This window comes from Miscanthus floridulus, chromosome 1 (assembly GCF_019320115.1).
Source record: "Miscanthus floridulus cultivar M001 chromosome 1, ASM1932011v1, whole genome shotgun sequence".
NCBI lineage: Eukaryota > Viridiplantae > Streptophyta > Magnoliopsida > Poales > Poaceae > Miscanthus > Miscanthus floridulus.
Window position 1 is genome coordinate 120,014,487 of NC_089580.1, and position 72,089 is coordinate 120,086,575.

Below are 72,089 nucleotides of genomic sequence, written 5' to 3' on the forward strand. Positions count from 1 at the left end.
CAAGAAGGGGAGGACGATGATGACATGACACCCATGCATATGACCATGTTTGGTGCATGGTATGGAGGGGTAGGAGGCCAGCAAGGATGTCTAAGTCAAGAAGGAGGTCCGAGGCTAATTCAGTTCGAGTCCCCGAGGTGGAGGCCCAAAGCAACTCAAGTTCGAGTCTACATCGGCCTTCAGGACCAGTCTGTCTTAATCTGGTCACCTAGGACGCATCTGGACTCTATTTTTGACGATCCATATATGGTTGGAAAGCTAATTTGATAAGGAAGCCAATCCAAGTGGTCTCGCATTAAAAGACCTTTAGAATCAATAGTAATCATCAAAACAAATCAGCATCCAGAATCTACCAGGGTGCTATGACACCGTCTTTTGGTCCGTTGGACCGTGTATCGTGTTTGGGCCCATTAGGGGGAGTGTCCAGGGGGGTAACGCCCAAGACTCTATAATTAGCAACCATCGCTCTCCTTAGGGTTTGGGTTTTGTTTAGTTCTTGGTTTTCTCGTGAAACAGACATTGTTTTGCTGCAACTGTGCCGCCAAGGCTGCTTGCTGTGAACTAGGGCCCCAGTTTTTGATCTTGTTCGCCTGTGGCGATTAGTCCTTTTGAATAAAGACTTGAACTCCTTCTCATTATCATAAGCCTCATATTTATTTGTAATTTTGGATTGCGTTTATCTCATTCTTGCTTGTGTTCTCGATTCGCTTGTAGGAAAGCCTTCTCGGTGAGGTCAATCGCGTTCGCGTGGTTGATAACTAACGGAGCAGTGGTGTAATGGTTGCGGGGGTCTGAATCAATCTTGGTTCGAAGCCTAGATAGTGAATGTCGAGTCTCTACCAATCGACGCTATCATACCTTTCGGAAGATCGGGCCTAGTCTGCATCAGTTGTAGTGTTTCTAGACCTATTTAGGATAACTTTTTGTCTAGATTCTAGTGGGAAAATCCATCCTACCTCTCCAAATGTGATGATTCTAACGTAACTTCTTCTCCTTGCGACTTCCCTCATCGCGTCATTTTAACGTGAAAGCCAAATTGATTCTGAGGGAGCTGTGGGATAAATCTCCCTCGAATCTCTTCAGCCTCTCTCTACCCTAACCTTCACCTTGCCATCGTTGTTGCCATCCTCCGCCCTTGCCCCTCACCCCCTCCTTGGCCTTGTCATTGCTGTCCTCCACGTTGACACTAGCTCCCCCTCATTCTAGCAGCAGTCTTCCTCCTCATGCCGCCATGGAGCTCCCCTTCCTTGTGCCACTGCTGAGCTCCCTTTTCCCGCGCCGCTAGTTGTCTTTCCTCCCTACGCTGGTGGTAGACTGGTAGTCTCCAACTGGGATTCAAAACAGGGTTGAAAGCTATCCCAAACAAGGCCTCTATTTGACTAAAAGTAATTTAGTTGTCACGTGACCAAAGTTTGTCAGTGTTGACATGTTTACTTGTTCTCAGAAGGAGTTATAGGTAATCGAATTAGAAGGCCTCTTTCCCTGATGACTTCTCCAGTAGTTTTCTAACGAGACCCAGACACAAATGCTCACATACACGAGTGCACACTCATCTCTATGAACACACATACGCACACCCTACCCCTATGGACACATTCGAAGAACTGAGTTTTGGACCGGCAAATCTCGAGATTGATAAAGTCACCACATGCGCCTCTAGTAGCTAGGGTTGCTAGCATTGAGCATAAGTAAGATATTACCTCTTCAACGTCAACGCGGGATAAATCACCCCTTGATTAGCTATGCCACCTAAGCCTTTTTCTTCTGTTACCGTGCATCCCCTCTGAGGCCATTAGGCTATCTCCAACAGGAGATGCATTGCGAGACCCAAACTCAAAATGGGTCTTCAATCGAATATCTATAACATGTAACAGAGTACCTATATGAAAGACCTATTTTAGGTGTAAGGAGAGACATAACCTAAATCTAAGTATCCTCTCAGCTAGAGACCTATTTTTAGAAAGAGTTCTCTTTTAGGGCTTATTGTTGAAGAAGACATTTTATGGATATTGAACTATTTACCTGTAGCGCTACAAAAACATGAAATATGTGTTGTATTTTGGACGGTGGTTGTCGGAGACGATCTTCAGCCTGTTCAGTTGGCTGGCTCGTATCGTTGCTGGTTTGTGAAGAAGTACTGCTGGTTAGTTTATGTAAGAAAAAAAATATTGTTCCAGCTAAAAATTTACGATAGTTTACGACGAGCCACAGCCAAACCAACAGGCTGCATAAGCCTGCTTATGCACCGTTCGGTGCTACTGTTTTCCCTAAAAAACACAAGAAAATTGGAAGTCGGAGGTAGCCTCTTATACTGCTCATGTGGGCCCTCCCTGCTCTATGTGTTGCCCTGGATTCCATCGCCCCTGCCTATGGATGAAAATGGTATGGATATTTATTTGACCGTCCGTTCGACCGAACAAATATGAACACTTATCTGGATAGTTACTCAGATATCTGTAATTTTTTTTGGATATAGATAATAAAACATATATCTTAGGCGGATATCAATTACGAATGTAACATCATCGATATCCAGCGGATATCGGATAATCCGGTTAAGTATCGGATATATCCGACCTGCATGTAACGGATATTATCCGAATATAGCCGGCCAACAAAGCAATGCAACACCTGGTGCCATGCCCCTCATTTTATAGCTCCCTCTCTCCATGCTCTGCTCTTTGTAGCTGATGTGGGACTAAAGCTTTGCCTCACATAGTGAAGCGGTGAAGCATAGGCCCAAACGCCACAGCCCTCAGGCCACGTCCACTAGACAACCCAATAACCTTCTTGTGAAACCCTTGGCACTTTGGCAACACAAACACGACGTCCGCACTCTGCACTTCGCACTCGCGCCGCCGGCCTGCTCCATCTCTACTGCTCTACCGGTTGCCACCTTCGACCCTTCGGCCTCCACTAATCGGCTGGCACCTGGTGCCCTGCTCCACCTCTGCCCCTCGCATTCGCAACTCACAACTTGTACGCCCTCTCCGCTGCTCTCATCTCAGGTTAATCGGATCCACGCCGGCAACTTGTGGTGTGTTGGTCGGCATCTGAAGCAGTGGACGCAAGAGCAAGAGGAGGAGGAATGAAGCTACCGTGAAGTACTCTTGTGCGTCGTGCCGTCGTCATCCATTGTCTTCGGCTAGCCACTGCCACAGACCCACAGTCCACAGATCAGGTAATGCCTCTCTTCTCCTCTGCTCCAAGCCTCCAACCCATCCTAGGGTAGTTAGTTAGTTACCCAGTAGGGTTTCAATTTCATAAGCTTCTATGTCTGGCTCACGATTGTTGGTTTTTTTCTTTGAATATGTTGGATTTAGGATGGCTGCTGCTAGTGCATATGAGAGTGTATGTGCAAGCACGGGAGCATCCCCTGCTACTGCTCCGGTTGGCACAGGTGAATCAGCACCTAACCCCCAACCTCCTGCTACTCTAGCATTGAAGGAAACAACCATGGTTGCTGGAGGTGGAGGTGCTGCAAATGTTGTCATTACCGAGGAAGAGACTGGAGTAGATGGAACTTGCAGTGCGGGAGTTGAGCCTTCTACAAAGAGACAAAAGAAGACTACCTCAAAGGTTTGGGATTTTTACACCAAGCTCACAGTGACACACAAGAGAGATGATGGAACGATAGAGGTACAAGTTTGGGCGAAATGCAAGAAGTGCAGTTACAAAACTCGTGGTGAGTCCAATAAGGGAACAACAGTCCTTTGGAATCATGTGAATGCAAAGCACGATGTAAAGAAAGGGCAGCATCAACTTAAAGTTGAAAAGAGTGAAGGTAAAGATATCATTGAAACTTATAAATATGATCCTGAAGTTAGCCTAAAAAAGTTCTATCAAGCAATTGTCATGCATGAATATCCCTTTGTGATGGCTGAGCATGAGTTCTTTGTTGATTTCATCAAGTCTTTGCACCCTAACTTTTCATTCAAGAGTCGTATAACCACTAGGAAAGAGATATTGGACATGCATTTAGCTCAAAAGAAGAAGTTATTTGACCAACTTAAAACTATATCTTGTCGGTTTTCTACAACTATGGATATGTGGACTTCTAATCAAAACAAAGGCTATATGTGCATCACAATTCATTGGATTGATGATAACTGGCAAATGCAAAAACGGATAATTTGCCTTCCTTTTGTTAAAGGACAACATAAAGGGACTGTACTGGCAAGTGAATTTATCAAGGGAATCATGTCTTGGAACCTAGAAAAGAGGTTATTTGCACTCACCCTAGACAATGCTTCAAACAATAATAAATGTGTGATATCGGTTGTGAAGGAGCTTAATAAACTTGCTAAGCTGCAGAAGTATCCTCCTTTGATATGTGGTGGTATTTTCTTCTATGTAAGGTGTTTATGTCACATATTAAATTTGGTTGCTCAAAATGGATTGACAATGATTGGATCTGCAGTTAAAAATATTAGAGCTATCATTGTTATTCTGAAGAACTCTCCATTGCAGTGGGAGGAATTTGAAAAGTGTGCTGATTTTTTAATTTGAATAATAAATCTGGTCTTCCATTGGATGTTCCTACAAGATGGAATTCAACATATGAGATGTTGAGTCATGCTATTTATTATAGGAATGCTTTTGACAGGCTAGTGTATTTACATAAGGATAAATATAAGCATTGTGCTCCTTCAGATGATGAATGGGAGATGGCTGCATCTTTTTGCAAGTGTTTGAAGTTATTTAATGATGCTACGGTGTTGTTTTCTGGAACTCAATATCCAACAGCAAACATGTTTTGGTGGAAATTCTGTGACATAAAGTTAGCAATTACAGAGTAGTGTGCAAGTGCTGATATACTTATTGCTTCTATGGCTCAGGCCATGCAAGAGAAATATGACAAGTATTGGAAAAAGTCCAACATTGCCCTTGCTGTGGCATGTTTCCTCGATCCTAGGTACAAGAAAAGGCTGATAGAATATTTCTTACAAAGGATTTACAAAGACAGGGCTCCTGTTGAACTTAGTCTGATCATGGATGTTGTGAAACGATTGTTCGAAGCCTACTTGTCTAGTATATCGAGTCAAACATTGAAGGCTAGTGCACAATCTGAACCTATTGTAGCTCCAGCTCACACATCTGAGGAAAATGCTGATATTGAAGAATTTTTGTATGAGGACGAAGTGAATCGTAGTGAGGTAAGTGAGTTGGATGTATGCATGGCAGAGAAACCATTTCGGTGGGTTGATCCTAGTGGTAGTGGTGCTACATTTGACATACTGTCATGGTGGAAAACTAACCAAGCGAAATATCCTATTCTCTCACGACTTGCTCGTGATGTGTTGGCTGTCCAAGTGTCTACTGTTGCTTCAGAATCAGCTTTCAGTTGTAGTGGGCGTATTGCTAATAAATTCCGCACTCGCCTTGATCCTGAGATGGTCGAGGCACTAGTTTGTTCAAAAGATTGGGGCCTTGCATCTAAGATAGCATCAATTCTCGAAGACTTTTGTGATACTGTCAGCACTCTAGCAGATGAGGTTTGTAATTATTATTTTCAGTAAAGTATTGTTAGTACGTGATCTGCACATATTGTTTTACCTCTAGGCCCCAGGTGTTGATTTGCACTACATTTTGTAGGTTGAGACTGAGAACTAGGCTACTGAAGAAGGCAGTGGCGACGCCGAGGACCATGAGGACAGCGACTTGGATGACATGGACGGTTGAATTTGGACTACTAAAGATCGAAGATGGACGGCTGGTTGCTGCCTTTATGGCTGATGCACTCTTTTGTCTTTTGATGTGATCTCTGGATGTATATCAGTATGACACTATAGCCTTGTTTAGTTGGGTGAAGTTTGAGATTTTGGCTACTGTAGCATTTTCGTTTTTATTTAGCAATTAGTATTTAATCATGGACTAATTAGGCTCAAAACGTTCGTCTCGCGATTTTCAACCAAACTGTGCAATTAATTTTTTTCGTCTACATTTAATACTCCATACATATATCGCAAGATTCGATGTGATGGCTACTGTAGCTTTTTTTGAGAAAACTTTTTGGAACTAAGGGCTTGTTTAGGGCGCGTTTAGATGCAAATTTTTTTAGGTTTTGGCTACTGTAGCACTTTCGTTTGTATTTGGCAATTAGTGTCTAATTATGGACTAATTATGTTCGAAAGTTTCGTCTCGCGATTTCTCACCCAACTGTGCAATTAGTTTTTTTCATCTATATTTAGTACTCCATGCATGTGCCACAAGATTCGATATGATGGATACTGCGCAAAAAATTTTGGGAACTAAACAGGCCCTAAACAAGACCTATATGTAGTTGCACCGTGAAAAGTTATGTGGCTCTGAGAGCTTGTGACTGACTCGAGCATGTGACTAATGAACCTGTCGGGTGATGCTTGTGCTAAGTCCAATGAATTGTGTGATGTGATATGAATATGTGATATATAAAATGCCCAGTGATGCTTGCTGTCTTTTTTAATGTAAGCTGTGATTTTTTTTAAAATAATCCAAGTTGTTGCTTATATAAAATATCCGGTGATGCCTGCCATCTTTTTTAATCTAAGCTGTGATTATTTTAAATAATTCAAGTAGTGCTTACGCTGTGTGCCTGTGTTGTTTACTGCTACAAAAAGGAAAGACCAAAATAGATGCCAAATAATAAAAAATTAGCACTAAAATTTGTTTTTTTTTCAAACGACCTTGGATGGAGAAATGATCAAAATAAAAATTGTAGATCTCGAAAAGTTATGAAACTTTGTTGTTTACAACTTTTTCATTTGAAATCATTTAGTGCTTCAAAATGCTATTTGAATTTCAATTTCGAAATGGTTAAAGAACGTCTATTTCTCTTTTTAATCTTTGTTAAAACTTGTAACTAATTTTTCTCCCTCGTACTAACTTCAAATTTGATAATTTTTTTTTCTAAAATTTTCTAAAACCATGTTCTATCAATTTATTGTGTTCTTATAGCTATTATTGTGTTCATCTTTTCATGTGACTGTATTCTATCTATTTGAATTTTGAATTTCAAAAAATAGCAACTTCAAACGTGATTTTCAAACATTAAATGACTTCAGCTGAAAAAGTCATGAACATAAAAGTTGTAAAACTCATCAAGATATACAACTTTTATTTTGGTCATTTGTTCATCCAAGATTGTGGTAGTAACATTGTTCATAAAATTTACATCTCTCTCTTGTAATTTCATAAACTATAAGAGAGATGTGTGAGATTCGTGAATAATGTTACTACCACTATATTGGATGAACAAATGACTAAAATAAAAGTTGTAGATCTCAGAAATTTATGAAACTTTGTAGTTGAAAACTTTTTTATTTGAAATCATCTTGTCAAGGAAAACTGTGTTTGAATTTCTCAAATTTAAAATTTAGATTTTTCAAGCGACCTCAGAATCTCAGATGGAGAAACAACCAAAATGAAAGTTTTAGATCCCAAAAAGTTATTAAACTTTGTTGATTACAACATTTTCATTTGAATTTGTTTAGGGCTCAAACAATAATTTTTTACTTTTTTGTTTTTTTTATCTCGAATTGTGATTTTTGAAATTGGGCCAAAATATTACTTCATGCCCAAACGGCACAATCCTCTATAACCCTAGCTAAGTTCCCACTCGGCCACTTCCCAGCCACTAGCCGCTCAGTCCTCTCCCCAGTCCCCACCCCAGCCGTCACTCCCATTTGCTTGCTTCCTCGCCGGCTGCTTGCTTCCTGTTCCTGGCCGCCGGCCACTGGTCGCCACTCCCATTTGCTTGGGACGGCTGCTTGCTTCCTGGTCACTGCCCGCTGGTTGAAGGGCCGAAGCCTGAAGGCACTTGCTAGCTTGCTTCCTGGCCGTCGGCCGCTGGTTGAAGGGCTGAAGGCGCTTGCTAGCTTGCAGGTTGCAACCACCCTCAATCACTAAGTCTGTGATTAGTTCGCGAATTTTAGAAATTTGGCTATTGTAGCATTTTTATTTTTATTTGATAATTAGTGTTCAATCATGAACTAATTAGGCTCAAAATGTTCGTTTCGTAATTTCCAACCAAACTGTGCAATTAGTTTTTTTCGTCTACATTTAATGCTCCATGTACGTATTGCAAGATTCGATGTAACGACTACTGTAGCACTTTTTGAGAATTTGGTTGGGAAGTAAACAAACAATAAGGTTGAAGCCTTTGAAGGTATACTGGTCCACCCATGACCCACCAGCCACCACCCTTAATCCATTTATGTTTTGCATCTACGGATATGACCTTTACTCATTTGTTTTTTCACCTCTGTGGATTTTGAATAGCTTTTCAAATGTCAAGGCTTTGGGAACACTATACTATGTACATGAAGAGACACGAAAAAGACGGTGTCACAGAGGAACATCGTTGGGTGAAATGCAATAGGTGCAATTACAATTACAAGGCTCGTGCTAAACCTTGGCGTGGAACTATGCATTTTTGGCACCACTTGAGAAGAAGGCACCGCTACAACCATGAGCTAGGCCAATTTCAGGATCCTCAGATCGGCGAAGGTGCCGCCAATGCAAATGCTGATATGGGTGAAGTTCTCAATGCAAATGATCCATGAGCCATGACTATGTCCATACCCATGACCATGAGACCCATGAAGCCATGAGCTTGGCTATTTCTACTCATGCCGCGAAGATTGGTGCTTGTATGATATTTGATGTATGATGTATTTTTATCTTATTTGTTGCTTTACTCTTTAGTCTTTCGACTTAATCTAGATGTATTATGGATTCATAGAGTGGTGTAATGGTTTGCGCACCTATGTTATATATATATATATATATATATATATATATATATATATATATATATATATATATATATATATATATATATATATATATATATATATAACCGGCTACAAAATAGTTTATTCTGTAGCTACTTTGAGTTACGATAATTACTATGTTAATTTACGAGATTATAATAACTCCTTACTAAGTGATTTACTATAACGTTATGGTAAATATCTTTATATGTTATAGTAACCCAACTATCGTAAATATATATTGACGTTATCGTAAATTAGTATATAAAATTATCGTAAATAGAGGTGGCTACAGAATAACTTCTTTTGTAGCTGACTACTGAATATACTCTCCATATATATATATATATATATATGCTGCTTTTACTTAATATCCAAATAGATATTTATATCCGACCTTCTCCGAAACCGATTTATACCGTATTTAATACTCATTATTTATATCCATAACTAAGTCAATCCGTATTCGTATATATATCCAAACGCTATCCGTGTCCGAATCACAACAAAAATATGAAAACAGATATAATAACCGTTCGAATGCGATCCGTTTTCATCCATACCCCTGCCTCTTGCCTCCGTCCGCATCGCACCGATGTCGCACCTCGCCGCCTCCGCCCCTACTCCGTCGCCTCTTTTCCTCTCCCACGTCTGATCCGGCGGCGTCAGCGGCGCCCGGCCCATCCTGCAGAGGCGCGCGGATGCGGCGGCCGGTCCTTCCGGCGGCGGCGGCGGCACACTGACGCGGCAGCCAGTCCTGCCGGGAGCTGCGCTCGCGACCCTCATCTTCATCTTTGCCTCCAAGCCTGGCGCTTCCCCAGGTCTACCTCGCCGCCGTCCTGATGTATCGAGGTTTGCGTCCTCCTCTTCTCAGTCTCAACCTGGGATGCGATCTGGATGGGGTTGTTGCGGCCCTCTCGATCTAGAGGTCAGTTTGGTTACATCTTGCCTAAAGTTTCTATTCGTTTTTTTTTTCCTGAGGTCCTACACCTACCGCTGGACAGCAGTGGAGATGAGGATGCACCACCCCTCCCCCTCCGCTCTAGAGATGCAAAGAGGGCATGACGGTACAGCTGAAACATTTTGAGGTGTCATTTGGGACAGACCGGCTTCAGTGGTCGCCACCCCATGCATGTCAACAAGCATGGTACCAGCCAGGTGCCCAGCCTCACTCCTCCCTTTTAATCTCTCAATCTCTGTGCTGTCTAGGAAACACTGTTTATGGTTTCTTCTTTTCTTAATTTTTTTAACAAATGTTTTGTTCAATTTTCACCTGCGTAGGATCTGTATACCTGTTTCTAACCTAAAAGCGATTTTCCCTGCTTTAGTATCTACATAATCTATTCTGATTGGTTAGGGACTATGATTCATGCTGCATTGCTGCAATAATTCAGAAGCTACGTGCTGATCAATTTGTGTGCTTGCTACTATTGCCTCCATGATTCTTATGAAATGCATCTGCGGTCATGAACAAGATGAGAGTGGTAAATATATTTCTGCAATCAGCTCGCTCTTATGAGTATAATAACTTAGCAAATGGATGAGTCTATGTTGATAGATGTTTCTCTGCAGATTTATGATGACCTCATGTACATGTCTCAGGTATGATTCATGTACCTTTGTATTTAATGTCATAGACTGGCTGCATACATGTATACTTCTTATTGCCGTTGTTGGTTAATTCCCTATGTTATCCAAAGCATTTGTAGTTGATTTGTAGAAGACAATAAGAGACAAAACTTTCATCCATTCTATAACACTGTCTTTGGTTAATTCCTCTTCGTATGCATCTATGTTTCTCAAAATGCTTCCTCCATGTGCTCTTAGATACATATGCATATATACAGTGTCCACACTTATCTTCCTCAAAACAACTTTTGGTTCTTGGTTCAAAGAGGTTATTTGTGGCATGGCATACACCTTACATATGACAGTAAATATTTATTTTTACCATGTTATTTAGTTTTGAAAACTAAAAATGCAGTTTTTTTACCTGCATATCTTTGTGCCCACATATGGTCATTTCTTTACTATTTTTGGTCTTATACATTTACCACTTTCTTTGTCTACATGTTTCCTCTTTTGTAGCTTATCATCTCTATGCAAAACGAGACCGTTCCTATTTCCTAACAGTACACTAATTCTGCCTTTTGACCGGAAGAGTCTTACCGCCTGTGACCGGAAGGTCCCGGGTTCGAGTCGTGGTCTCCTCGCATTGCACAGGCGAGGGTAAGGCTTGCCACTAACACCCTTGCCCAGACCCCGCGTAGAGCGGGAGCTCTGTGCACTGGGTACGCCCTTTTTTTTACACTACTTCTGCCTTTTGCATTGTACCTGCCTCTTTGAGGCTCCAGACAGACCAATTTTGTGCTCCATAAACTTACTGTATGAGTTTTATCCTTATAGTCAACTGGACTCCCTTACGCTATGCAATCCATGTATGCATGTCTTCTTATTAGCATTACTTATAGTCAACTGGACTCCCTTCCGCAATGCAAACCTAATGATCTGCTCATTGTTTGTTAATCCATGCATTGATCTTCATGCCCACGACAAATCTCGCATTAAGAGGCAGCTCACATGTAACACTTATCCTAAACATTACTAAGTACATGGAACTACATTCAGGTTGTACCTTACATACTGCTGTTTGTTTGCCACCAAACAAATTAGGCTTGCTTAGCCTATCCATGCAGGTATAAGATGTGCACAACGCCTGCTGACGCTGACCAGGTCAGCCTAACCTACCTGCTTTGCATTTTATTTGCCTTCAGGGATCCTATGATGGCCAACAATAGTACTGCCCCCTCTTACAGCGTTGCTACCAACCTACAGCATCTGCTTCTTTCGTGCAACAGATCACTTTTTTAATGTAAAATAATCGACCATTTTGTTCCTATCTAAAAGCTATTTGAGTCATTTGTTCATTTCTTTTCATAGAATATCAGACATCATGTTCTCCAATTTCTGTAAAGAAACAGTTATGGAATAAAAAGTTTTCATATTACCATAGATAAAGCTACGATCCACAGGTCCCAAATTTGCTACTCAGAACAATGTATGCAATTAAATAAGGATGCAATGGTACAAACAGAACTACAGAAGTGGTGATCCAGTGTCTTTTCAGGTGTTCAAAACAATGACATGGCCCCGTTCGCTGGTCTGAAACTTGGCTGAAACTGGCTGAAAACACTGTTCCGACTAAATTATTGTGAGAGAAAAACACTGTTTCGGCTGAAAAAAGAAGCCGAACAAGCCATTTTTAAGAGAAGCGAACTACGCAGCACTCCGAATTGTCCCTCTCATATATTTTCAGGTGTTCCAAACAAGGACAGATGTGAGCTTTGCCGAGACAAGACTCGTCTAACCATAGAGCTTGTGTGATGTTTCCTACTAGCTCACGAAAGGGAACTCTCATATTCCTTGCAAATTTGGTCTGTTGTTCGTTATCAGCAGTTCAAGAGTCAGACAAAAGACATGTACCTCAGTTATTTCTTCTTTCCACTCAAATTATACATTTACCTAAACAAGCCCGCGGTGGTTTCCCGAAGGAAACACCGTCCACGTCGCCGACATTTCTCCCGTCCGTGCGATTGCGGCCTCAACGGTCATGATGCCGTTAGTCAGCTCTGTTTTTTTAGTTTACCTCTTCGCTTCCAGCTTCTGACCACGGTTTTGGTAAGAATCCGTTAGCTTCTGCTGTCCTCGGTCTCCATTGTGAAGCGCATCGGTTTCTCCCCGATCGGCTTTCTTCGCCTCGCATTTGGGCTGCCTTCGAGCTGCAGGTCAGTCCTCGTCCTACTCGCCCCGACCGCTTTCCTCGCTCTTTTCCTCCTGCTTCGTCCTCCACGCCGCGCTCCTCTGTTGCCGGCGTTCTCGTCGGACCTCTTCGTCTTCCTCTTTGTTCTTCCCGTCGCGTCTCCTGTCTGCGCCGCCGGAGGTCTTTGGCTTCGGTTTGCTTCTTTCCAAGAGTTCGCTTCGCAGCTCCTGTCTGCGTCGGCCTTCCTGCTCGCGTTCTTCCTCCGGTTGCGCCGCGGCTGGCGGATTCGGGGGGGGGGGGGGGGGGGGGGGGGGGAGAGGGGGTTTTGGACGTGAGAGGGAAGCAGGCGGTAAGAGGGGTTCGAAAGGGGGGAAAGGTTCCTGTCTGAGCCGCCGGAGCGCTTCTTCTTCGCCTTCTTCTTCGTCTTCGTTCTTTCCAAGATTTCGCTTCGCACCTCCTGTCTGCGCCGCCATTCCTGCTCGCGTTCTTCCTGCGGCTGCGCCGTGTCTGGCGGATTCAGGGGGGTGGGGGGGCGAGCGAGGTTTTCGATCGGAGGGGGAGGTAGAGGGGAAGAGGGGTTGGAAAGGGGGGAAAGATGGACGCACTCAGGGACAACGCCGCTGTTTGATCCTACCTCGCCTGCTTCGCTGAACTTCACCAATTTCGTGCGTACGTTTTCGCCTCTGTCGCACTCGATGCATTCTGCCCTAATGCGGCTTGTGTATATCTGTTCGGCTAGGTTTGCTTAGACATAGATCGGGTGATTTGGCTGGTTCTGATGCCTTCTTCTCAAAACTCTTTGACGCAGGTTCGCATCGGTGTTGTTCAGAGGTGTCGTTGGCCGAACATTGCTGCCATTGTTGTTCCTGGTGATCAATTGGATAGCGGCCTAACTGAGAATCGATCGTATTCGACTGTCTTCGCGTCCAGGTATTACATGCTTTGTTCAGTATATATGTTTCGTTGTTTTCTCATTGTTTGTGCTAGGTTATTAAACTTAAATTCGAAAAAAAGATTAAAGTATAGAGTAGGTGGTTCCTTTGAAACAAAAATAGAAGAAAAAGTTTTTGATGGTTATGAGTGTTTCGTTGTTTTCTCATTGTTTGTGCTAGGTTATTAAACTGAAATTCGAAAAAAAGATTAGAGTATAGAGTAGGTGGTTCCTTTGAAACAAAAAATTAAGAAAAAGTCTTTTATGGTTATGAGAAAAATAGAGGAAACAAGTTTCAGCTATAATTGTTTGAGACAAAAGAACAGAAGAAAAAAAAGGGAGTGCAAAAAAAAGGAACTACAAAGAATAAAGAAAAGAAGACTAAGATGGTATGAAATCGGAATATAGGAGCAGACGGAAATAAACAGATCTGGAGAGATAGCAGAGAGAAGAATCTGAACAAAGAGAGAGGGAGAGGAGGTGTGGTCTTGAACCAGAAGAGTCCAATAGGTGTTACGCTTCGAAAGAGTCTGAAAAGTAGTATAGGCGGAAGAATACATGGACAACAATTGTAGCAGCGATACATATCAGACTTTATTTGTTCATAAATAGCTAGGGGGATCTAAGCCACAGCTAGCTAAAAAAAAATGAGTCTTAAAAAAGAAGCAGTACGATAGTAATGATATCATTAAGCGTAGTAGTTAGAAATAGGAAAAACACTAGAAAACGAAGCGTGCTTTGATGCGTCCTCCTTTTAGTGTCGTTCCAGTATAACCCGCAGTTGTTGCCAATGTGGTTAGAAAAAGGGAACATCTCGTATATGCATTCAAATTGTTTAGACAATTCACAGTATAAGAAGGTAAGAGATAAGTAGGAATTGGTTAAACCATCCTTCAATTTATGTATAGCTAGATTGTGTACAGGCTTGTGTACACTGTCAGCTATCAAGCTTGTGTACAAGCTTGGGTACGCTGTCAGGTATCACATGTGAGCGCTCCACGTAAACTTTCTTTCAAGAAATATAGTGACCTCATTTTTCACTTCTCAAAAAATGCTTTCTAGAGCATACAGTTTAGTGTCGTTCGAGATGTAACAGAGCCAATGTACAGGCTATGAAACTGAAATAGAAAAAAAAGATAGAAGTATAGATTAGGTAGTTCCTTTGAGACAGAAAAAGAAGAACATGTTTTTTATGGTTATGAGAGAAATAGAAGAAACAAGTTACAACTATAGTTGTCTCAGACCAAAAAAAACCAAAAAAAGGGAGTTCAAAACAAAAAGAGCTAAAAAAAAAGAAAAGAAAAGAGAACTAAGATGGTATGAAATCGGAATATAGGAGCAGACTGAAATAAACAGATTCGGAGAGAAAACAGAGAGAAGAATCTGAAAAATGAGAGAGGGAGAGGAGGTGACGTCTTGAACCAGGAGACTCCAATAGGTATTACGCTTAGAGAGAGTCTGAAAAGTAGTATAGGCGGGAGAATACATGGACAAGAATTATAGCAGCGATACATATCATAGTCTATTTGTTGATAAATAGCTAGGGGACTCTAATCCACAGCTACCTACAAAAAGAGACATAAGCGAGTCTTACAAAAGAAGCAATAGGATAGTAATGCTATCATTAGGCGTGGTAGTTAGAAATAGGAAAAAGACTAGAAAACGAGGCGTGCTTTGATGCCTCGTCCTTTTAGTGTCGTTCCAGTATAACCCGCGGTTATTGCCAATGTGGTTAGAAAACGGGAATATCTCGCAGATGCATTCAGATTGTTTAGACAATTGACATTACAAGAAGGTAATAAATAAATAGGGATTGGTGAAACCATGCTTGAATTTATCTATAGCTACATTGTGTGCAAGCTTGTGTACACTGTCAACTATCAAGCTTGTGTACAAGCTTGGGTATGCTGTCAGCTATCACATGTGAGCGCTCCACGTAGGCTTTCGTTCAAAAAATATAGTGAGCTCATTTTTCACTTCTCAAAAACTGGTTTCTAGACCATACAATTTGATGTCATTCAAGATGTAATAGACCCAATGTACATTTACCACGTCATACAAATCAAGCCTTAATTGATATTAATTTGTCAAGAAACAGCCACCTGCAAGGCCTCCAAATTCTAAGTGACAGCTTTAATCTAAAACAGCAGGATGTTCTACCAGTTACACTCGATGCCATCTACCCTAATGCGGCTTGTGTATATCTATTCTGCTAGATTTGCTTATAGATAGATCGGTTGATTTGCCTGATTCTGATGCCTTCGGCTCTAAACTTTTTGACGCAGGTTCGCATCATTGTTCGCTCAGGGACAACGCCGCTGTTTGCTCCTACCTCGCCTGCTTCGCTGAACTCGACTGATTGCGTGCGTACGTTCTCGACTCCGTGCCACTTTATGCCTTCTACCCTAATGCGGCTTCTGTATATCTGTTCTGCTAGGTTTGCTTATAGATAGATCGGTTTATTTACGTGGTTCTCATGCCTTCGTCGCAAAACTCTTTGACGCAGGTTTGCATCATTGTTGTTCAGAGCTGTCATTGGTCGAACATTGCTGCCATTGTTGTTCCTGGTGCTCAATTGGATATCGACCTACCTGAGATACTCTGTGCTTGGACTATCTTCGCGTCCAGGTATTATATGCGTTGTTCAGTATATATGTTTCTTTATTTTCTCATTGTTTGTGCTATGTTATGAAACTGATATTCCCTTGCTCTTCTGGCCCCTTTGCAAAATCGTTCAAAGGACGCGTACGGTTGTTGGAACAGTCCGAAGATCCATTGTTGTTTTTAGTTTGCACAAAAAAAATTGCAAAGTGATTTTTAAATTAACTTCTGTTTTTAAAAGGCCCTACATATTTGTACCTGGCAGACAGAGGCGGCAACCCAAAAAGTGTGCTCACATTTGGAGTGCTACTTTCGCTCCGTGTGTTAGATATGTTTTTTATCAAATTGTCCTACGTAGCTATGTTGCAAGAGGTTGCTCACCGGTGCTGCCTACCTTATGTATCCTATATACATGAAATGGTACAGGTGGGAAAGATATGTACGGTATAGAGGTTGATTTGGCCCCCAGTATGGTCCAGGGACCCTCAACAACACTCTTTTTCTGGGCTGAGCCTGCTGTGGATCCTGCCGTGGCCTACGAAGTTGCGGCATTGCAGGCTCTTATAGTTCTACAGGGGATTTATGGATTTGTTCTTCTTGATTATAGTGTCCATGCCCTTCAATTATATAGGGATCTAGCTCGCCATCTATTCTGCATTGCAAATAGAGGAGCTCAGCTTGCTAGATTGATCGTGGCAGCGCCCAGTCACGATGTTAGACCATTGTCGACTGTTGCGGCGTTCGCGCAGCAGTTGTTAGATGAACTCAGCGTGCTGTCGCCAGATTGAATGTCAGCATGTTTGTAGACTTTCAATTTCTTCTCAGCCTTGATGTATTCTTTCCTGCTTTCATTGTACGCATCGCACCATTAAGTATAAGAAGTCTAAATAAAGTCACTTCAGTTACACCTCATTCAGCGTCGATCTGTTTATACATCCATACTGTACCTCTCATCTCCATGTAATTAGTTTGGTTTCATTCCGCACTGTATGCTCCGCTCCCAGTTTGACTCTTTATAAACTCGTTTGGAATCTTATCGTTCTTTTACCACTCTGACTGTGTCAACAAAAACTTACTATACATCTGTATTTGTGCCTATACCTGAACTTGCCTGTTTTATATACTAATGTTTTGCCTTCTCCATTACTCATGTCAAACATATTCGCTACATTACGCTCTTATAAAACCATGAATAGCAGCAACAAAATGCACGTAAATGAATGGCCTGTTTGTGTACTCTTTCCCTGGATTCTCCAGTTCATGTTAACAAAATCATGCGTATCATACTGGGTATATTAGACTGTTATAGAATCAAGTACAGCGCACACAAAAGCTGCATCAAGTCATGAATTATACCAATTCCCTGGTACTATCAGATTGTTTGTGCGCTGTTATTCTAGGTTAACCAATGTATGCTACAGCCCCATAATCACCGCATACTCTTTTTTCCAAATGCTTCTTCCAAAAAAAAAGGGTTCATTGTTTTAGATTCATGGTAAGACGCACAGCCTTCATCGTCTATGGAATATCAAACTGGTATGCCTGCTCAGCAAACACGTATGTAGACTGTGCTCTATTTTTATTACATATCTACGATTTTAGTGACCGCTGCTATATTCAGTGGGCTCACTATTTCCCTGTACTATGCTAGCTAACAGTGGCTACCTATATTACTCAGTGGATGCTTCGGTGGATATACGCGCCTCTGCTGCTGCCACAGCGAGGTTCCGCCGATCAACACCACGTATGTACCCTACTGTGTATAACCTCATGTGAGGCAAGAATGTTGTATAAAGCTTCATCTTACCTCCACCAACCCTTAATCCATTTATGTTTGCATCTACGGATATGACCTTTACTCATTTGTTTTTTCACCTCTGTGGATTTTGAATAGCTTTTCAAATGTCAAGGCTTTGGGAACACTATACTATGTACATGAAGAGACACGAAAAAGACGGTGTCACAGAGGAACATCGTTGGGTGAAATGCAATAGGTGCAATTACAATTACAAGGCTCGTGCTAAACCTTGGCGTGGAACTATGCATTTTTGGCACCACTTGAGAAGAAGGCACCGCTACAACCATGAGCTAGGCCAATTTCAGGATCCTCAGATCGGCGAAGGTGCCGCCAATGCAAATGCTGATATGGGTGAAGTTCTCAATGCAAATGATCCATGAGCCATGACTATGTCCATACCCATGACCATGAGACCCATGAAGCCATGAGCTTGGCTATTTCTACTCATGCCGCGAAGATTGGTGCTTGTATGATATTTGATGTATGATGTATTTTTATCTTATTTGTTGCTTTACTCTTTAGTCTTTCGACTTAATCTAGATGTATTATGGATTCATAGAGTGGTGTAATGGTTTGCGCACCTATGTTATATATATATATATATATATATATATATATATATATATATATATATATATATATATATATATATATATATATATATATATATATATAACCGGCTACAAAATAGTTTATTCTGTAGCTACTTTGAGTTACGATAATTACTATGTTAATTTACGAGATTATAATAACTCCTTACTAAGTGATTTACTATAACGTTATGGTAAATATCTTTATATGTTATAGTAACCCAACTATCGTAAATATATATTGACGTTATCGTAAATTAGTATATAAAATTATCGTAAATAGAGGTGGCTACAGAATAACTTCTTTTGTAGCTGACTACTGAATATACTCTCCATATATATATATATATATATATGCTGCTTTTACTTAATATCCAAATAGATATTTATATCCGACCTTCTCCGAAACCGATTTATACCGTATTTAATACTCATTATTTATATCCATAACTAAGTCAATCCGTATTCGTATATATATCCAAACGCTATCCGTGTCCGAATCACAACAAAAATATGAAAACAGATATAATAACCGTTCGAATGCGATCCGTTTTCATCCATACCCCTGCCTCTTGCCTCCGTCCGCATCGCACCGATGTCGCACCTCGCCGCCTCCGCCCCTACTCCGTCGCCTCTTTTCCTCTCCCACGTCTGATCCGGCGGCGTCAGCGGCGCCCGGCCCATCCTGCAGAGGCGCGCGGATGCGGCGGCCGGTCCTTCCGGCGGCGGCGGCGGCACACTGACGCGGCAGCCAGTCCTGCCGGGAGCTGCGCTCGCGACCCTCATCTTCATCTTTGCCTCCAAGCCTGGCGCTTCCCCAGGTCTACCTCGCCGCCGTCCTGATGTATCGAGGTTTGCGTCCTCCTCTTCTCAGTCTCAACCTGGGATGCGATCTGGATGGGGTTGTTGCGGCCCTCTCGATCTAGAGGTCAGTTTGGTTACATCTTGCCTAAAGTTTCTATTCGTTTTTTTTTTCCTGAGGTCCTACACCTACCGCTGGACAGCAGTGGAGATGAGGATGCACCACCCCTCCCCCTCCGCTCTAGAGATGCAAAGAGGGCATGACGGTACAGCTGAAACATTTTGAGGTGTCATTTGGGACAGACCGGCTTCAGTGGTCGCCACCCCATGCATGTCAACAAGCATGGTACCAGCCAGGTGCCCAGCCTCACTCCTCCCTTTTAATCTCTCAATCTCTGTGCTGTCTAGGAAACACTGTTTATGGTTTCTTCTTTTCTTAATTTTTTTAACAAATGTTTTGTTCAATTTTCACCTGCGTAGGATCTGTATACCTGTTTCTAACCTAAAAGCGATTTTCCCTGCTTTAGTATCTACATAATCTATTCTGATTGGTTAGGGACTATGATTCATGCTGCATTGCTGCAATAATTCAGAAGCTACGTGCTGATCAATTTGTGTGCTTGCTACTATTGCCTCCATGATTCTTATGAAATGCATCTGCGGTCATGAACAAGATGAGAGTGGTAAATATATTTCTGCAATCAGCTCGCTCTTATGAGTATAATAACTTAGCAAATGGATGAGTCTATGTTGATAGATGTTTCTCTGCAGATTTATGATGACCTCATGTACATGTCTCAGGTATGATTCATGTACCTTTGTATTTAATGTCATAGACTGGCTGCATACATGTATACTTCTTATTGCCGTTGTTGGTTAATTCCCTATGTTATCCAAAGCATTTGTAGTTGATTTGTAGAAGACAATAAGAGACAAAACTTTCATCCATTCTATAACACTGTCTTTGGTTAATTCCTCTTCGTATGCATCTATGTTTCTCAAAATGCTTCCTCCATGTGCTCTTAGATACATATGCATATATACAGTGTCCACACTTATCTTCCTCAAAACAACTTTTGGTTCTTGGTTCAAAGAGGTTATTTGTGGCATGGCATACACCTTACATATGACAGTAAATATTTATTTTTACCATGTTATTTAGTTTTGAAAACTAAAAATGCAGTTTTTTACCTGCATATCTTTGTGCCCACATATGGTCATTTCTTTACTATTTTTGGTCTTATACATTTACCACTTTCTTTGTCTACATGTTTCCTCTTTTGTAGCTTATCATCTCTATGCAAAACGAGACCGTTCCTATTTCCTAACAGTACACTAATTCTGCCTTTTGACCGGAAGAGTCTTACCGCCTGTGACCGGAAGGTCCCGGGTTCGAGTCGTGGTCTCCTCGCATTGCACAGGCGAGGGTAAGGCTTGCCACTAACACCCTTGCCCAGACCCCGCGTAGAGCGGGAGCTCTGTGCACTGGGTACGCCCTTTTTTTTACACTACTTCTGCCTTTTGCATTGTACCTGCCTCTTTGAGGCTCCAGACAGACCAATTTTGTGCTCCATAAACTTACTGTATGAGTTTTATCCTTATAGTCAACTGGACTCCCTTACGCTATGCAATCCATGTATGCATGTCTTCTTATTAGCATTACTTATAGTCAACTGGACTCCCTTCCGCAATGCAAACCTAATGATCTGCTCATTGTTTGTTAATCCATGCATTGATCTTCATGCCCACGACAAATCTCGCATTAAGAGGCAGCTCACATGTAACACTTATCCTAAACATTACTAAGTACATGGAACTACATTCAGGTTGTACCTTACATACTGCTGTTTGTTTGCCACCAAACAAATTAGGCTTGCTTAGCCTATCCATGCAGGTATAAGATGTGCACAACGCCTGCTGACGCTGACCAGGTCAGCCTAACCTACCTGCTTTGCATTTTATTTGCCTTCAGGGATCCTATGATGGCCAACAATAGTACTGCCCCCTCTTACAGCGTTGCTACCAACCTACAGCATCTGCTTCTTTCGTGCAACAGATCACTTTTTTAATGTAAAATAATCGACCATTTTGTTCCTATCTAAAAGCTATTTGAGTCATTTGTTCATTTCTTTTCATAGAATATCAGACATCATGTTCTCCAATTTCTGTAAAGAAACAGTTATGGAATAAAAAGTTTTCATATTACCATAGATAAAGCTACGATCCACAGGTCCCAAATTTGCTACTCAGAACAATGTATGCAATTAAATAAGGATGCAATGGTACAAACAGAACTACAGAAGTGGTGATCCAGTGTCTTTTCAGGTGTTCAAAACAATGACATGGCCCCGTTCGCTGGTCTGAAACTTGGCTGAAACTGGCTGAAAACACTGTTCCGACTAAATTATTGTGAGAGAAAAACACTGTTTCGGCTGAAAAAAGAAGCCGAACAAGCCATTTTTAAGAGAAGCGAACTACGCAGCACTCCGAATTGTCCCTCTCATATATTTTCAGGTGTTCCAAACAAGGACAGATGTGAGCTTTGCCGAGACAAGACTCGTCTAACCATAGAGCTTGTGTGATGTTTCCTACTAGCTCACGAAAGGGAACTCTCATATTCCTTGCAAATTTGGTCTGTTGTTCGTTATCAGCAGTTCAAGAGTCAGACAAAAGACATGTACCTCAGTTATTTCTTCTTTCCACTCAAATTATACATTTACCTAAACAAGCCCGCGGTGGTTTCCCGAAGGAAACACCGTCCACGTCGCCGACATTTCTCCCGTCCGTGCGATTGCGGCCTCAACGGTCATGATGCCGTTAGTCAGCTCTGTTTTTTAGTTTACCTCTTCGCTTCCAGCTTCTGACCACGGTTTTGGTAAGAATCCGTTAGCTTCTGCTGTCCTCGGTCTCCATTGTGAAGCGCATCGGTTTCTCCCCGATCGGCTTTCTTCGCCTCGCATTTGGGCTGCCTTCGAGCTGCAGGTCAGTCCTCGTCCTACTCGCCCCGACCGCTTTCCTCGCTCTTTTCCTCCTGCTTCGTCCTCCACGCCGCGCTCCTCTGTTGCCGGCGTTCTCGTCGGACCTCTTCGTCTTCCTCTTTGTTCTTCCCGTCGCGTCTCCTGTCTGCGCCGCCGGAGGTCTTTGGCTTCGGTTTGCTTCTTTCCAAGAGTTCGCTTCGCAGCTCCTGTCTGCGTCGGCCTTCCTGCTCGCGTTCTTCCTCCGGTTGCGCCGCGGCTGGCGGATTCGGGGGGGGGGGGAGGGGGGGGGGGGGAGAGGGGGTTTTGGACGTGAGAGGGAAGCAGGCGGTAAGAGGGGTTCGAAAGGGGGGAAAGGTTCCTGTCTGAGCCGCCGGAGCGCTTCTTCTTCGCCTTCTTCTTCGTCTTCGTTCTTTCCAAGATTTCGCTTCGCACCTCCTGTCTGCGCCGCCATTCCTGCTCGCGTTCTTCCTGCGGCTGCGCCGTGTCTGGCGGATTCAGGGGGGTGGGGGGGCGAGCGAGGTTTTCGATCGGAGGGGGAGGTAGAGGGGAAGAGGGGTTGGAAAGGGGGGAAAGATGGACGCACTCAGGGACAACGCCGCTGTTTGATCCTACCTCGCCTGCTTCGCTGAACTTCACCAATTTCGTGCGTACGTTTTCGCCTCTGTCGCACTCGATGCATTCTGCCCTAATGCGGCTTGTGTATATCTGTTCGGCTAGGTTTGCTTAGACATAGATCGGGTGATTTGGCTGGTTCTGATGCCTTCTTCTCAAAACTCTTTGACGCAGGTTCGCATCGGTGTTGTTCAGAGGTGTCGTTGGCCGAACATTGCTGCCATTGTTGTTCCTGGTGATCAATTGGATAGCGGCCTAACTGAGAATCGATCGTATTCGACTGTCTTCGCGTCCAGGTATTACATGCTTTGTTCAGTATATATGTTTCGTTGTTTTCTCATTGTTTGTGCTAGGTTATTAAACTTAAATTCGAAAAAAAGATTAAAGTATAGAGTAGGTGGTTCCTTTGAAACAAAAATAGAAGAAAAAGTTTTTGATGGTTATGAGTGTTTCGTTGTTTTCTCATTGTTTGTGCTAGGTTATTAAACTGAAATTCGAAAAAAAGATTAGAGTATAGAGTAGGTGGTTCCTTTGAAACAAAAAATTAAGAAAAAGTCTTTTATGGTTATGAGAAAAATAGAGGAAACAAGTTTCAGCTATAATTGTTTGAGACAAAAGAACAGAAGAAAAAAAAGGGAGTGCAAAAAAAAGGAACTACAAAGAATAAAGAAAAGAAGACTAAGATGGTATGAAATCGGAATATAGGAGCAGACGGAAATAAACAGATCTGGAGAGATAGCAGAGAGAAGAATCTGAACAAAGAGAGAGGGAGAGGAGGTGTGGTCTTGAACCAGGAAGAGTCCAATAGGTGTTACGCTTCGAAAGAGTCTGAAAAGTAGTATAGGCGGAAGAATACATGGACAACAATTGTAGCAGCGATACATATCAGACTTTATTTGTTCATAAATAGCTAGGGGGATCTAAGCCACAGCTAGCTAAAAAAAAATGAGTCTTAAAAAAGAAGCAGTACGATAGTAATGATATCATTAAGCGTAGTAGTTAGAAATAGGAAAAACACTAGAAAACGAAGCGTGCTTTGATGCGTCCTCCTTTTAGTGTCGTTCCAGTATAACCCGCAGTTGTTGCCAATGTGGTTAGAAAAAGGGAACATCTCGTATATGCATTCAAATTGTTTAGACAATTCACAGTATAAGAAGGTAAGAGATAAGTAGGAATTGGTTAAACCATCCTTCAATTTATGTATAGCTAGATTGTGTACAGGCTTGTGTACACTGTCAGCTATCAAGCTTGTGTACAAGCTTGGGTACGCTGTCAGGTATCACATGTGAGCGCTCCACGTAAACTTTCTTTCAAGAAATATAGTGACCTCATTTTTCACTTCTCAAAAAATGCTTTCTAGAGCATACAGTTTAGTGTCGTTCGAGATGTAACAGAGCCAATGTACAGGCTATGAAACTGAAATAGAAAAAAAAGATAGAAGTATAGATTAGGTAGTTCCTTTGAGACAGAAAAAGAAGAACATGTTTTTTATGGTTATGAGAGAAATAGAAGAAACAAGTTACAACTATAGTTGTCTCAGACCAAAAAAAACCAAAAAAAGGGAGTTCAAAACAAAAAGAGCTAAAAAAAAGAAAAGAAAAGAGAACTAAGATGGTATGAAATCGGAATATAGGAGCAGACTGAAATAAACAGATTCGGAGAGAAAACAGAGAGAAGAATCTGAAAAATGAGAGAGGGAGAGGAGGTGACGTCTTGAACCAGGAGACTCCAATAGGTATTACGCTTAGAGAGAGTCTGAAAAGTAGTATAGGCGGGAGAATACATGGACAAGAATTATAGCAGCGATACATATCATAGTCTATTTGTTGATAAATAGCTAGGGGACTCTAATCCACAGCTACCTACAAAAAGAGACATAAGCGAGTCTTACAAAAGAAGCAATAGGATAGTAATGCTATCATTAGGCGTGGTAGTTAGAAATAGGAAAAAGACTAGAAAACGAGGCGTGCTTTGATGCCTCGTCCTTTTAGTGTCGTTCCAGTATAACCCGCGGTTATTGCCAATGTGGTTAGAAAACGGGAATATCTCGCAGATGCATTCAGATTGTTTAGACAATTGACATTACAAGAAGGTAATAAATAAATAGGGATTGGTGAAACCATGCTTGAATTTATCTATAGCTACATTGTGTGCAAGCTTGTGTACACTGTCAACTATCAAGCTTGTGTACAAGCTTGGGTATGCTGTCAGCTATCACATGTGAGCGCTCCACGTAGGCTTTCGTTCAAAAAATATAGTGAGCTCATTTTTCACTTCTCAAAAACTGGTTTCTAGACCATACAATTTGATGTCATTCAAGATGTAATAGACCCAATGTACATTTACCACGTCATACAAATCAAGCCTTAATTGATATTAATTTGTCAAGAAACAGCCACCTGCAAGGCCTCCAAATTCTAAGTGACAGCTTTAATCTAAAACAGCAGGATGTTCTACCAGTTACACTCGATGCCATCTACCCTAATGCGGCTTGTGTATATCTATTCTGCTAGATTTGCTTATAGATAGATCGGTTGATTTGCCTGATTCTGATGCCTTCGGCTCTAAACTTTTTGACGCAGGTTCGCATCATTGTTCGCTCAGGGACAACGCCGCTGTTTGCTCCTACCTCGCCTGCTTCGCTGAACTCGACTGATTGCGTGCGTACGTTCTCGACTCCGTGCCACTTTATGCCTTCTACCCTAATGCGGCTTCTGTATATCTGTTCTGCTAGGTTTGCTTATAGATAGATCGGTTTATTTACGTGGTTCTCATGCCTTCGTCGCAAAACTCTTTGACGCAGGTTTGCATCATTGTTGTTCAGAGCTGTCATTGGTCGAACATTGCTGCCATTGTTGTTCCTGGTGCTCAATTGGATATCGACCTACCTGAGATACTCTGTGCTTGGACTATCTTCGCGTCCAGGTATTATATGCGTTGTTCAGTATATATGTTTCTTTATTTTCTCATTGTTTGTGCTATGTTATGAAACTGATATTCCCTTGCTCTTCTGGCCCCTTTGCAAAATCGTTCAAAGGACGCGTACGGTTGTTGGAACAGTCCGAAGATCCATTGTTGTTTTTAGTTTGCACAAAAAAAATTGCAAAGTGATTTTTAAATTAACTTCTGTTTTTAAAAGGCCCTACATATTTGTACCTGGCAGACAGAGGCGGCAACCCAAAAAGTGTGCTCACATTTGGAGTGCTACTTTCGCTCCGTGTGTTAGATATGTTTTTTATCAAATTGTCCTACGTAGCTATGTTGCAAGAGGTTGCTCACCGGTGCTGCCTACCTTATGTATCCTATATACATGAAATGGTACAGGTGGGAAAGATATGTACGGTATAGAGGTTGATTTGGCCCCCAGTATGGTCCAGGGACCCTCAACAACACTCTTTTTCTGGGCTGAGCCTGCTGTGGATCCTGCCGTGGCCTACGAAGTTGCGGCATTGCAGGCTCTTATAGTTCTACAGGGGATTTATGGATTTGTTCTTCTTGATTATAGTGTCCATGCCCTTCAATTATATAGGGATCTAGCTCGCCATCTATTCTGCATTGCAAATAGAGGAGCTCAGCTTGCTAGATTGATCGTGGCAGCGCCCAGTCACGATGTTAGACCATTGTCGACTGTTGCGGCGTTCGCGCAGCAGTTGTTAGATGAACTCAGCGTGCTGTCGCCAGATTGAATGTCAGCATGTTTGTAGACTTTCAATTTCTTCTCAGCCTTGATGTATTCTTTCCTGCTTTCATTGTACGCATCGCACCATTAAGTATAAGAAGTCTAAATAAAGTCACTTCAGTTACACCTCATTCAGCGTCGATCTGTTTATACATCCATACTGTACCTCTCATCTCCATGTAATTAGTTTGGTTTCATTCCGCACTGTATGCTCCGCTCCCAGTTTGACTCTTTATAAACTCGTTTGGAATCTTATCGTTCTTTTACCACTCTGACTGTGTCAACAAAAACTTACTATACATCTGTATTTGTGCCTATACCTGAACTTGCCTGTTTTATATACTAATGTTTTGCCTTCTCCATTACTCATGTCAAACATATTCGCTACATTACGCTCTTATAAAACCATGAATAGCAGCAACAAAATGCACGTAAATGAATGGCCTGTTTGTGTACTCTTTCCCTGGATTCTCCAGTTCATGTTAACAAAATCATGCGTATCATACTGGGTATATTAGACTGTTATAGAATCAAGTACAGCGCACACAAAAGCTGCATCAAGTCATGAATTATACCAATTCCCTGGTACTATCAGATTGTTTGTGCGCTGTTATTCTAGGTTAACCAATGTATGCTACAGCCCCATAATCACCGCATACTCTTTTTTCCAAATGCTTCTTCCAAAAAAAAAGGGTTCATTGTTTTAGATTCATGGTAAGACGCACAGCCTTCATCGTCTATGGAATATCAAACTGGTATGCCTGCTCAGCAAACACGTATGTAGACTGTGCTCTATTTTTATTACATATCTACGATTTTAGTGACCGCTGCTATATTCAGTGGGCTCACTATTTCCCTGTACTATGCTAGCTAACAGTGGCTACCTATATTACTCAGTGGATGCTTCGGTGGATATACGCGCCTCTGCTGCTGCCACAGCGAGGTTCCGCCGATCAACACCACGTATGTACCCTACTGTGTATAACCTCATGTGAGGCAAGAATGTTGTATAAAGCTTCATCTTACCTATTCTGTCCTTCGACCAGGAAATAACTCGTCATATCCTATTCAAAGTACTGATCCAGCACAGTGTAGGCAGAAGAGGAGAAAGCTCCTAAAGCAGCATCGTCGTATTTGGGGAGGTACTGCACCAGGCCCTACAGCAAATTGTAGTTTCGTGACTTAGGCCTACAATATGGTTCACTCCTATACCCTGTTTACAGGTGCAGCCTCAGCATATAGTGCTACCTTACAGTGTGCTCAGTTCGATGATGATTTCGTAGAGGCTCTTAAAGGTAATGGCCGTACCTTTGTATGCTGCGTCTATCTTTTCCATCATCACCAGCCCTACCTAAGGATGCTGACCTCATCTATGTTTAATTCTCTCTTACATATGCATAAACCAGTTTCTTATCCTGGAAGATCATACCATGGACCACCGGCCCAACAGTGTTCTAACTGCAAAGCCGTTTTCTGGAACGCTGAAAGTGTTGGTAAAGAGGCACGCACCTCTTCTGGATCACCTATTTACAACAAGTGCTGTAAAGGAGGCCGAATTGTTATTCCTCCGTTCCTTCCTAGGCCTGAACCCTTAGCATCTTTGGCAAGATTTGATGGAGGATCGGTCTCTAACAAGTTTATGAAGAATATAAGATGCTACAATTGTCTTTTTGCATTCTCCTCTATGGGAGCCAAGATAGATCGAACCATGAATGATGGCAGGGGGCCTCCGGTGTTTAAAATCTGTGGACAGATTCATCACCGCATCGGTTCTTTGATACCTCCACATGGTCGCCCTCCGAAATTTATTCAGCTATATGTGTATGATACATCCGCCGAGGTTGAGAACAGAATTGCCTCATTAGAAAGCGAAGACACAATAGCATCAGATCTAGATCCTACTATTGTACAATCTTTAGTTAATATGTTGGATGAACATAATTTGTTTGCAAAGCAGTTTAGAATGGCCAGGGACAGATTTGCAGGCAATGACACTGAAGATTTTGTCATTCGCATTGTTGGTCCAAAAAACGGAGATCCGCCTCAGTACAGTTTACCAGCTACAGATCAATTGGCCATGCTTGTGGTTGGTGATTTTAGCTGTGAAGAATTTGAGCGGGACATTATTGTGCAGAAACAGACAGGAGATCTAGATCAAATCTCTGCTTTGCATCCTGCTTTCATGGCGCTTTAGTATCCTCTATTGTTTCCATATGCTGAACGTGGTTGGCAGACCGGTGTTTTATACACTGGTGCCACTCAATCAGCAAAGAATGCTCATGTAAAGCTAACCATGCAAGATTACTACTGCTATATGTTCCACTATCGAAGAAATGAGCCCAATCCTTATTTATGTTATGGACCATTATCAACTCAGGCCAAGGTTGATGCCCGGGCCTGCGTCGATGAAAACAGGCTCAAATATATAATGGATCACCAGGCTGATATCAGAATGGAAAGTATTCAAGGAATCTGTGATGCTATTAGCAGAGGTTCCGAACAAGGAAGTGAGGTTGGTAAAATGACCGTATTACCGGCATCATATACAGGCGGTAGACGTTATATGATACAAAATTATCATGATGGTATAGCTATCTGTCGAGAATACGGTCCCCCTGATTTCTTCATTACATTTACATGTAATCCTAAATGGTTAGAGATTTATGAGGCTATCTTTGAGCCTGGACAGACACCAGCTGATAGGAATGATATAATTGTCCGAGTGTTCAACATCAAGTTAGAAGAACTTCTGCATGATATTAGATGTGGTAAACCCTTTGGACCTTCCAGCGCAGGTATAATCGTCTACGGACAGAAAAACCATTCTTTCTATCTACATCCATTTGTCAACTAGCTCTTCCAGATCCTAAATATGCCCTATTCAAATGCAGTGCTCCACACTGTAGAGTTCCAGAAACGCGGACTTCCACATGCGCACATAATCCTTTGGACTTCAAGAGATACATCTGATCCGACTTCTGCGATGATAGACAAATATGTATCTGCAGAAGTGCCTGATCCAAAAAATGATCCACTAGGCTATGCTCTTGTTGCAGAGCACATGACACATGGACCCTGCGGTCAAACCAATCCTAGATGTCCATGCATGAAGAACAATAAGTGTTCCAAGCATTTTCCCAAACCATACCAGCCTGCAACTACAGTTAGTTCTATTGGCTTTGCTGTGTACAAGAGACCTGAGAACAATCTCTTTGTTTGCAAAGGACGCCTCCAAATGGATAACAGATGGGTTGTTCCATATAACATGTTCCTCCTTAAAAAATATCAGGCACACATCAATGTTGAGTGGTGCAATAAAACTACATTCATCAAGTACCTCTTCAAGTATGTAACCAAAGGAGCTGATTGTAGCAAGGCCTATCTACAACGAGTCAAGAGAGCCCAGCAGGCGCCGTATGATGATGAAACGAAGACTATAAATGAGATAAAAGAATATCTTGACTGTAGATATATCTGTGAGCAGGATGCATGTTGGAGAATGTTTGGATATGATATTCATAGACACTATCCAGCAGTAGAAAGAATGCCTGTACATCTTCCAAACGAGAATTTCATAACTTTTAGTGCTAGAGCAAAGATGGATAGATTAGTGTCTACCGAGTTTTTAAAAAGAACAATGTTAACTCAGTGGTTTGTCTGCAACGAGCTTTTTCCTGAAGCTAGAGCATTGACCTATCCTAAGTTTCCTTCCAAATGGATATGGGATCAAAGAGATAGAAGGTGGACAAAGCGGAAACAGCAGCATGGTAAGATAGGCCGTCTTCACTATGTACACCCATCAGCTGGAGATCGCTACTATCTTCGCATGTTGCTGCTAACAGTTAAGGGTGCAACAAGCTATGACCATCTCAGATTCCACAACCGAACATATCATCGTACATTCAAAGAGGCGTGCATGTCGCGCGGCCTTCTTGGTGATGATCAGGAATGGTACAACGCTTTCGATGAAGCAGCAGCTTGGGCTACTTCACCACAACTTCGTAGCTTATTTGTCACAATGATACTTTTCTGTGAAGTTGGTGATGAAAACACTTTCTTCGAAAAAATTTGGCACCATCTAGCCGACGATATCATCTACCAGTACAGAGATATGATTGGTGATCCTAATTATGTGTTAGCTGATTCAGTAGCTAGGGATTACCTTCTGGATGAGCTTTCCACTCTTTTTTCTCAGAGTGGCAGGAACATAGCTGAGTTCAGCTTACCTCCAAAGACACATGCTGACTATCCTGCTCAAAACAACCGCCTTGTCGAAGAAGAGCTATCGTATCCTGCTGATCCATTGATTGACATGAACAGTCCAGCTGCTTTCCTTAATGAAGATCAAAGAAATGCCTTCTATAAAATAGTCCGCAGAGTGCAACAGAATGAGCCCGGTTTTTTTTTTGTATCAGGATATGGGGGAACTGGTAAAACATATTTATGGAATCGAATAGTAAACTATCTCAGAGGACAAAAAAAATTGTTCTTACTGTGGCATCGTCCGGAGTAGCGGCGCTGCTCTTGCCAGGGGGACGGACTGCTCATTCAAGATTCAGAATACCTTGTGAAGTAGAGGATGATATGATCTGTGATGTTAGCAGGGGCACCATGCTTTCAGAGCTTATTGAACTTACAAGCCTTATTATTTGGGACGAAGCCCTTATGGCTAATAGAAAATGTTTTGAAGCATTAGACCGCACACTACGTGACATAGAAAGAGTAAAAAAACCTGACGCTGCAAATATTCCGTTTGGTGGTAAGGTGGTCGTGCTGGGAGGGGACCTCAGGCAGATCTTACCTGTAGTTGAAGGGGGTACAAAACAAGACGTCATCAGTGCTGCTATAATCACCTCACGCTTGTGGGCTCATGTAGAGGTGCTCAGCTTAAATCAGAACATGCGATTGGTGTGTTCGCCAAATGATGCTCGCCAATAGCAGGAGGTCGCCCTGTTCAGCAGATGGATATTAGATATTGGCGAAGGTAAAACACCCTCCTTTTCAAAGGATGGAGAAGATGAAACAAGCTGGATTACAATACCTGAAGAATTGCTCATAGTGCCTGGTGAGGATAAACTTGCAGCCATTGTACAGTCAGTATATCCTAACTTTGAAACCAGGTACAGAGACCCTCTGTACCTTTCTCAAAGGGCCATACTAGCTCCAACAAATGAACTCGCATATACAATAAATCAGTACATGGTTCCCTTAGTTCACGGCAGAGAAAAAGAATACCTCAGTTCGGATACTATTGCCAAAGCCACTGCTCAACATGAAGCATATGATCTTCTATATCCTATTGAGTTCCTTAACTCAATTAATGGTAATAACTTCCCACAGCATCGAATTGTACTCAAACAAGGAGTTCCTATAATGCTATTGCGTAATCTCAATCAAAGAGCAGGCCTTTGCAATGGTACAAGGCTGACTGTAACCTCTATAGGAGAATGGACAATTGAGGCCAAAATTATGAATGGCCGCCATGCAAATCAAACATTTGCAATTCCATGAATTACTCTGTCTCTCAAAAGTAACAAGTGGCCATTTGTTCTACAGCGACGCCAATATCCTATAAGAGTTTGCTATGCCATGACAATCAATAAAAGTCAGGGACAAACATTATTAACTGTTGGCATCTACCTCAAAAAACCAGTCTTCACACATGGTCAGCTCTATGTAGCTGTTTCGCGAGTAACGACAAAACAAGGTCTCAGAATCTACATAGAAGATGATGATGGCAATCCTTCCAGTGAAACAAGAAACATTGTATACAAGGAAGTTCTTCAGCATCTGCCTTAGCTACTAAATGCACAATCATTCTATACTTACTTCGTACCTAAAATGGCCTTCATGCCTACGTCTCATCAGTATCCCCACATTTGGTCCTAATAATATTTACCGGTATAGTCTTATGTAGTACACAAATGAGGCTATAGGTCACTGTACATGTATGTATTTGCTTTGGAAAACCATGCCTATGTGCTTTGGCTTAATTAGCACTGACCATATGCATCGGTGTGTAGTAGCACCATGCAGTTGTACCTTTCTATGTAAACACCAGCGAAAAAAAGCTAACTTTTGGTGCTCATGATTTGCATCCCTGGCTCTACATCTTGCACCACTGTGCCTCAGTGCATTTGGTTTCTCCTCACAATATATGTACGCATAAATAGCTTTATAAATTGCTGCTCTTTGTGTGTCAGATCCATCATGCAGGAACCAGTCTTTCTAGACAAGCTAGAAAAAGGACGCCATTCACATGGCATTGTTGTTCGAGTCGTGAGGAAGTGGATTCACTACGAAAACAATGGACAGGGTCCACCTCAATACATTGGGATGGTTGTGGCGGATGCAAAGGTACTGATACTGATTCTTTACAAAATAAAGCAATACTATCTTTGTGTTAAACATAGCAATCACATTTTTACAATCATCAGAAACAGTAGCTCCTACACATTGACATGCAATCTAATCAGCTTAGTACCTACAATGACAGGAAAATGCCATATATGCTGAAATTTCAGATGACCTCATCGATGGCAAAGCATATCTTTTCAATGTTGGCAAAGTTTATGTTGTTAAGAAATTCGTCGTCCAGAATGCCAAAAAAAGCTACAGACCAGTTGACAAGAACCTCATGATAGATATTACAGACTACACAACAGTTGAGCTTGTTCGGAATCCTCCACACTCAATTCCAGAGTACGTTTACAGAATCACTCCATTACGAGCCATTAGACCAGCGCGGGTCGTATTCAACCTGACAGGTGACCTATTTGATCAATTATCGTTTGTACATAGATTTATCTTAGACATACTATATAGATCTGCTAACTAATAAGGTTGCGTCAATCTTTTTACCAGATGTCCTTGGATATCTCATTAGGTATGAAGCAGCTCACACATTTGTTCCTAAGAACATGGAAAAGGCTAAAACACTAAGAGAAATCTACATTAAAGATTTAAGGTATATATCGCCTACCGTACAATAACTTAAATAACATTGCTTCTATCCTATTGCCTGATAGTCGACTTTGATGCAGCGAAAATACTATGAAGATTACCCTATGGGGTGAACATGCCACAAATTTTAGTATCGACAGCAGATACGATGCTGCAGCTGGTAATCTTATTGTTTGCCTTGTCGTTGGTTGTATACCGCGTGAAGATTTCAAAAACAATGGTACAGCCTTCTTTTCAAGATTGGTCTCAACATTTCTGAATATATTTACATATACATTGAAGACTAGCATAGCTTTAAAATACATGAACTACAAACCATTTTATTCCTTGCTGCTGTAGATCAAACATGCCTAACTGGAAGCTCAGCTTGCACTTACTATTTCAACCCTACCATTCCAGATGCCTGTGCTTATCACTCCAGGTATAACCAAATGGACATCAGGCCAAATAGAAAAAAAAACTAAAAATGCCTGAGCGCTTGTACTAATATTCTTTCTATCATCAGGTTCAAAGATACACCAGTCTACATCGAACAACCTGCACCAGAAGAAGAGGCAGTTCCACTTTCGGTCCAAGACATTCAGCTACCAGAAAGAACTATAGCTGACCTAAACCATATTGATCCCTTTGATGACATGGTAAGTAAACAACAGAAGCCTATAAACTCGTCCTCCTAAAAAGCACCCTGTTACAGATATTCCAACCAAATTTGGTGGCTCTTTCAGCAATGCCATATGAGCTTTTTTGTTCAAGTCTGTAAAAAAACAGAAACTATTAGAGTATAAAAACTCCTGAATTACTTGCTGCCGTGCAGGAAAGAGGACCGTACAAAGTTGCAGTAACAATTGTGTCTATCACAAACACTACTAACTGGTGGTACATGTCTTGCAAGCCATGCAAAAAAAGAGCTGATCAGCAGCTAGATGGTACCTACAGATGCCCAAAGTGTGGAGGCACAACAACAGTTCCTAGGTAGCTTTTCAGTATTTTTTCCCATTTCCAGTCCGTAAATTAACTGAATATTTTCCAACCTATCTACACCTTTTGTTATTTATAACTTCTACAGGTACCTATTATCATTTATTGCAAAAGATAACACAGATGAAGCACGCTTCTTTGCATATGATGATGAAGCAACCAAAATAATTCAAAAAGAGTGCCAGGCATTAGTGAACCCATTGCATATAAAAGAAGGATTGCCTTAGGCAATAAACAACATACTTAACAAGACATATGTGTTATCAGTTGATCTTACTGACGAATCGTGCAAAAGTATGAAAAAAGGCAATACCAGGTCAAAGCAGTTTTAGACAGGCCACCGAAACGCCCTCCGCTGCAGGTCATGGCAACATCTCAGTATCACCCGCCTCACACAACAAGCCCAACACCAATCGTTGAGAGTCCAGAACATTCAGCAGATCTGCTTCTGATTGAGGCCGCTGAACAATCGGTAAGCAAATTTTACAGCTTCTTTAGCAAAACCATTCCAGCTGATCTACCTGTACTCCACTAACCAACTTTTTCGTCTTACAGACTCCAACACATGATAGCGAGCTAGAACATGAAGCCTCCAAACATGATGTCGACAGGTACATAATAGTCCACCATTCTACACTTAAACTCCGCAGTAGATAGAGACATGTATACTGGTTACAAGCAATATACATAATCAGTAAACAATCCCAATTTATGTAAGGTCACCAACAACACGGACAGGTGCTCGCAAGAAGCTCTTCGGCAACACTGATTCGGCCGAAGCTACAGACACACAGCAAGATCAGCGTGCCAAACAACCACGTCCATCCTCCTCAGAATCAAAATCAAAGAAGTATGCTTTAAAGAAATTTAACCTACCATCTTTTTATGTCCGAACATCTGTACAGACAAACTCTAAACATAGATACCGAGTATAGTGCTAATTGGTTTTTTCCCAGGCAAAAAAAAAAACCAGAAGACGATGCAGAGAGCCACTCGCTGGAGTAAGCCAACATCTACTTCTATGTGCTATTTGTCATGTCTGTGACAAAGAAGATGATTGTCGACATATAACAAGCTTTTGCGTCCCAAAAAAGACTGCTGTTCAAAGAAGTCAAACCTATATGTAAATTATCAAACTACAATGCATCGAACTCTGTGCTGCATGCATCAGCCTATGATGCATCAGCTTCTATGTACTATTTGCCCTTTCTGTAATCTAGACATAGCTATGGGAACCACGTACTATGGATGTATCAGCTCGAACTGTCGCTATGAAATCTTGATGTTCCAGTTGTATATGAAACTATATTATCCTTTTGTAAATCCTAGATAAGTTATGCTAAAATGTTATCAGACAACTGTCGCAGCTCTATTTTCTTACCAGTACCATGATCCACAGAGAATCAAAACCTCGCAAATTTCCTAAAAATATATCTATGTTACAAAATAAACCATAAAAACCAGCAGGTACCGACAATAAAAAACGGTTTCCACAAATACATTCAAAAGCAATTCCTACGGGCGCGCGAATGCGCGCGCCGCCATACTAGTATTTAGTCAAAGCGCCACACCTACTTTGTTTACCATGCTCTGTGTGCTATTGTCTACCATGCTCTGTCACTATACTTACACGCCTGTAATATGCCGGCGCAGCGATAGCGCGCCTAACGTGCTAGTTTGTGATAATGGCTCCGTTCGCTTTGCTGAAAAAAATAATTTAAAACACTGTTCCGGTATGATTTGTTGTGAGAGAAAAATACTGTTCCGACTGAAAAAAAATAAGCTGAAAAAGACGGATTACAAGAGAAACGAACAGGGCCAATGATCCGAAATTTTGTTATGTCTGGCAGGAAACACTAACTATATTTATGGTAAAGACTTCTTCCTGGCCAGCCGTGCGTTTATCCAACGCACGCACACGCGTCCATCTACGCAGCGCACCGCTCAGTACCACATCCACGCAGCGCATCCCTCCTGAATTTTTTGGTTTTTAGTCCTTTTTAATAAAATTTCATAAATATGTCTCTGGAGGTATGCTTTTAAAATCTAAACCCTTAGCTCGGCGCCATCGTTGGTGGCGACGAGCTTACACGTCTCTGCGCCATAGATTTTGACGCCTAGGCCCTAGGCTCGGCGCAGACGTGACGATGACTTGGCAGACACCTTGGCGCTATAGATCTTGGCGTCGAGCTTGGTGCCGTAGATCTTAGCGCCGTGCCGTGGTTATTGGCGTCGAGAACGGCGCCAAGATCTATGGCGCTGAGGTGGTGTTTTAACCCTGCGCCCAACCTTCCTGACCGAGCCTTCTTCCTCTTCTTTCTCCTCCCTCTCGGGTTTTTTTCTCTCCCCACTTTGTCCTACCTCACGAATCGGCATATTGGACCTTAGAAACTTTGATTTGATCCGTAGATCTTCGAGAGCAAGGTATCCTCACTCCCTCCTAGTTTTTTTTTCAAATCGATTCGGTATATATTAGTCGGATTTTTTAACTTAAGAATCGTCATTACTTAGGGTTTCATGTAATTTTAATATTTATATTATACAACCGTAGGATGCTAAGGCGTGGAAAAGTTACCAAACCAAGATAACCTCAGCGCACATTGTTATGATATGGGTTCATTGTTGTGGATCAAATGGGAAACCTTAGGTGTAGGGTTTAATGTTAATTGCTTTCGATTCTTAGAACGAAAATGGCTAAATTGTAGTTATGGCCAGATGACCGGAAATACATTCGACCCATTGCCTCTGCCTAATGGTGTTTCAGTGCCCATGTACTTTTGCAGCGATAATTGCAAGGTAGCCGAGTCCAATGAAGAGGACACGTATTGGCAGAGGTATTAGATGTGTTCTAATTTTGTGTTTGAGCCTACACTTCGTCAGCGCCACATTAACAAGATGGCAAGGAATTGATGTTTGTGTCATATGACATCTTGCATGATTTTTTATTTTGTAGCTGTAACAGAACCGACCAAATTATAAGAACGTAAGTACAAAAACAATCATCGAAGTGGTTAAATTCATGTACTTAAGCTCCCATAATCCCGGTAGTCCGGAAATCACGAAGGATTTCAAACCACTCCCGACATACAAACCAAGACCGTAGTGATTCAACATAACACATCATTCGTTACAATATTTCACAAGTGGCATTCGGATTACATCCATCAGAGTTCAAATAAAATATTACAAACCAAGTTTAAATTTGCAGAAGCAACATAGTTTAGTACATAACTTCATAGTTTCAAATACATTGCTAGATCTTAGTCATGTTCCCACAAAAGCATCTTCAGGTATGAGAACTAGGAGAGACCGCGCCCAACGGTCTAGTCTTCATCCCTAGCCGAGAGAAGGCAATACTTGCAGCAACCAAAGTAGAACTGGTCATCTGCAACAGGTGGGAGATAAACCCTAAGTACGAGAAGGTACTCAGCTAGACTTACCCGTTAAAACCAGAAATAAAAGACACCAAGGGTCATGCAAGGCTTATGAGGTGGGCTAGCTTGACACAGTTGCATAAAAGAGCTTATCAATATAGTGACCAATTTAAACTTAGCATCAAGTTTATCATCATTTACCTGTCCACTAGATTAGCACCTGTACTATAGCACTCACTTATTAGGAGCAAACAATATTAACCATAATAGGTATAATAAGGCTGTCATCATCATATCATCATTTCTGAACCATTATGTTATTTAGTGTATCTACTTTGGAGATAAGCCCGTCAAGTTCTCACTAACCGGTGAGAGACGGCAACTTGAATCGAATTACAACTCAGCTGAGGGGGTATTCCTAACTCTCACCCTGGCATACTTTGCAAGGGTAGTCGTGGGTCACCTTTGGGACAACTCAGGAACCAAATTCGTGGGTTCGATCAGCGCCAGCACTCTCAGGGATTACCCTTCTGCCAGGACGATCAGGACTTTTAAATCACCTTGCCCTTGGACTCACGCCTACGGCTCCCTTCCGAGGCGTACTTTATACTTATCGACTCCCGGCCTGAGGTGAGCTACTCGGCTTCGTGGTCGGTCTCCAGACCTGGCCAACTAAGAGAGAGGCATGCGTTCAACATGAATAGGAAAGGCTCCAAGATTCGGTCCTTAAGCGACACAGACGGAGTCACTACCAACCGGCAAGCCTCCGCCCGATCTTCATTTCAAATTAAGACATGTTCTTTTCCACGATAGCAAATATAGCCAACCGTGCCATATGTATATCCCTATATCTCACAGGTGACAGGAAATCACCTGACTTCTACCGCGTTTAAGCAGGGCTAAGCACTACACGAGCCTGAGCTACGTAGGATTCAGGGTATCAATATCTGGACAAGGATTGGATAACCAATGCAGCAAGTGTTTGCATCCAACACCTAAACTTAATGCAACAATATATATGTAACACTAATACTTTAACTGCATTTCAGAAATTAGGAGGCTTAATATGCTCCGGGGCTTGCCTTTCACAAAGTTGCACGGACGGTGATCCGAGCACTCAACGGCGACCTCGTCTGGCACTTCTCCCGAGGGCTGCACCTCCTGAACCTCCGGTGTTGGCTGCTGCTTGCTCCCCTGCTCGGTTCCTCGAATTCCAACAGTGTCACTCCTTCCGGTACACCTATTGCATGCCGATGCACAAGATAAATATCATGGATGCATAAGGAATGACATGATGCTCATGATGAATGGATCACAGTAAGTGTTTAACGAAAACATCACTGGACACTCGTTTACCGATTAAGAACAGCTCTATTCAAATCACTTTAAAACATGTATCTAACTTAACTTGAAGAACAAGATCAACTTACCTAACTTGCATAACCTAAGATAAAGATGCTCATCTTCAGTTAAAGGCCTAACACCTAGGAACATTACCACAAGCTTAGGAATAGTAAAGGCATACTTAAATCAACAGTTAAGGTTTCATATGCAAACGAGCAGTTCCTTAATTCAATCACAACAAGAGTTCTACAAATTCAAATGCCTTGCAAGAGGACATTCTGGAAAGCTTATGAAATTCTCTACAATTCATTTGTAAACATCAAAGCATGATTCTTACGTTAACCAAATCGAATTCAAGTAAACATAGAATCTGTCCAGAAATGGCATGTTTACTAAATTAAATATTTAGTGATGACTGCAAAAGCATACTTGGACCAAACCAAGTTTACCAACTTGTTGTGCATACCAGAGGAACATCAGAAAGTATAGTGCCAACTTCTAAATAAATTATTTAATGTCCTTTTCTAATTTATTTAGTTAATTAGGTGATTAAAGCAACATATAGTAAAACTATACATAAAAATCTATAAAAATTACAGTAGCTACCTCATGCTTCACAAAGACTACCATAAAAATTTCAAAGCAATTGGACAAGCAGAACTTGCTGTATAAAAAATAATAGATGGCAGGTCTATTTCTAGCATAATTAGGAAACCCTATTGAAAAGTGTCAAGCAACAGATTTCACATTTTTCCTAGTATCATTCTAGCATAAGAATAGCACTCACCAAATTTTACCTTTACTGGATCTATAGAAAAATTATGAAAATTCACACAAGATCCATCCATGCAAAAAAGAGAATTACCTAACTCTTACCTACAGTGTCCAAAATGTATGAAAATTTAACTACAAGCTAATCATGATATGAGCAGTACATCATAAAAATTTCATGCCATTTGGAGCTATACAAAAAAAGATATAATTACCCCTATTTCCCACATGATTAAAAGAGATAATTAGCAACTCCATTTTTCATAACAGAACATGGCATAAATTATATTTTTAATATAAACTAGACATTACCAGGAACTCAACAAAATTGGAACCACATCATTTGGATCTACCAACCAAGAGATATACATTTTTGAATATGTACTCAAATCCGTGAAAAAGAATAAAACAAAATAAAATGGAAACCTAACCAACTATTGCTGGGCTGGCCCGGAAAGACACGGCGGCCCACGACGCACACGCGTCAGCACTCAGTGTGGCCCAGAAATGGCGCGGCCCATGGCCGGCTCTCGCCTGCGCGCGGCTGCTGACGAGCGGTCCCCGCAAGTCAGAGAGATAGACAGGGGAGGAAGAAGAACGACGGTGGTAGCTCGTCGCCGGTGGCAGCTCCGGTGAGGCCATCGATACCAGCATGTTCACCTCACCCGTGCGCACCTAGGGGTACCATCAATTGCGGCTATTACGGTGGCTAGGGGGAATGGCGATGGCCATGGCGGCGCACTGCCGCGGGTTGTCCAGCTCCGGCGAGGTCCGGCCCCGTAGGGCGCAGCTAAGCTCGGTACGAGCTTTAGGAGGCCACTACCATGCTACCCAAGCAAAGAGAAGGGGAGGGGAAAGCCTCGGTGGTAGTTGGCCATGTGGAGCGCCAACTTTGGCGAGGTCCCGTCATGGCGGCGATGGTGGAAACGGCAAATGCGCCCTTACCAAGACCCATTCGGCACGACTGAGAGGTGGAGGAGGTAGAGGAGAACACGGTGGAGCTATTGATGAGCTAGCCAACACGTTTTTGTGGTGGCGAGCGAGGTAGGCGACGGCGAAGCTCGGTCGGCAATGGTGGAGCTGCTGCGGCTCTGTTGCTGCGCGCGGTGGAGGCGAAGGAATGGAGAAAATGGGCTGTGATCCAGTCGGCAGGCGCATGGGGTGCTCATGTCATGGCCGGCCATGCCAATGCGTCCGCGGCGCGTGGCAGTGCGATCAGGCGACCGGCGACGCGCGGTGTACACGCGGTCATCGAACCCTGAAACTATTGAACACTATAGCTTGTCTGAACTCGATTTAGTTTTCAAATGAACCGACTGACAGGCGAAGTTGATAGCGTTGGATCTCTTAGACCGTGATGAATTAGTGGAAGTAATGTATATAAAAGTTGTAGAGCTATGGTAGGGCTACAACTTTGATTTAGAAATCAATAGGTAATTCTCCCTGGATCATGAGTTGTATCAAGCCAAAGTTGGCTCGATCCAACTGGAATGGTATTTATGACTTAGAAAATTTTCTAAGTATGAAATCAGCAGGGAAGCCTGACTTGTGAGCCCTGTTTGAGTATGTTCTAGCCATTTTCATGAGATGGTCATATTGAGACTTTTGTTCCTTGATAAATTGGCTACAACTTTGGTAAAGGGTGCACATCCATGCAAGGTCTCTAGGTTAGACTTTTGAATCAGTCAAATAGTGTCACTCTAGAGGTCATCCTAAGTCAAACCTCCACCTAGAGGGCAATTTAGTCATTTTGGTCCACATGAACAATGTCCCATCAATTACCCTAAGTGTAGTTAAGGTGTATTAGACCATAATTAACCACTCTACACAAGTGCTACACCAACTTCTAAGTATCACATGTGATGAAACAACAAAACACTCAATTTACCCTAATGTTGCAATTCCATGTTTCACATGTTTCATGACTTTGTTGTAATTTTACACTTGTCAATTACCTACCATGTTGCCATGTTTCAAGGTATGAGAAACTCATGTTGCATTCACATGTTGCACTAACTACCATTCACAATCAATCAAGTATGAAACAAACATAATTGAGAATGTTGCATATACATGTTTCAGTAACAATGACATGATGAGGTAGATGATGCACATGTTTATGAAATGAAATGCAATTTTGTGGGAGCCAAACACCTAGGGTGTTACAGCCCTCCCCCTTAGAAAAATCTTGTCCCGAAGATTTGGAAAGCGTACCATTCAGTATAGAAAGTCAGAAAATTTTCCTTTAGATAATCTTCCCGCTCCCATGTTGCATCCCGATCACTATGATTACTCCAAACTACCTTGTATAACTTAACTACTCGCCTACGAGTCACCCTTTCTTGAGTATCCAGAACCTCGCACGGGCTTCTCCTCATAAGAAAGATCAGATTTCAAGTTGATTCTCCTCGTTGCTACTCTTTCCTCGGGAATACGAAGACACTTCTTCAGCTGAGACACATGGAATACCGGGAATATAGCTCCCATTTCACGTGGTAGATCGAGTTTATAGGCTACTCTTCCACTTTTCTCGATAATTTGGTAAGGTCCAACATATCGAGGCTCAAGCTTCCTTTTAATTCCAAAACGTTTTACTCCTTTCATAGGGGATACCTTTAGATAAACATGGTCACCTACTTCAAACTCAATAGGTTTTCTTCTCTTATCAGCATAGCTCTTTTGTCTAGCCTGAGCGGCTAGTCATATTCTTCTGATATAGTTCGGACTTGCTCTTTGGCTTCTTTTACAAAATCAATACCATAGAATCTTCTTTCTCCGGGTTCCACCCTAGTTTAAAGGAGTCCTACACTTGCGGCCATATAGCGCTTCAAAAGGAGCCATCTTGATACTCTCTTGATAACTGTTGTTATAAGAGAATTTAGCGAGAGGCAACCATTCCTCCCAAGAGCCTTTGCAAGAGATAAGACAAGCTCTAAGCATGTCTTCAAGAATTTGATTAACACGCTCAGTCTGTCTCGATGTTTGCGGATGATAGGACAGAACTGCGGATTAGATGAGTGCCAAGATTCTGATGTAAGCATTCCCAAAAGCGAGCCAGTGAATTGCGGTCCTCTATCTGAAACAATGGATTTGGGTACACCATGGAGACGTACCACTTGTTGAAAATAAATATCAGCATAATTGTGAGGGTGATAGGTAGACTTGACCGGAATAAAGTGAGCGGATTTGGTTAGACGATCTACGATAACCCAGATGGAATCACAACCCTTTTTGGTAGTGGGTAACCCAACAATGAAATCCATAACAATTTCTTCCCACTTCCAGCCAGGAATAGAGAGTGGCTGCAATAACCCGGGCCTCATGTGAATAGCCTTGACTCTGCAACAGTTATCACACCTTGCCATGTAGGCTGCGATTTCTTTCTTCATCTTGGTCCACCAATAATACAGCTTGAGATCTTGATACATTTTACTGCTACCAGGATGGATGGACAATCTAGAAGAATGGGCTTCAGCCATAATTTGATTTCTAAGTTCTTTGTCTTTGGGTACTACAAGCCTATCATTAAACCAGAGAATTCCTTTAGTCATCGACCCTAAAGTGCTTGGTCTCCTGCTCTTTCATCTTCCGCTTGATGTGAAACACACCCACATCAGTCTTCTGGAGTTCGATAATTCGACTTCTAAGAGAGCAATCCACAGTGATATTGTGGAGTACTATAGGATGAAGGAGGTGTGCCAGATGAAAGTCTTCACTAACTAAGGAATTGCAATGGGCCTTTCTGCTTAAGGCATCAGCAACCACATTGGCCTTGCCAGGATGGATAGTGCACTTGAAGGTTGTAGTCTTTGATTAATTCTAACCATCGTCGTTGACGCATGTTCAACTCGGGTTGAGTAAAGATGTACTTGAGACTTTTATGGTCAGTATAGATGTTGCACACATTACCTAGCAAGTAATGTCTCCAAATCTTTCAGGGCATGAACAACCGTGGCTAGCTCTAAGTCATGGGTAGGATAATTGATTTCATGCTTTCGAAGCTGGCGCGAAGCATAAGCAATGACTCGGCCCTCCTGCATAAGAACACACCCCAAACCGGTGCCACATGCATCACAATAGACATCAAAAGGCTTCTCGATGTCAGGTTGTGCCAATATAGGAGCAGAAGTTAGTAAGGTCCGCAAAGTGTGGAAAGCCTCTTCACACTTCGGGGTCCACACAAACTTCTCATCCTTTTGAAGTAGTCGAGTCATGGGCTTGGCGATTTTTGAGAAATCTAGGATAAAGCGATGATAGTAGCCAGCCAAACCCTAGGAAACTTCGGACTTCTGTGACCAGTAGTAGGTGCCTTCCAATCTAGGACTTCTTGCACCTTAGTAGGGTCAACCAAAATTCCATCTCCAGATAACACATGACCTAGAAAAGGTACCTTGTTCAACCAGAATTCGCACTTGCTGAACTTAGCATAAAGCTGGTTGTCACGTAATCGAGTTAAAACAATTCTCAGATGTTCAGCATGCTCTTCTTCATTCTGAGAATATACAAGGATATCATCAATGAACACGACGACGAACTTGTCCAATTCTAGCATGAATACCGAATTCATCAGGTACATAAAGTGTGCCGGAGCATTTGTCAACCCAAAGGACATGACAAGATATTCGAACAAGCCATAACGAGTAGAGAAAGCTGTCTTAGGTATATCTTCAGGACGAATTTTGATCTGATGGTAGCCAGACCTCAAATCGATCTTGGAGAATACCTTAGCTTTGGAGAGTTGATCAAATAGAATATCGATGCGAGGAAGAGGGTATTTGTTCTTGATAGTAACAGCATTAAGGGGGCGATAATCCACGCACATGCGTAGAGACTCGTCCTTCTTCTTCACAAAGATAGCCGGACAACCCCAAGGAGAAGAACTAGGCCGAATCAAACCTTTCTTTAATAGCTCATTCAACTGAATCTTCAGCTCAGCCAACTCATTGGGCGGCATTCTATAGGGCCTTCGAGAAATAGGAGCCATACCCGGAATGAGTTCTATCTTGAATTCTACTTCACGGTCCGGAGGTAATCCAGGCAAGTCATCAGGGAAGACATCTAGAAACTCATAGACAACTGGTATATCCTCAATGGCTTTGGCTAGGGTAGCATTGGCTGTATTGTGGATAGCGATATCACGAGGCAACTGCACTAGAAAACTCTTCTTATCCACAGGATCTCTCAACATTACCACACGGGTTGATGTATCGATCAACACTCCATTCCCGCTCATCCACTTCATCCCAAGGATTACATCGATTCCTACCCCTGGTAGAACTACAAGATCCGCAAGGAACTCTCGATCCCCAATCTCAATCCTTACATCTTTAACTACTTGGTTAGTCATGATATTATTTCCTAGCAGCACTAATACAATAACCCCCTTGACAATTGTAATCACATTCATCTTATGCTTAGATGCAAAAGTAGAACTCACAAAGGAATGTGAAGCACCCGAATCAAAGAGCACAACTGCAGGGTGATCATTAACAAGGAACTTACCAGCGGTGACCACTTCACCAGCAGGAATTTCCTCCACAGTAGTGTAGTGAACACTGCCCCTGACGGACGTTTCCCTGAGCATTCTGCTTGGGAGGATAGGGACACGTACTAGCCTAGTGACCAGGCTTGTTACAGTTCCAACATGGCCTGTTAGCTGGTGGGACATTGGAGCTGCCCTGCCCTAGAGGTATTCTTTGGCAAGGAAACCTGTGTACCCCTTGCTGGAAACCAGTTTTAGCTTGATTCTTCTTCTGAGGTGGGCAGGTATCGGACATTAGCATTGGGTGGACGATATTGGGTTTTGGATACCACTGGTGCCTTAGACTGAGAAGCACCTACCTCAAAGTTTCTTTTATGGGTCTTGGAAGCAGCATATACCTTATCATTATTCTCCTGAGTCAGGGTGTCACTGATAAACTCATTGAAGGTGACACACTTACAGTTGCCCATAGACTTCATCAGTTTAGGGGAAAGTCCCCTCTTGAAACTAGCTATCTTTTTGGCATCAGTATCAACGAACTCAGGAGCATACCTCGCCTAGGTTGTTAAATGCCTGGAGGTATTCATTAAGACTCTTGTTGCCTTGAGTTAGCTTCATGAACTCGGTATGCTTAATTGCCATGAGACCAGGAGGGATAAAATGTCCCCTGAAAGCTTCCTAGAACTGGTCCCAAACTACCTCGATGTTTGTAGGGAAGGTGGTCCTGTGATGGGTCCACCAGATGCCTGTAGGGCCTTGGAGCTGGTGTCCTGCATACGAGGCCTTCATACCTTCTATCAATCGGAGCAATCCAAACCTTTGCTCTATCATACTCAACCATTCATCAGCTTGTAATGGTTCTTCTGCCTCTCTAAAGATAGGAGGCTTTGTGTCCATGAAGTCCTTAAAGCTGCTATACTGGTTTGGCTTGGGTCCCTTGGCGGACATGTCGATCATCGATGGTTAGCCAGTTGGCGCATAGCCTCAGCTAGCATGCGCTGACTTTCGACGACTGTCTACATTAGCTTCAGCTGGTGTGGGCGGTGGTGGAGGAGGTGGTTGTTCCTCATCTCCAAGGCTATGACCGCGATGAAGATTATAAGCCATCTGCAAAATGTATAGCCAATGAGCACTGACGATGTGGAAACTTTTGTAGATGAATTGTATAATTATGCCAAACTGATTCCATTGGAGAGAATGAATTTATAAAATCAATAGAGGCACAATCATCCATCACAATCACACAACTCATCAAGCGCATCAATTGACACACTAATGCGATGAACTTAACCAACAATGAGATCTATAGACCACATAGACTGGAATTTATCAAAGGCTCACATACGTGGAGCATAACACGTTTGATAGGTTACATCCAAGCCATAGAGGTTCCAAACTTACATCAAGATAACATAGGGTTCGATATTACATCCCAACGATTAACTTATTACAAAGCTACTCGTTCATGCATGAGGATCAACAAAAGACTAGCTCTAGCGCATTAGCTAAGTAGTAAGCTAAACTACTGCATCGTCCTCGGAGTCAGTGTCGAAGATCTCTCCTCCATCTTCATCACTAGCAGGTTCTAGCTCCTCATCTTCCTCCTCTTCCAGGTGGAACGTCCTCAGGTCCATTAACCTCAATGTCATCATCATCTTCAGCCATGATGACACCAGAGCCCATCTCATCCTCATCATCAGGGGGCAGGAGAGGGTGAAGCTGATTATGTAACAGGTGAACCTCCTCATGGAGATGGTCATTGTACTCTTCTGCAGCTGCCAACTGCTGCTCCAGCTCAACCTGTCGCTGCTCTCAACGCATTCTCTTCGTTCCAGGCTTCATTCCGCTGGTTCAGCACGTGAATCAACATGCGCTCACAGTTGCGGTGAGCAACTGTCAACCTCTAAACCTCCAGGGTTTCTTGATCCCGTTCCTATGTTACTTGCTCCAAACGCTGCTGAGCCGCACTCCTCTCAGCAGTCACCCAGGCCAGCTCTGCCCTCAGCCTTTCCTCCTTAGTAGGCTCCGGCCGAGGCTCACGAGGAGCTAACTGGTGACGAGGCGCCCTGCCTCTGGCGGACTTGCGAGCAGTGCGTTTCGTGCGCGCCATCTGTAGCAAAAAGTTGCAATGTAAGGGGAGAATCATTTAAGGGATACGAAATTTAATTAGTCGAGACCATCAATTTTTAAAGGAGGGAGTAATGCAAGAAATGCCATGTATGCTTGAACATGATGCATGCACGATCCGTACGTCCTCACAAACCTAGAAAAAATTTAAAGGCTAGCGAAATATACGGTGGCATACATACGTTCTCTCATATATGGTAGCTAGTCGATCTACAACGATACGTTGTTAGTGTACCTGCAGCAAATTTCATTTCAGCCCAATAATTTCCCAAAAAGGCATGTAAAGTAAGCAGTAAACTAAATACTTTCATACATACATCCCCCGATGTATATACTCTAGTATCACAGCTACCCGACAGAGATACCCACACTTAAGTACTCTCATAGATACATGATCGAACATGTAAGTATGCGAGCAACCACAACTACTCTCCCCTAGACCGACGGTTGGACGGTCATGCTCTCACAACTCCCACTTACCAGAGCGTAGAGGTATTTTGATCCATACATTACCACCCAAGCGGATGGCATCCATACAATAGCACGCCGTATGGACAACGAAACAGAAACAAGTAGGAACCCCCAAGTTAGTACTTTAATAAGCCACCTAAGAGTCCTTATTTGGGCATAAGGGATATGACCACTGGCAATACTTAGTATTTAATTTAGAATTTTCACAAATACTTTTGTTTTAAATACACAAATGACATGTTTAGTGTCGAATCTTGCTCTGATGCCAGCTGTAACAGAACCGACCAAATTATAAGAATGTAAGTACAAAAACAATCACCGAAGTGGTTAAATTCCTGTACTTAAGCTCCCATAATCCCGGTAGTCTGGAAATCACGAAGGATTTCAAACCACTCCCGACATACAAACCAAGACCGTAGTGATTCAACACAACACATCATTCATTACAACATTTCACAAGTGGCATTCGGATTACATCCATCAGAGTTCAAATAAAATATTACAAACCAAGTTCAAATTTGCGGAAGCAACATAGTTTAGTACATAACTTCATAGTTTCAAATACATTGCCAGATCTTAGTCATGTCCCACAAAAGCATCTTCAGGTACGAGAACTAGGAGAGACCGTGCCCAACGGTCTAGTCTTCATCCCTAGCCGGGAGAAGGCAATACTTGCAGCAACCAAAGTAGAACTGGTCATCTGCAACTAGGTGGGAGATAAACCCTGAGTACGAGAAGGTACTCAGCTAGACTTACCCATCAAAACCAGAAATAAAAGACACCAAGGGTCATGCAAGGCTTATGAGGTGGGCTAGCTTGACACAGTTGCATAAAAGAGCTTATGAATATAGTGACCAATTTAAACTTAGCATCAAGTTTATCATCATTTACCTGTCCACTAGATTAGCACATGTACTAGAGCACTCACTTATTAGGAGCAAACAATATTAACCATAGCAGGTATAATAAGGCTGTCATCATCATATCATCATTTCTGAACCATTATGTTATTTAGTGTATCTACTTTGGAGATAAGCCCAGTCAAGTTCTCACTAACCGGTGAGAGACGGCGACTCGAATCGAATTACAACTCAGCTGAGGGGGTATTCCTAACTCTCACCCTGGCATACTTTGCAAGGGTAGCCGTGGGTCACCTTTGGGACAACTCAGGAACCAAATTTGCGGGTTCGATCAGCGCCAGCACTCTCAGGGATTACCCTTCTGCCACGGACGATCAGGACTTTTAAATCACCTGCCCTTGGACTCACGCCTATGGCTCCCTTCCTGAGGCGTACTTTATACTTATCGACTCCTGGCCTGAGGTGAGCTACTCGGCTTCGTGGTCGGTCTCCGGACCCAGCCAACTAAGAGAGAGGCATGCGTTCAACATGAACAGGAAAGGCTCCAAGATTCGGTCCTTAAGCGACACAGACGGAGTCACTACCAACCGGCAAGCCTCCGCCCGGTCTTCATTTCAAATTAAGATAGGTTCTTTTCCACGATAGCAAATATAGCCAACTGTGCCATATGTATATCCCTATATCTCGCAGGTGACAGGAAATCACCTGACTTCTACCGCGTTTAAGCAGGGCTAAGCACTACATGAGCCTGAGCTACATAGGATTCAGGGTATCAATATCTGGACAAGGATTGGATAACCAATGCAGCAAGTGTTTGCATCCAACACCTAAACTTAATGCAACAATATATATATGTAACAATAATACTTTAACTGCATTTCAGAAATTAGGAGGCTTAATATGCTCTAGGGGCTTGCCTTTCACAAAGTTGCACGGACGGTGATCCGAGCACTCAACGGCGACCTCGTCTGGCACTTCTCCCGAGGGCTGCACCTCCTGAACCTCCGGTGTTGGCTGCTGCTTGCTCCCCGCTCGGTTCCTCGAATTCCAACAGTGTCACTCCTTCCGGTACACCTATTACATGCCGATGCACAAGATTAAATATCATGGATGCATAAGGAATGACATGATGCTCATGATGAATGGATCACAGTAAGTGTTTAACGAAAACATCACTGGACACTCGTTTACCGATTAAGAACAGCTCTATTCAAATTACTTTAAAACATGTATCTAACTTAACTTGAAGAACAAGATCAACTTACCTAACTTGCATAACCTAAGATAAAGATGCTCATCTTCAGTTAAAGGCCTAACACCTAGGAACATTACCACAAGCTTAGGAATAGTAAAGGCATACTTAAATCAACAGTTAAGGTTTCATATGCAAACGAGCAGTTCCTTAATTCAATCACAACAAGAGTTCTACAAATTCAAATGCCTTGCAAGAGGACATTCTGGAAAGCTTATGAAATTCTCTACAATTCATTTGTAAACATCAAAGCATGATTCTTACGTTAACCAAATCGAATTCAAGTAAACATAGAATCTGTCCAGAAATGGCAGGTTTACTAAATTAAATATTTAGTGATGACGCAAAAGCATACTTGGACCAAACCAAGTTTACCAACTTGTTGTGCATACCAGAGGAACATCAGAAAGTATAGTGCCAACTTCTAAATAAATTATTTAATGTCCTTTTCTAATTTATTTAGTTAATTAGGTGATTAAAGCAACATATAGTAAAACTATACAGAAAAATCTACAAAAATTACAGTAGCTACCTCATGCTTCACATAGACTACCATAAAAATTTCAAAGCAATTGGACAAGCAGAACTTGCTGTATCAAAAATAATAGATGGCAGGTCTATTTCTAGCATAATTAGGAAACCCTATTGAAAAGTGTCAAGCAATAGATTTCACATTTTTCCTAGTATCATTCTAGCATAAGAATAGCACTCACCAAATTTTACCTTTACTGGATCTATAGAAAAATTATGAAAATTCACACAAGATCCATCCATGCAAACAAGAGAATTACCTAACTCTTACCTACAGTGTCCAAAATGTATGAAAATTTAACTACAAGCTATTCATGATATGAGCAGTACACCATAAAAATTTCATGCCATTTGGAGCTATACAGAAAAAGATATAATTACCCCTATTTCCCACATGATTAAAAGAGATAATTAGCAACTCCATTTTTCATAACAGAACATGGCATAAATTATATTTTTAATATAAACTAGACATTACCAGGAACTCAACAAAATTGGAACCACATCATTTGGATCTACCAACCAAGAGATATACATTTTTGAATATGTACTCAAATCTGTGAAAAAGAATAAAACAAAATAAAATGGAAACCTAACCAACTACTGCTGGGCCGGCCCTGGAAAGACACTGGCGGCCCGCGACGCGCGCGCATCAGCACTCAGCGCGGCCCAGAAACGGCACGGCCCATGGCCGTCTCCCGCCTACGCGCGGCTGCTGACGAGCAGGCCCCGCAAGTTAGAGAGACGGACAGGGGAGGAAGAAGAACGACGGTGGTAGCTCGTCACCGGTGGCAGTTCCGGCGAGGCCATCGGTACCAGCGTGTTCACCTCACCCAAGTGCACCTAGGGGTACCATCAATTGCGGCTATTATGGTGGCTAGGGGGAATGGCGACGGCCATGGCGGCGCATGGCCGCGGGTTGGCCAGCTCCGGCGAGGTCTGGCCCCATAGGGCGCACCTAAGCTCGGTACGAGCTTCAGGAGGCCACTACCATGCTACCCAAGCAAAGAGAAGGGGAGGGGAAAGCCTCAGTGGTAGTTGGCCGCATGGAGCGCCAACTCCGGTGTGGTCCCGTCATGGCGGCGATGGTGGAAACGGCAAATGCGCCCTTACCAAGACCCATTCGGCACGGCTGAGAGGTGGAGGAGGTAGAGGAGAACACGATGGAGCTATTGATGAGCTGGCCAACGCGTTTTTGCGGTGGCGAGCGAGGTAGGCGACGGCGAAGATTGGTCGGCAATGGTGGAGCTACTATGGCTCTGTTGCTGCGCGCGGTGGAGGCGAAGGAATGGAGAAAATGGGCTGTGATCCGGTCGGCAGGCGCATGGGGTGCTCATGTCGTGGCCGGCCATGCCAATGCGTCCGCGGCGCATGGCAGTGTGATTAGGCGACCGGCGACGCGCGGTGTACACGCGGTCATCGAACCCTGAAACTATTGAACACTGTAGCTTGTCTGAACTCGATTTAGTTTTCAAATGAACCGACTGACAGGCGAAGTTGATAGCGTTGGATCTCTTAGACCGTGACGAATTAGTGGAAGTAATGTATATAAAAGTTGTAGAGCTATGGTAGGGCTACAACTTTGATTTAGAAATCAATAGCTAATTCTCCCTGGATCATGAGTTGTATCAAGCCAAAGTTGGCTCGATCCAACTGGAATGGTATTTATGACTTAGAAAATTTTCTAAGTATGAAATCAGCAGGGAAACCTGACTTGTGGGCCCTGTTTGAGTATGTTCTAGCCATTTTCATGAGATGGTCATATTGAGACTTTTGTTCCTTGATAAATTGGCTACAACTTTGGTAAAGGGTACAGATCCATGCAAGGTCTCTAGGTTGGACTTTTGAATCAGTCAAACAATGTCACTCTAGAGGTCATCCTAAGTCAAACCTCCACCTAGAGGGCAATTTAGTCATTTTGGTCCACATGAACAATGTCCCATCAATTTCCCTAAGTGTAGTTAAGGTGTATTAGACCATAATTAACCACTCTACACAAGTGCTACACCAACTTCTAAGTATCACATGTGATGAAACAACAAAACACTCAATTTACCCTAATGTTGCAAATCCATGTTTCACATGTTTCATGACTTTGTTGCAATTTTACACTTGTCAAATTACACTACCAAGTTGCCATGTTTCAAGGTATGAGAAACTCATGTTGCATTCACATGTTGCACTAACTACCATTCACAATCAATCAAGTATGAAACAAACATAATTGAGAATGTTGCATATACATGTTTCAGTAATAATGACATGATGAGGTAGATGATGCATATGTTTATGAAATGAAATGCAATTTTGTGGGAGCCAAACACCTAGGGTGTTACAGTAACAATTGCATTTTTTGCAGACCACTCCACCGCTCTATAATTTTGAGTTGTGGATCGACACTGAGATCAAGCCTGAAGACAAGGAATATATGCAAAAACTGTTGCGGTGGGAAGCAGAGGACAAGGAGACGATGGAGAAGAGACACGGAGAGGAGGCTGCAAAAAAGGAGCACAAGAAAGAGGAGGAAAGGAGGTGTGTTGCTGCGTACAGGGAGGAGAGGGAGAAGAAGCTTGAGTGTGCACGTCGAGCGAAAGCAGCGATGGAGGAGAATCCCGATGCCCTAAGGAAGGGAAAGTGGCCTCGTTGCACTCAGTAGTCTCCATTACTTGTTAGTTCTATGGTTTAGTCATGAACAATGTTGTTTACTATTGGACTTTTCATTGTGTTGTCATATTGAAAGGATCAAGATGCCCAAGAGGGGAGGTGAATTGGGCTAATTCTAAAATTCTTTGCAATAATTAAACCCTACGGTTAGCCCACTTCACCCCTTGTGCCTAAAAAATGTTTCTATTATTTTAATGCACAAATGTTTAGCAACATATGTTCCAACCCTACTCTAGCATGGTAATTCTATGAATGTAAAGACAAGAATTGAATTGCTCAAAGTAAATGCTTTAAGTAAAGAGAGAAGGAGGAACGCGGTGATGTTTTGTTGAGGTATCGGAGGGTCGCCACTCCCCACTAGTCCTCGTTGGAGCACCCTCGCAAGGGTGTAGCTCCCCTTGATCCACGCAAGGATCAAGTGCTCTCTACGGGTTGATTCTTTGACACTCCATCGTAGTGAATCACCCACAACCGCTCACAACTTGAGTTAGGTCATCCACAAGCTCCGCTGGATGATCATCAAGCTCCCAATCACCACCAAGCCATCTAGATGATGGCAATCACTAAGAGTAACAAGCATGAACTCTCACTTGACCATGACAAGCCTAATGAGAAGGGTGGATGCACACTTTGCTACTCTTGCTTTCACTAATGAGGCCTCTTGGATTCTCAAATCTCAATCACCTCACTAGGACCTTGGTCTTCTTGGCACTCAAGGGTGTTTCTCAGCTGTTGGAATGAGCAAAAGTAATCCCTTAAGTAAATAGAGGAAGTATTTATAAGCCCTCATTCAAAACAAACCGTTATGTGCCACTACGAGGTGACCGGACGCTCCAGTCAAGGTGACTGGACGCTCCGGTCAGTTCTCCCCGCAACCAAGTAGTTAAGTTATGACCGGACTCTGACCAGCATCTGGTTAGCACGGACTGGACGTGTTCGGTCACAAAAACTGCTCTCTGGAACCTTACTGATGTTGACCGGACTCTAGAATCCAGCATCTAGTCATTTTGCTGCTCAACGTTCGGTCAGTAGCCGGAACCTAACTAGCGTCTGGTCAGCACTGATCGGACACGTTCGATCAGGATTCTCCCTCTCTAGAACCTTACTAGAGTTGATCGGACTCTGGCACCCAACGTTCGGTCATATTTCACTCAACGTCCGATCGCATCCAGATGACTTCACCTTGATCAAATGAACCGATCGGACTCTGCGCCAGCGTCTGGTCAGCATTTGACCATCCATTCACTTCCAACTCGCAATCATATGTGAATGAAGTTTGCTACAATTGATCTAAGGGCTATTTTGGAGCTACCTAGTGCTAGATTTGACAAGTGTGCATCACACCTAACCCACTAGACTCACCTAGGTCAAGCTACTCATCCATACCTCCCTTAATAGTACGGCCAAAGGAAAAACAAAGTCCTAAACTACTCTAAGTGTCTCTTCAACTCCAAACAACACTTAGAACTAGTCCATCCTTAACCTTGCCGTCCATCCTTTGAAAACCGAAACGATTTCCATCGTAGGGGCATGACAACCATGATTGCCCAATCAATTGCCATTACCATGACCTAACTTAATTGCATCTACAAAACACATGTTAGTCACAGTAATCTCGTATTGTCATTAATCACCAAAATCCAACTAGGGGCCTAGATGCTTTCAATCTCTCCCTTTTGGTGATTGATGACAATACAATCTTGAGTATGTAAAAGAGATGAGGTTTTCAACATGCTTGGTTCATATAAGCTTTTGACAATCAGAACAAAAGAGTTAGGCAAGCTTATATGACCCAAGCCAACATGATGTACTCAATAGATATGAAATAAGCCTGAGTATAAGTAATAAAGCTCATTTGCATTGGAGTAAAACACGGAAGCAAAGCAAATGAGTGTAGCACAAGTGATATGACATATAAATAATTCAAAGTAGAGAGCACACATGTCACATATCACATAAATATCACGATCACGTAGATATCACTATCACATAAATATAGTTCGATGCATGAAAGTAAACACATGAATGCATAATAGAGTATCACACATAAAAACCAAATATAATAGATAAGCTCCCCCTAAATATGCCGCTCCCCCTAAGTCTAACATACTCGATCCCTCCCCCTTTGGCATAAAACACCAAAACCTAAGGGTCGGTCGGCGGGGCTGCAGCGAACGAGTCAGGCGCTGAGGTGCGAGGAGTAAGCTGGAATTGTGTGCCATCATCATCTGATCTTGAGCTCTGAGTTATACGCCCCTCTGTAGCTAGAAGCGACGCTAAAGTGGTCTGGGTCAGATCAGGGACTAGTGCGGCCTATGACTCTGTAGGTATGACTGTAGTAGGCGGCTCTGATGATACAACCGAAGAATGGAGCATCTCTATAGTCCTAGTAATAGGGGCAACTGTGGAAGGACTAGGGACATGTAGATATGGCATAGTAGGCTGCCCTATCAACTCACTGAATGTCGTACCAAGGCTCTTGGAGACTGAGGTATCTGGCATAAGCAGTGAGGAAGTCTGAGTCGGTGTGAAGCCCATCTGTAGAGGTGTGAACTGCGGGGCTGGCACTGGCAAGGCAAACCACTAAGACACCTACTCTGTAGGTGAAGGAAACTGTGTCACTGGATGTCCCTGACTCTAAAGCCCACTAGGCTATAAAGCTAGAGTCATAGAAGTGGTGGCAGGCTGGCCGATCTAGGGTGAAGGCTGTGGTGGTGGAGCCCCAATAGCAGTAACTATATGCTGCATGAATCCAAGTAACTACTGCTACATGAGAAGCTACTACTGGTGCTACTGGATAGCCTACTGCTATTGTTGTAACTCATCTTGTCTGGCCTGAAACTGTATAAATATAGCAGCGGTCTTTTGAGCCTAGCGAGCCTAATCCTGCCTCATCCGCTTAAGTATGACAAGGAGAGTGGGGTTTGTCTATGGTGTAGGTGGAGCTGAACTGGAGCTACCGGCCTCATGGTCATGTCGTTGTGGAGGCATCTGAGGGATATCCTGGTAGTCATCATCTGAGCTATCACTAGGGTCGCTCTCTAACATACCCTCCTGCTGAGCATCTAACTGCTCCTCCTCTGTAGCTGTAATGCCCCTGATAGTCTCATCCTGCTAGGCTACAGTCTTTGGCACCTTTGGATGATGACGTGGCTAGCTAGGTGTCCTCACTACACTGTGGCAGAGCATCTAAGTCATGTTATATGCAGGGAACTTTGTAGTAGCACCACTATATTCTACCAGCATCTCAAAAGGCCTCACTGTAACTACCCTATGAATCAAGAATGTAATTCAGTGAGCATATGGTAGCTGCCTATGACCTCTGTACTCCTCTGCAAGAGTGTCCTCCATCTCTGATTGAATAAGATCCTAAATATCAAACATAATCTGCTGCATCAGAGAGTTTAGGAGCCATAACTGAATGCGAGTCAAGCCCTCATGATATCCCATCCTTGGGAGCAGGGTCCTCCTCATGATAGCATCAATTAGTCTGGCTATAGGAGTAAGATCCCTAGGTGTCCTACTTGACCCCTCGCTAAAAAGCTCTATGAAGCAATGGTGGACCAAATCTGTAGGAGGCACAAGATCGCCGTGAGGGCATCTAGGAGGCGTTGTCTGACCATAGCAAACCTCATGTAGCTAGATGGGTTGCTCCTGAAGACTGAGAATCTCCCTGACCCTAAAGCTCATCAGCCTATAATCTCTGCCTTTGAATGCAAAGTGAATGAATCTATGCAGCGGGTCAATCCAAAGTGTAGCATAGAACTCACGGACCTAAGATGGAACATATCTGCCTATCTGTCTGAGTAAGTCTGTCATCCCTGACAAGTAAGATAGGTAAGGATGAATCTGCTCTCCAGCTACTGCTATAATGGCCTCAATAGAGCAAACCCTCTGAGACCTGAATGCTACCCCACTGTTAAGATATGCATTATAAAAATCCTCCTGCAGTGGTGTATAGAAGCCCTCTAAAGCATGCTCATCCCTCCTAGGTGGGAACCACTCCTCAAACTACACAAATCTGAGCTGTTGCACCTGCTTGGCTGTGGTGGCCCTCAAATCCAGATGAGTCACTGGAAGTGGACCATGTGGTCTAGGAGGCGGATGAGAACCCCTCTGATGTATCTCTAGCCTCGGTGTCACCTGAGTATAGGTACGACTAGAGCAGCAAAGCTATGGCTAAGATGTCAGCTCGGCCTGCTCTCCCTCCTAAGTCTGCTCTGTTGGCTGTGGCTCCCCCTAAGGCTGAGGCTCCTCCAAAGCAACACGGCATCCCTCAAGCATGATAGTCCTAGCTAGACTACCATGATGATGCTCAACCTGCTCAATAGCTGCCCTCTGTGCTGGTGAAAGCTGATCTACAATCTGTACTCCACTCCTAGCACCTCCTCTCTCTGCACGATCTATGGCGGCTGCAACCGCTATTGCTCTCTGTGTGTTAGTATATGCATACTTCCTCTTCTTTGTCGCAAGCTTCTTTGTCGCCTTGCCTTTCACATCAGTAGGCAAGCAAGGCAGAGGTCTCGGTTCCTCATCACCTGGACCACCTTCGGCATTTTTAACACAATGAAACCTCTAGTTTGGTTTTGGTGAATTGATGAAACCCTAAGTGCTAACCTAGTTTATCAAGTGATCATGAGATAGGTAGCACACTTCAAGTGGAGAAGCTAATGAAGATCATAACATGACAATGGTGATGGCATGGCGATGATCAAGGGCTTAAACTTGAAAAGAAGAAAGAGAAAAACAAAAAACATAAGGCAAAGGTATAACTTGTAGGAGCTATTTTGTTTTGGTGATCAAGACACTTAGAGAGTGTGATCACATTTAGGTTTGATAGCCATACTATTAAGAGGGGTGAAACTCATATCAGAATGCGGTTATCAAAGTGCCACTAGATGCTCTAACTCATTGCATATGCATTTAGGATCTAGTGGAGTGCTAACACCATTGAAAATGTTTGTGAAAATATGCTAACACATGTGCACAAGGTGATACACTTGGTGGTTAGCACATTTGAGCAAGGGTGAGGAAGTTAGAGGTGAAATAGAGTTGGTCGCAATGACGCTGGTGTCGGTCAACTGACTGGACGCTGGGTCACTCTGTGACCAGACGCTGAAGGGCTACGTCCAGTCGTGTTGTCGGTCGGCACAGTGATGAGGGCTAAGCACTAGACGCTGGGCTATGTCCGGTCAAGCATGACCAGACGCATCCGGTCGGCAAAAACATGCTTTGGACCCTTACTGTAAACGACCGGATGCTGAGGGTCCAGTGTTCGGTCAGCTCTGTCAGAGCATCCGGTCAACATGTCGACCATTGAGATCAAACGTTCACTGTTGAATGCAGGAGACATGTGGCCGCCATCGGGCGACCGGACGCTGAGGAGCAGCGTCCGGTCAGTTGGACCGGAGCGTCTGGTCAGCCCGTGTTATGCCTAGTGAAGGGGTACAATGGCTCTATTTCATGGGGGCTTCTATTTAAGCCCCATGGCCAGCTATAGCTCATATCTTTGGCCATTTTCATTAACATAGCAACCTTGTGAGCTTAGCCAAAGTCTTACCACTCATCTCCATCATTGATTCATCATCACAGTGAGATTGGGAGTGATCCAAGTGCATTGCTTGAGTGATTGCATCTAGAGGCACTTGGTGTTCGTGTTTCACTGTGGGTTTCGCTTGTTACTCTTGGTGGTTGCCGCCACCTAGATGGCTTAGAGCAGCGAGGATCGTTGAGTGGAGGGTGGTGATTGTCTTCGGCTCTGATCATGGTGATTGTGAGGGGTTCTTGACCTTTCCCCGGTGGAGCGCCAAAAGGTACTCTAGTGGATTGCTCGTGGCTTGTGTGATCCTCATCTTGTGTTGGTTGTGCGGCACCCTATTGAGGGTTTTGGTAGAGACGGGGATCCCGATCTTCCGTCAAGTTCAAGATAAACAACGATTTGTTCGGAGAGCGACACACCGATCCGGCTTTAGATCACAAAGACCCAAACCCTGCAACCTTAGCACCACGTCTCCTCTAGTTATCAACCGTGTCACAATCCGGTTGACCTCGCCAAGAAGGCTAATCCCTGCTGCGAATCGAAGAACACATGCAAGAACAAGATAAAAAGCAACTCAATTTAAGTGACAATTGCAGATGAATGATTAAGCACTCGAAGTTGGGGTCTTGCAAACCGATAACGGCGACTGTTCAATGACAGATTGATCTAAAACAAAACCCAAAACCTAATGTAGGTGGTGGCTACTGATTATATAGCCTAAGGGACATCCAAGGATCCCTCTTCACGTCCTAAAGGTGTCCCAACACGTTACAAGGCCCAACGGCCCAAAAGAAGGTGTCGCAGCACCCTGATAGATTGTGGATGCTGACTTGTTTTGACGATTCCTGTTGATTCCGAAGAGCTTTTGATGTGAAACCACTTGGATTGGCTTCCTTATCAAATTATCTTTCCATCCATATGTGTATCATCGAAAACGGAGTCTAGATGCATCCTAGGTGTCCGTTTTATTGCAGACTAGTCCTGACGGCCGAGGCAGACTCGAACTCGGATTGGACTGGGCCTCTGGCTTGGCTTGGACGTCCTTGCTAGCCTCCTAAGGTGGTGGCCAAGGAGGAGGACGTCCAAGGCCATCTCTTAGTTGTTCTCCATCTTCGTGGGGCGTGCTCCAACTTGGGCCTAGGTCCCAAGGATGTCTAACAAGCCCATGACGATAGTGTAGCTCCCGCCAAAAATAGCGACAGAATATATTGGTAATTTGGAGGCCTTGCCGACATGATATTGAGATGGGACCAGATCTATTTGAAAGCTTATCAAACAAGCTTTCCATCAAGTGCTCATTGACCTCGATCGCACTCCGGATGGATGAGTTATGGCCTTCCCAATGAGGCACTGTCGGGCTGCCGACGAACCGAAAGTTCAACTTTGATGAACTTCCATTATGAAACACATTTGAACCTACAATCAAATAGTGACATGTACATGTGGAACCAAGTGAATTATAACCAAAGCCACTATGCAAATGTAGGAATGAGCACACCTTATAATCATTGTTTGTATCCAAAGGTGCCATGTCCTCATCATCCTCCCCTTCTTGATAACAAACCGTCCTCGGTTTGAGCTTAGCTGGTGGACAAGTTGTCGGTAGTAGCCAACATTGCTCCCCTTCTTGAAATTTAACATGTTTCTTTATAACAAAACTAGGGGAACTCGACATGACAAGATTATAGCAATTGCAATCCTTTGGTTGATCATACTTTTGCACAATATAAGGAGATTTCAGATTTAAACAAATATAGACACGATGCACCATATACTCTCCTTTACAATTATATTTTCCAATAAAATGATATGTATGTCTAGAGAACCATGGAAAATCAGCATATGCATAAAGTTTCTCCTCTAAAGAACTAAGATTACACGGAACATCAAATTCAATGTAACCCAAAGTATTTAAAGAAGACAACAATTTCAGCTCATCAACTTCACTAGCATTATGAATAACAAGTCTATTTTCAGCACAAGTGCTCATTTTTAGCACACATATAGCATGATCATTCTTCAATGATTGCATGGGTATAACATAAATATCATCATGCAAGTCATCTTTGTCACAAGAAACATCAAGCAAATCATCTTGTGACAAAGGTAAATCAAGCGAATGCTCCACTAAAATTTGCTCTATCATAGCATGATTGGTGGAAAAATTCAGCACATCAAGAGAACTCTCACCTTCTGTGAGGTTAGCATCATGGGCATTACCTTTGCTCACATGTTCAGCAGGGGTAATAGTTGATGGTTCTGAATTTTCACATGAGGTTGTGAGCTTCTCATTTTCTATCACGTCATCCTTGCTCTTTTCTACATTGTCCTGCAAAAGGTTAGGCATAGCAGGAGGAATAACAACCGACTCTTCCTCTAAATGGTGCACCTCATCATATGAAGTCAAAACAGGAGGTGGATTAACAAAGGTTTCTCGCATAAGAAGTTTCATATCATTCCAAGTTTGAGGCTTATCAGAAGGATCTAAAGACTCCCACCAAGATAAAGCAGAATGTTGCAAAACACTAGCTGCATTTTTTACCTTCCTCCTTGGACACATAAAGCGAGTAGCAAATATGTTATCGATGGCAATTTCCCACTCCATGTACTCATCAGCACCTATACCATCATAAGTCGGTGGATACGAACAACCTGTCATTGTAAACACAAAAACAAGGAACAAACGGTGAAAGTTATCCCTACCAAATGACTACGTGGTTGCAGTGGTGTCACTTTTCATAGCAAGTGGAAGCGTCTTACCAAGCTCTTACAAAGTTCTTACCAATGCAAGCAGTGGCGGTACAACCGGTGGCTGGTTTATGATACCTGTGAGGCAGTGGTACCGAGATTGCAAGGGTCTTTTTCTGTACCGATCTGAAGTATATGTGGAGCTTGGGAGGCACACAAAAGAACAAATATGTATATGTGGCACACAAGTCAGTGACATACATCAATATTGAATAAATGTCCAGAGCACTTGTCCTAGTTGCTGGCCTATATGTGTTCCTATCACCAGTTGTGATAAACAAGGATGAAAGGAAACAAGTATTAAAGGTAGCAACGGATATGAACAAGGCAAAAGGTACCACAAACAATAGAGCTATTGAGTGTTCCTTATGTGCTCCTTTTCGATATCTTCTATTCTCTTTTACTATTTTTTTTCTTTTATTTTTTTGTCCAATCTTTTTTTTCTTGCTTTTGCTCTTTTGATATTTTTTCTCAGCAAGGAGCACACAAGAATAAACCACAAAAAATTTGAGCTCAATTGAATAAAAGATGTGGCCTATAGAAAATTAGGACTGTACTCTAAAAAGCATACCAAAACTTGTGGGCCCAGAAACTCAATTTTCCTAATCGAATTTCGCAAATCTAATTTTTGCGAACCCAGCTTAGCTGGGCTGAAATAGATCAAAAATTTTCTGGCATTCTCCGTAGATATAAAATTTTTCCCGTTTCGAGTTCGGATGCAAAAGTTATGACTGTTTTAAGGAAGCTGCTCGAATCAGGGATTTAGTGGACATAAGATGCAAACCGATGGTGATACGGAATAGCGGCGGGTGAAGGGATCAACACAAACTAGAAAAGAACACAATCTAAACCAGCAACAAGACTTTGACCTAGGACACAAACTCAACAAAGCGAACTCTGAAACTGAAATATGCAAAGGCTATGGCGCGGAAGGTTCTAGGACAGGAAAAACAAGTATGGCACTGGACTATGGGACGAATGCGAAACACTCAAATGAGGGAATAAATGTGAACCTGACGGTATACCTTAGCTCTGATTACTGATAACGGCGACTGTTCAATGACAGATTGATCTAAAATAAAACCCAAAACCTAATGTAGGTGGTGGCTACTGATTATATAGCCTAAGGGACATCCAATGATCCCTCTTCACGTCCTAAAGGTGTCCCAACATGTTACAAGGCCCAACGGCCCAAAAGAAGGTGTCGCAGCACCCTGACAGATTCTGGACGCTGACTTGTTTCGACGATTCCCGTTGATTCCGAAGAGCTTTTGATATGAAACCACTTGGATTGGCTTTCTTATCAAATTATCTTTCCATCCATATGTCGATCATCGAAAACGGAGTCTGGATGCATCCTAGGTGTCCGTTTTATTGCAGACTGGTCCTGACGGCCGAGGCAGACTCAAACTCGGATTGGACTAGGCCTCTGGCTTGGCTTGGACGTCCTTGCTGGCCTCCTAAGGTGGTGGCCAAGGAGGAGGACGTCCAAGGCCATCTCTTAGTTGTTCTCCATCTTCTTGGGGCGTGCTCCAACTTGGGCCTGGGTCCCAAGGATGTCTAACAAGCCCATGACGACAGTGTAGCTCCCGCCAGAAATAGCGACAGAATATATTGGAAATTTGGAGGCCTTGCCGACATGATATTGAGATGGGACCAGATCTATTTGAAAGCTTATCAAACAATCTTTCCATCAAGTGCTCATTGACCTCGATCGCACTCCGGATGGATGAGTTATGGCCTTCCCAATGAGGCACTGTCGGGCTGCCGACGAACCGAAAGTTCAACTTTGATGAACTTCCATTATGAAACACATTTGAACCTACAATCAAATAGTGACATGTACATGTGGAACCAAGTGAATTATAACCAAAGCCACTATGCAAATGTAGGAACGAGCGCACCTTATAATCATTGTTCATATCCAAAGGTGCCATGTCCTCATCAGGTTTGGCGTGTGAAGCCAATTAGCACGTGAACCTCTAAGTGAGTGTATCGCCACAATGAGGACTATCTTACCGGCAAGCAAGTGAACCTCGGTAAAAATCATTGTGTTCATCATTGATTCCAAGGTGCTTGGTCTTCATTGTTATTCATCCTTGTGATTGATTGGTTCATTCATCTACACGGCGGTATAACCTTCTTGATCACTCTCTTTACTTTACCGCAAACTAGTTGACAAGCTCTTTAGTGTAGTTAGTTGTGAGAGCTTGCTTGCTTGGTTAGTGTGGCTCTTTAGTTAGCCTTTAAGAGCACACTAACATAGAGTAGTGTCATAGCTATTGTGTGAAAAGAGACTATCTAAACTAGAATTGTGATAGGTGGCTTGCATTTTGAGTAGGCTAGCGCAACACTTGCTTCGCCTCATAATTGTCTAACCATTTTGTTAAGTGTTGTTGTAGAAATTTTTATTAGGCTATTCACCCCCCCTCTAGCTATTAGGACCTTTCAAGTGATATCAGAGCCGAGATCACCGTTATTTGAGGCTTAACAACCTTCGGTGTAAAAATGGCTCAAATCAACAACACCAAGAAGCCACCTCAATTTGATGGTACAAATTATCCTTATTGGAAGTCAAAGATGACCACACACATCAAGTCAATCAATTGAAAGGTGTGGAAGGTGGTAGAAACTAAAATTGAGATTGGTGATCCGGAGAATCCCACCGCCACCGAAGAAGTGCTTCTCCAAAATAATGACATTGCTCTAAGTGCTATTTATGATGCAATTGATGAGAGAACATTTGAGCAAATCAAGAATATTGAGATGGCTCATGAGGCATGAAAGAAGTTGGAAGAATCATTTGAGGGCACTCAAGCCGTGAAGGGTGCAAAGGCTTACATTCTCAAAGAGAAGTTTGCAAGCTTCAAGATGAAGGAGGATGAGAGTGTGCCGGAGATGTTTCATAGGCTTCAAGTGCTTATCAATGATCTCAAAGCACTTGGAGAAGAGGTGAAGGACAAGGACTTCTCCCACAAGTTCTTGAGATGCTTACCTTCAAGATTTGGCACATTGGTCACAATTCTAGTGAGGAGTGGTTTGGACACCATGACACCAAACCAAGTGTTGGGAGACATCATGACCGATGATACATATAGAGATGAAGATGAGAAGGAAGAAAAGAAGGAGACAAAAGATGAGAAGAAGGATGAGAAGAAGAAGAGCGTGGCATTCAAGGCTACATCATCCAAGGGCAAAGCTAAGCAAGAAACATCAAGTGAAGATGATGATTCATGGGATGATGATGATGATGATGAGAAGATGGCTCTCTTTGTCAAGAGATTTGGCAAGTTCATGGTGAAGAAGGGCTACCATGCTAGAAGGAAGAAGTCTTCATCCAAGAACAAAGAAGAGTCAAGAAGGTGCTTCAAGTGTGGAAACAAAGATCATCTTGTTGCTCAATGCCCATACAATAGCGACAATGATGATGACAACAAGAAGAACAAGAAGAAGGACAAGAAGGAAAAGAAAGAGAAGAAGGACAAGATGGCCTTCAAGAAGAAGAAGGGTGGTTCATATGTAGTCACTTGGGATAGTGATGCTTCCTCAAGTGATGATGATGATGATAGTGATGATCACAAAGCCACCAATAAGAAGGTTCTTGCAAGCATTGCAATCAATGAGAAGCCTTCTCTCTTTGAATCTTCATCATGCTTCATGGCTAAGGCCACTAAGGTACAATCTTGTGATGATGAAAGTGATGAAGAACATGTTGATGATAATAAACATGACAATGAAAATGATAGTGATAGTGATGATGATGAACCTACTAAGGATGAATTAATTGACATGCTAGAAGATGCTAGGGAACACTTTGATATCAAGAGAAGGGAATGCAAAAGCTTGCGTAAGGAACTAAAAGCCCTTAAGCAAACCTTTGGTGAGCTCAATGCATCTCATGAGAGGCTAGAGGAAGCCAATGAGAAGCTTGGCAAAGCTCACAAAAAGCTTGAAAAGGCTCATTCCTCTTTGCTTGATGAGCAAAATAAAAAGAAGCATGTTGAAACTTGCAATATAGGTTTAACTCATGATATAATTGATGAATCACTATCTATGCCTATCATTATTGCTCCTACTAATCCTTCTTGTAGCACTTCCACTTCTACCTCATCTAGTAGTGATGGTCTCACTTGTGATGCCTCACTAGTGGTTGAGAATGAGAACCTCAAGAAGGAGGTCACTAAGCTCACTCACACCTTAGCTAAGGCTTATGGTGGTGAGGACCGCTTGCTTATGTGCTTGGGTAGCCAAAGAGCTTCTCTCTACAAAGAGGGATTGGGCTACACCCCCAAGAAAGGCAAAGCGGCCTTTGCTCCTCACAAGACTAGTTTTGTGAAGAACAATGGTCGGTTTTGCACTAGTTGCAAGTAAGTGGGTCACAAAGAGCAAGAATGCAAAAACAAGAGCAAAAATACTAATGTATCCTCCATTAAGCTTGATTCATGCTATATGCTTACTAAGGGTACAAATGGTGTAAAGGCTAAGTTCATTGGTAAACCATGGATGGGCTCAAAGAAGAAAGTCATTTGGGTACCAAAGAGCCTAGTGACTAACCTCAAGGACCCAAGCAAGTTTGGGTACCTAAAAAGAATTGATCTTCTTTTGTAGGTCAACTACAAAGCCGAAGGAAGGCATTGGGTTCTTGATAGTGGGTGCACTCAACACATGACTAGTGATGCAAGAATGTTCAACTCAATCAACACCAATGGCAATGATGGTTATGATAGTATCACATTTGGTGACAATGGCAAAGGCAAGGTCAAAGGGCTTGGTAAGATTGCAATATCCAATGACATGAGCATATCCAATGTGTTGCTAGTAGAGAGCTTGAACTTCAATTTGCTATCCGTGGCACAATTGTGTGATCTTGGATTCAAATGCATATTTGGGGTAGATGATGTAGAGATCATAAGTGTAGATGGCTCTAACTTAATCTTCAAAGGCTTTAGATATGAGAATCTATACTTGGTTGATTTCAATGCTAGTGAAGCTAAATTATCTACATGCTTGTTCATTAAGTCTAGCATGGGTTGGTTATGGCATAGAAGGCTTGGTCATGTTGGAATGAAACAATTGAATAGATTGGTTAAACATGACTTAGTTAAAGGCTTGAAAGATGTTGTGTTTGAAAAGGATAACCTTTGTAGCTCTTGTCAAGCTGGCAAACAAGTTGGAAACACCCATCCTAAGAAAAGCATGATGAGCACTAGTAAAGCATTTGAGTTATTGCACATGGATTTGTTTGGGCCAACACAATACACTAGCATCGGTGGAAACAAATATGGATTTGTCATAGTGGATGATTACACTAGATACACTTGGATATTCTTTCTAGTGGACAAAAGTGATGTGTTTGCAACATTCAAATCATTTGTCAAGGGCATTCACAATGAGTTTGAAACAACCATCAAGAGAGTTAGAAGTGATAATGGTAGTGAGTTCAAGAACACTAGAATTGATGAGTTGTGTGATGAATTTGGAATTAGACATTAATTCTCAGCCAAGTACACACCTCAATCAAATGGCCTTGTTGAGAGGAAGAATAGAACACTTATTGATATGGCAAGGTCTATGCTTAATGAGTACAATGTGAGTCAATCTTTTTGGGCCGAAGCCATCAATACGGCTTGCTATTGTAGCAACCGCCTCTATTGTCACCGATTGAAAGAGAAGACACCATATGAGCTCTTGAATGGTAGAAAGCTCAACATTGCATATTTTCGGGTCTTTGGTTGCAAATGCTATATCTTGAAGAAAAGGCACAAGATTGGGCAAGTTTGACAAGAAATGTGATGAAGGATTCCTACTTGGTTACTCTACCACAAGCAAAGCATATAGAGTTTGGAATTTGGATAGTGGTACTCTTGAGGAGGTTCATGATGTTGAATTTGATGAAACCAAGGGTTCACAAGTAGAAGATGAGAACTTGGAAGATGTTAGAGGCATTCAACTTTCAAATGCCATGAAGAACATGGATATTGGTGAATTGAGGCCTAGACAAGTGAATGATGATGAAGATGATCAAGTGCAAGTGCTCACTAACTCAAATGTGCAAGATGATACAAATCAAGTTAGTGCAAGTGGATCTCATGATAATGAATAAGATCAAGTGGCTAGTACATCATCTCAACCCAATGATCAAGCAATTACAAGCAATCAAGTTCCAATCCTCCAACCAACCAATGTTGCAAGGGATCATCCATTGGACACTATCATTGGTGATATTTCAAGAGGTGTACAAACAAGATCAAGATTGGCATCATTTTGTGAACACTTCTCATTTGTGTCATCCATTGAACCAAAGAAGATAGATGAAGCTTTGAAGGATGTTGATTGGGTAAATGCTATGCATGAAGAATTGAATAACTTCACAAGAAATCAAGTATGGGAATTGGTAGAAAGACCAAAGGGACACAATGTGATTGGAACCAAATGGGTCTTTAGAAACAAGCAAGATCAAGATGGGATAGTAGTAAGGAACAAAGCAAGATTGGTAGCACAAGGCTATACACAAGTTGAAGGTCTTGACTTTGGTGAAACATATGCCCCGGTTGCTACATTGGAAGCAATTAGAATCTTGCTAGCCTAGGCTTGTGCCCACAACATCAAGCTTTATCAAATGGATGTTAAGAGTGCATTTCTCAATGGCTACATCAATGAAGAAGTATATGTTGAGCAACCTCCCGATTTTGAAGATGACAAGAAGCCCAACCATGTGTATAAGTTGAAGAAGGCATTGTATGGTTTGAAGCAAGCACCTAGAGCATGGTATGAGAGATTGAGGGATTTCCTACTCTCTAAAGGGTTCACAATGGGCAAAGTTGACACCACTCTTTTCATCAAGAAGATTGGAAAAGATCTATTTGTATTGCAAATCTATGTTGATGATATCATTTTTGGATCAACAAATCAAGAATTTTGTGATGAGTTTGGAAAGATGATGGCTAATGAGTTTGAGATGTCCATGATTGGAGAATTGAGTTACTTCCTTGGTCTTCAAATCAAGCAATTAAAGAATGGTACATTTGTGAGTCAAGGCAAGTACATCAAGGACATGATCAAGAAGTTTGACATGAGTGAAAGTAAAGCCATTAGCACACCAATGGCAACTTGGATATTGATGCAAGTGGAAACATGGTGGATCAAAAGTTGTATTAGTCTATGATTGGAAGCCTACTCTATGTGACCACATCAAGGCCGGATGTCATGTTTAGTGTATGCATGTGTGCAAGATTTCAAGCCTCACCAAGAGAAAGTCATTTAAAGGCTACAAAAAGAATATTGAGGTACTTGAAGCATACATCAAATGTTGGTTTGTGGTATCCCAAAGGAGCAAAGTTTGAGCTAGTTGGTTACTCCGACTCAGATTTTGCGGGATGCAAGGTTGAAAGGAAGCACCTCGGGCACATGTCAATTGTTGGGAAGATCACTTGTTTCATGGTCATCAAAGAAGCAAAATAGTGTTGCATTATCAACCGCCAAAGCAGAATACATATCCGCCGGTAGTTGTTGTGCACAAGTACTTTGGATGAAGGCCACTTTGAGTGACTTTGGAATCAAGTTCAAGAAAGTGCCATTGCTATGTGACAATGAGAGTGCAATCAAGTTGACAAACAATCCGGTTCAACATGCAAGAACAAAGCACATTGATGTCCGTCATCATTTCATAAGAGATCACCAACAAAAAGGAGACATTTGCATTGAGAGTGTAGGCACCTAAGATCAACTTGCCGATATATTCACCAAGCCATTGGATGAGAAAAGGTTTTGCAAGCTAAGGAATAAGTTGAACATATTGGATTTCTCAAATATGTGTTGATGCACTCCCCACTCATATGACATGCCTCTCCTTCAAGCAATCCAAGGTAAAAGTTGATTGGCATGGCATACATCCTTGCTAAGGACATGTTTAGTGCATCTAGTCATATTTTCAATCTTATTAGGATCTTTCAAATGGTTCTATTTTATTAGGCTCATTCATGAAAAATCAAATGATTTTGATGTCCATATGGTATCACTATTGCTTATATGCCTGACTTGATCTAGTGATGGCATATGACATGTTTATGGGCTTGTAAACCTAGTGTTTAATCTAGAAAATGAGCTATAAGTGTTTAACTCAACATGGTACAAGATAACCCTTATGTGGAGGTGTGAAGAAGCTTGTCCTTGGATCAAACCGAGTTAAATATCTTTGGCAAATAATCTAGACTAAACCAAATTTGGGAAAATGATTCTCACCCCATTGATTGACATTGATAATCTCAACCCTACAAGTAATACTATCTATTTTTAGAACCTTTGTGGTCATTGATGACAAAGGGGGAGAGAAACAAAGATAGTAGCAAAGATAGTGAAAAAGGGAAAGAAACATAAAGATATCTTGATATATGACATAGGGGGAGAGATTTGACAAAGGAAAAGGATCAACTAAAATTTTGAGCACACAAGTAGGGGGAGCAAGCTCATGAACTTATATGGTGCATTTAAATGTGCATTTCATATGTTTGCTTGCATGGCACAAGTATTAAATTTACACATCCATGCTTGTGTGATGAATGTTAGTTGTAAGATTGAATGGTGAAATGAAATCACTAGATAACTTTCATTTCCAAGTAAATTTTTACAAGTGGCATCTTTTCAAAATATTTCTAAGTGATATAAAGCTAACCATGGTGCTAAGGATGGTATATTGGTGCACTCTGTTTAGTGTCATGCTTCAAAGGTCCATCTTTTATACCTTAGCATCATGTGGTAGACATTGACTCCTATATTTCCTATCTAAGCATATGTGCAAGCTTCAATCCAAACTCTTAGCACATATGTAGGGGGAGCAATTGCTACCATTTGGGGTTCATGAAACTTGTCCATATCCTTTTACACATGGTAAATATGCTTGGGCAAGCAACATGGATTCAATTGAATTTCAATTCATATCTTTGTATAAGGGTTGTCATCAATTACCAAAAAGGGAGAGATTGAAAGCTCTAGTTTGGTTTTGGTGAATTGATGAAACCCTAAGTGCTAACCTAGTTTATCAAGTGATCATGAGATAGGTAGCACACTTCAAGTGGAGAAGCTAATGAAGATCATAACATGACAATAGTGATGGCATGGCGATGATCAAGGGCTTAAACTTGAAAAGAAGAAAGAGAAAAACAAAAAAGCTCAAGGCAAAGGTATAACTTGTAGGAGCTATTTTGTTTTGGTGATCAAGACACTTAGAGAGTGTGATCACATTTAGGTTTGATAGCCGTACTATTAAGAGGGGTGAAACTCGTATCAGAATGCGGTTATCAAAGTGCCACTAGATGCTCTAACTCATTGCATATGCATTTAGGATCTAGTGGAGTGCTAACACCATTGAAAATGTTTGTGAAAATATGCTAACACATGTGCACAAGGTGATACACTTGGTGGTTAGCACATTTGAGCAAGGGTGAAGAAGTTAGAGGTGAAATGGAGTTGGTCGCAATGACGCTGGCGTCGGTCAACTGACTGGATGCTGGGTCACTCTACGACCGAACGCTGAAGGGCTACGTCCGGTCATGTTGTCGGTCGGTACAGTGATGAGGGCTAAGCACCGGACGCTGGGCTGTGTCCAGTCAAGCATGACCGGATGTGTCCAATCGGCAAAAACATGCTTTGGACCCTTACTGTAAAACGACCGGACGCTGAGGGTCCAGCGTCCGGTCTGCTCTATCGGAGCATCCGGTCAACATGTCGACCGTTGAGATCAAATGTTCACTATTGAATGCAGAAGACATGTGGCCGCCATCGGGCGACAGGACGCTGAGGAGCAGCGTCCGGTCAGTTGGACCGGAGCATTCGGTCAGCCCATGTTATGCCCAGTGAAGGGGTATAACGGCTCTATTTCGTGGGGGCTTCAATTTAAGCCCCATGGCCGGCTGTAGCTCATATCTTTGGCCATTTTCATTAACATAGCAACCTTGTGAGCTTAGCCAAAGTCCTCCCACTCATCTCCATCATTGATTCATCATCATAGTGAGATTGGGAGTGATCCAAGTGCATTGCTTGAGTGATTGCATCTAGAGGCACTTGATGTTCGTGTTTCGCTATGGGTTTCGCTTGTTACTCTTGGTGGTTGCCGCCACCTAGATGGCTTGGAGCAGCGAGGATCATTGAGCGGAGGGTGGTGATTGTCTCCAGCTCCGATCATGGTGATTGTGAGGGGTTCATGACCTTTCCCCGGTGGAGCGCCAAAAGGTACTCTAGTGGATTGCTCGTGGCTTGTGTGATCCTCATCTTGTGTTGGTTGTGCGGCACCCTATTGAGGGTTTGGCGTGTGAAGCCAATCAGCGCGTGAACCTCCAAGTGAGTGTATCGCCACAATGAGGACTAGCTTGCCAGCAAGCAAGTGAACCTTGGTAAAAATCACTGTGTTCATCATTGATTCTGAGGTAATTGGTCTTCATTGTTATTCATCCTTGTGATTGATTGGTTCATTCATCTACATGGCGG

At 42.5% G+C, this 72,089-nt stretch overlaps 1 protein-coding gene, 4 long non-coding RNA genes and 1 pseudogene across 21 annotated transcripts; all 6 read left to right on the forward strand.

Moving 5' to 3' along the window:
• Positions 1-9,324: 9,324 nt before the first annotated feature.
• Positions 9,325-12,265, forward strand: LOC136491973 (uncharacterized). 5 transcript variants are annotated; one of them, XR_010768092.1, is made up of 3 exons: positions 9,325-9,911; positions 10,111-11,625; positions 12,070-12,265. It is a non-coding gene; the product is annotated as an uncharacterized lncRNA (long non-coding RNA). The 5 variants fall into 5 exon arrangements; XR_010768091.1 differs by lacking the exon at positions 12,070-12,265 and having other exon boundaries at positions 9,325-9,681; positions 9,758-9,911; positions 10,111-11,917; XR_010768093.1 differs by lacking the exon at positions 12,070-12,265 and having other exon boundaries at positions 9,325-9,681; positions 9,761-9,911; positions 10,111-11,917.
• Positions 12,266-13,109: 844 nt separating this feature from the next.
• Positions 13,110-32,846, forward strand: LOC136492011 (uncharacterized). Of its 6 annotated transcripts, none has more exons than XR_010768102.1 (6): positions 13,110-13,443; positions 15,730-15,811; positions 15,951-16,072; positions 25,407-25,488; positions 25,628-25,749; positions 32,707-32,846. XR_010768102.1 is itself a non-coding variant. In XM_066488179.1 (6 exons), exons 1-6 carry the CDS (start codon positions 25,598-25,600, stop codon positions 32,733-32,735), a joined length of 504 nt encoding a protein of 167 aa, XP_066344276.1. In that variant the 5' UTR covers positions 25,518-25,597; the 3' UTR covers positions 32,736-32,846. The 6 variants fall into 6 exon arrangements, 1 of the variants encoding a protein (XP_066344276.1); XR_010768104.1 differs by lacking the exon at positions 32,707-32,846 and adding an exon at positions 27,211-27,353; XR_010768103.1 differs by lacking the exon at positions 32,707-32,846 and adding an exon at positions 25,862-26,116.
• LOC136491986 (uncharacterized) lies at positions 19,005-21,944 on the forward strand. 8 transcript variants are annotated; one of them, XR_010768100.1, is made up of 5 exons: positions 19,005-19,591; positions 19,791-19,917; positions 20,006-20,035; positions 21,207-21,304; positions 21,749-21,944. It is a non-coding gene; the product is annotated as an uncharacterized lncRNA (long non-coding RNA). The 8 variants fall into 8 exon arrangements; XR_010768097.1 differs by lacking the exon at positions 21,749-21,944 and having other exon boundaries at positions 19,005-19,361; positions 19,438-19,591; positions 21,207-21,596; XR_010768101.1 differs by lacking the exon at positions 21,749-21,944 and having other exon boundaries at positions 19,005-19,361; positions 19,441-19,591; positions 21,207-21,596.
• A 765-nt stretch (positions 32,847-33,611) lies between the features above and the next one.
• Positions 33,612-34,074, forward strand: LOC136492034 (uncharacterized). Its single transcript, XR_010768107.1, has 3 exons — positions 33,612-33,686; positions 33,806-33,887; positions 33,972-34,074. It is a non-coding gene; the product is annotated as an uncharacterized lncRNA (long non-coding RNA).
• A 7-nt stretch (positions 34,075-34,081) lies between these two features.
• LOC136492040 (uncharacterized) lies at positions 34,082-34,774 on the forward strand. Its single transcript, XR_010768108.1, has 3 exons — positions 34,082-34,104; positions 34,281-34,438; positions 34,533-34,774. It is a non-coding gene; the product is annotated as an uncharacterized lncRNA (long non-coding RNA).
• Positions 34,775-36,996: 2,222 nt separating this feature from the next.
• LOC136492046 (uncharacterized) lies at positions 36,997-53,312 on the forward strand (annotated as a pseudogene).
• Positions 53,313-72,089: the final 18,777 nt, after the last annotated feature.

Bases quoted from the DNA above. Each gene is read 5' to 3' on its own strand.
- LOC136492011 (XM_066488179.1), top strand. From the start codon at position 25,598: ATGCCTTCGTCGCAAAACTCTTTGACGCAGGTTTGCATCATTGTTGTT. The intron at 25,750-27,210 runs GTATTATATGCG...TCATTGTTTTAG, and splicing joins TGGACTATCTTCGCGTCCAG to ATTCATGGTAAGACGCACAG. The intron at 27,280-27,380 runs GTATGTAGACTG...GCTAGCTAACAG, and splicing joins TATGCCTGCTCAGCAAACAC to TGGCTACCTATATTACTCAG.